The sequence below is a fragment of the Mesoplodon densirostris genome (genome assembly GCF_025265405.1).
Source record: "Mesoplodon densirostris isolate mMesDen1 chromosome Y unlocalized genomic scaffold, mMesDen1 primary haplotype SUPER_Y_unloc_1, whole genome shotgun sequence".
Taxonomy (NCBI): domain Eukaryota; kingdom Metazoa; phylum Chordata; class Mammalia; order Artiodactyla; family Ziphiidae; genus Mesoplodon; species Mesoplodon densirostris.
The window spans coordinates 2,706,511-2,767,458 of NW_026778236.1; the positions used below are offsets into that span (position 1 = coordinate 2,706,511).

The 60,948-nt window shown below is 38.3% G+C and overlaps 1 protein-coding gene and 2 pseudogenes across 1 annotated transcript; 2 read left to right on the forward strand and 1 right to left on the reverse strand.

The window, feature by feature from the left end:
* Positions 1–5,776: 5,776 nt before the first annotated feature.
* On the reverse strand, positions 5,777–14,462 carry LOC132482970 (RNA-binding motif protein, X chromosome-like; annotated as a pseudogene).
* An 8,902-nt stretch (positions 14,463–23,364) lies between these two features.
* On the forward strand, positions 23,365–32,199 carry LOC132482971 (RNA-binding motif protein, X chromosome-like; the record flags this gene model as incomplete). The annotated part of the gene is made up of 5 exons (XM_060088241.1): positions 23,365–23,421; positions 25,323–25,466; positions 30,599–30,702; positions 31,882–32,007; positions 32,118–32,199. Coding segments are annotated over exons 1-5 (513 nt in total), but the record flags the coding sequence as incomplete, so codon positions are not given.
* Positions 32,200–51,007: 18,808 nt separating this feature from the next.
* On the forward strand, positions 51,008–59,712 carry LOC132482972 (RNA-binding motif protein, X chromosome-like; annotated as a pseudogene).
* The last annotated feature ends 1,236 nt before the right edge of the window (positions 59,713–60,948 follow it).

Genomic DNA, 60,948 nt, shown 5'->3' on the forward strand with positions numbered 1-60,948 from the left:
CATTTGATTTACGTAGAAGCAGTATTTTCCACTGATGATTGCATAAGCTCATCCTCGCTGAGCAGCCAGGGTGTCCAGAGCAAGTCCATTTTGGAGCACCACTGATGCTAGGCTGTTAACTTCTGACTGAAGTATTTTCACAGTTTGCATAGGGGAACTGAACTCTCGTTCCACTACCATGGAGCGTTAGGATGGCTGTTCTAATTCATAACCTCCATAGCTTGGGAATAAGATCCTGAGCAATGAAAAGAAGTTGGAGTTGTGATACCCAGTGGATTGTCTATGACTTCTCTGTTGGCACATTTATGGGACACAGTTTTATGAACAAAGGAGCCCAGGTTTGTAATTTGGCTGCATTTAGGGTGGAGTACTTGGTGACAGAAGGAGCCAGGTATCCAAGTCCCCATTGTCCTGACCGGTTAGGTGGACACCCTTTATATACTTTGTTGCCACCTAACATAAAAAGACCAGTGTGTTTTGCAGACAAGGTTACAACGGAACCTGCAATCTCCAGGAACTGGAGTATTCCACGACCTTTGCCGTTCGTAATGCTAGCATCCATACCCTCCATTTCCCATGTGCTCCTGTCAATCTGTCAGAGCAGAACAGGCTGCAAAAGAGTTGGTACAGGAGGCCTGTGGTCTGGTTTTGGCAGCTCTAAAGCTTGGTTCTGTGGCCAAGTGAGTCCAGAGTTTTATAGTGGTCCACCCGTACATAGCTTATGGTAGTAGGCAGCTTAGTCATGGGAGCAGCCGTAGTACCCCAAGTTGTACGGAGGGGGCTTACGAGTCATCCAAAACATTTGTTGATTTGGCAGACGTTTGTACCAAGAACGGTAGCGCTAGAGTCACTTACAATCTTTTCCAGGGATTTGAAGATGCCACCTGTGGGATCAAACCACAGAGTCTGAATGTACTATTGGTCCTGGAGTGTCACTTGGGAAAGGCCGAGTATCATGTTTGTTTCAAAGCAAAGGGACAATTTTTCACCTGTTCGTCTTTATGTGGGCAAGGGACAGTTCTTGCCCTTCCATGTAGGTTATGCAAGACCCAAATAACTCACCAGGAGGAGGGACAGAGCAATGTTTTCTTAGACATGGGTGCCATACCTTGTCATTTATCTGCCTTCCATACCTGGTCCACCAGATGTTCACATGGGCAGAAACAGAGAACCATTCACGTTCTTTAGCAGTATCTAGAGGCCGGCATGACCAGCAGTCAGATCAGTTGGGCCAGGGGCTGGTAAACTGGCATAAGCGAGTGTTTGGTTGGTACTCCTTGCATTGAAAAAGTAAAGGTTAATAAGAGCCTTTACAATAGGTTGTAAAGGCTCCAAATACGCCAAATAGTGAGTACTTGGAGAGGGGCAGTAGGATAGATAGAGACCAGCTAACTCTCCAGTCAGCCTTTTAGCAAGAGATTAACAAATGTAGGAGGACCTTCAAGATGGTGGAGGAGTGAGACATGGAGATCGCTTTCTTCCCCACAGATACATCAGAAATGCATCTACCTGTGGAACACCTCCTACAGAACACTTACTGAACGCTGGCAGAAGACCTCAGACCTCCCAAAAGGCAAGAAACTCCCCACGTACCTGGGTAGGGCAAAAGAAAAAAGAAAAAACAGAGACAAAGGAATAGGGATGGGACCTGAACCTCGGGGAGGGAGCCGTGAAGGAGGAAAAGTTTCCACACGCTAGGAGGGCCCTTCACCGGTGGAGGCGGGGGTGGGGGTGGCGGGAGTGGCGGGAGAAGCTTCGGATACATGAAGGAGAGTACAGTATTAGGGGTGCGGAGGGCAAAGGGGAGATTTAATTTAATCAATATAAAGGAGAAGGGCTTCCCAGGTGGCGCAGTGGTTGAGAGTACGCCTGCCCTTGCAGGGGACGCGGGTTCGTGCCCCGGTCCGGGAGGATCCCACATGCCCCTGAGCTGCTGGGCCCCTGAGCCATGGCCGCTGAGCCTGCGCGTCTGGAGCTTGTGCTCCACAACCGGAGAGGCCACAACGGTGAGATGCCCGCGTACCGTACAAAAAAAAAAAAAAAAGGAAAAGGCATTTTGGGGTAATAACGTGAAGCTCCAGGTAATCAGAAGGGAGAGTGCAGGGATTTCTTGAAAGATGTAAAATGGGGAGGACCAGATCATGAAGCATTTTGCTTGCTATGCAGATATGCTACTTACTTAATTTTTTTTTAGTGGAACTGTTAGAATAATCTGAAACAGAAATATGAATGTCTAGAAGATATAATGCATCTGGTGATTTCATATGATACGAAGTCAGGCAGACAGAAAATAATCTAAACTTCAAAATTTAGTAGTTATATGAAACTGGGTAAGCTACCTAAACTCTTAAATTTACCCAGTCAACGAAAACAAGATGATAAAGAATTATCAGATAGGGTTATTGTGAGGTTAAAGGACGTACTGAGCACATTGAGCTGAAAACATAATTCAGGGTTCAAAACAAAAGTGTGAAAATATTGTAATTACTTTTATATGAAGTGGGAGCCTGAGGTTAATTTGTAATTCTGCCTTTTTTAGAGACTGGTCAAAATCATGAAACTGTTTTTTTTGTTGTTGTTGTTGCGGTATGCCGGCCTCTCACCGCTGGGGCCCCTCCCGTTGCGAAGCACAGGCTCCGGACGCGCAGGCTCAGAGGCTATGGCTCACGGGGCCAGCCGCTCCGCGGCATGTGGGATCCTCCCGGACCGGGGCACGAACCCGTGTCCCCTGCATCGGCAGCCGGACTCTCAACCACTGGGCCACTAGGGAAGCCCAGACCTGTGGTGTTAATGCTTTGCATTGGTAGTGTCTTAATCGTATATTAACCATTATTGAGCACTTGAGAAAACTATGCAATGAAATGTGTTCATGTAAACACCAGTTGATCAGTTGATGGTGATCAGTTAGTATTTCTTGGGACACTTTCCATAGTCTAGATAGATAACAGCTGTATGCATTATACAAAAGCTGATCTTTAAATCGGGCAAAGTTATAACTGTTCCCTAATTTAGGGGTTTTATGGTTTCTACCTAATATGTAGGCCAACCGGCAGCTTCCAAGCAAGTCTACTGGAAGGGACAAGTTCAGTATATAGTAGGAAATCAAAGAATTGTTAGTATTTCAATAATGATTGTTTAATATTTTAACCCTCTGCTTGACAGGAAAGAAACACGAGAGGAAAAACAATTGATATGAAATCTCAGATGGTGTCTGAGAAAATCATCTTATAGAGGTTTGGATATCACTCATTCATGAACAAAATTAAATCTGGATGTTAAGCACGTTTTTCAGTGACTGCAATGCAATTAAAGGACTGTGAGGTTAAGATTACTGTAATTGCTACAGCAGGCGAGTAGCTAGATATGAGCAGAGTAATGGAAGAAGGGCCAGGTGGCAGGAAATCAAGCACCTGGTAAAGAGCAGAGGTCCATGGGCAGAGAAAGAAAAACAGGAACCTCCAGACTGACAGGAAACTGCACATTTTCGGTGGTAAGTGTCCTGAAGGCAGACAAAGAGAGATGAGGAAAGACAGGACTCTCCTACTTCCAAATGTAACCTGTTGCTCATTATGCTCTCCTTACAATAAAATTAGCCTTGCAGACAAGCAGCACACACCATGCAGTGAGGCCATGACACTTCTGACTAAGCTAAATAAGGACAAAAATCCCTTCTGGAGCTGCAAAGAAGCAGGGAATGTGACCCCCAAACTCCTGCTTCCCCAATGAGTATGCCACCCCTTCCTCTGTATGCCCCTCATAACCGGCTTGCCAGTGGAACCCAGGGCAGCAGCTCCTCACCTAACTGCCTGCTCTCCCTGAGGGCATATTCTTGCTTAAATAAATCCTCACTTTACTTGCTTAACCGCCTGTCTCATGCCCAACTCTTGGCATGAAGAGCAAGCACCTTCAATTCACTGGGAACCCAATGAGAATTTACACATGAGGAAGAAAGGAACAAACACAGTTCTCTTAAAAACTAGTGGAGAAATACATGTTTTCTGTTAATAGGAAAGACTGGGTTACATAAGAAGCCGTGAAATTGAGAAAAACCATGACTTGCTTTACTGTTCTGGAACCAAACCCACAGTATCCCTGTATTTTGAAGATCACCCAACTGTTAAACACTTAAGAGTTTTATGGGTTTTTCATGAACATGTACTCAGGAAAAAGTAATCGGTTCAGTTTGGGGTTCGAAACTTCATTTGCTTTACCCTTCGTTTTAAGGATTTGACTCATCAATCTGATATGTTAGATACTAAAAGCAAACCTTTCATGCCCCGTAGGATTTTATGAAATACAGTACTTTAAGGCCAGCCAAGAAAAATTAAACATAAAATGCTGTGGTCATTGAGACATCCTCGCTCCCTCCCTAATATCTGCATTACACATTAACCAGAGTTCCTCAAAGACAGATTGCCTTCCTGATCATAAAGGTCAATTATTTTACCTTCCTCTGACACTTATGCTGCAACTTCTTAAAAAGAATACTGTTCTTTCCCAGCTCTGTACTGGGATCATGTTGACTTGCTGCTCACTTTGTACCTGCTTACCCAGACTACGTATCCCTGCTGATCTTCATGTAAAATATCTGTATGTCACTTTGATGTGATATACTGTCCTTTCTCTTCAAAATGGATGTAACCATGCCTTTGACTTCTAACAGGTAGAACAGTCCTCAGAACTTTCTGAGTCTGTCTCCTGAGTTATAATCCTCAGTTTGGCTCAAATAATACTCTCCTTCCCCTTAACTTCATTTTTGCTGTTCCCTTAAAAGGATATTGCAGATTTCTGTACTAGTTTTGCAGATTCCAATTTGGCTTAAAGTTTTTACACTCAAGTTTCTTCCCAAATTTTAAGCATTACTAATTAAATGTCACCTGAGGTCACTGACAAAAAACCCTTAACCCTCCAGATAACTCTATACTTATGAGTATATTACGAAACCCTTTGTGTTACATCAAGCACACCAAAATAAAGTTGAAATCAGTATTACTTAAAATGTTTCCCAATGTTTTAAAATCTAGGGGTACTAACTTTCACTAAGATATATATACTCAGAAAAGTTAACTGGTTCCACTTACGTTTAGTGGAAAATTGGTTTTATAACCATTATTCCCACGTTGGTCATCTGCCACTTGAATATGGATCAGAAAATAGATACTTAACCTCAAGATTTCTTAAACTCTTTACAGTCACATGTCTACATTTTCCTCTCATCTATACTATTGCTTTAAAGGGATAAAGACACATCGACTTTCACTAATAATGCAAGCATTGTTTCTCAGCCTTTCTGGAGACTTCTCCAACCTTCTACACGTTTAAGCTTTCAAAAAAAGGAACATGTAATTTCTTTAGCCTAACTGGAAAACAGTCACAGCTTGCGATGGAGAAATAACACATTGCTTAATTTTGAATACATTCATGTACAAAGGAAAAGTTTAGGCAAACAGCACAATTCACCCTCCAAACAAAAGTTTTATGCTTGTTTAACTCAGCAGTGTAATTAACAAGACATATTTCACGAAATTTTTTTACTCTGAAAATTTTGAACATTTGAAACACGACTTCTACTTTTCAATTAACATTAACAACATGAAAGTCCTCTGAATAATTCCATGTTTTCACTTTGTCTGAAAATTCCTAGAGGAAAAGTTAATATATGCCTCTTCCCCACAAACCAACATTTTTCTTTTAGTAGTATTCAAGCATCAATTAAGGAAAACAACTTAAACTTTTCCTTTGTAACGAACATTTGGTGCATAACTGAGTGTTATTTTTAATATCTGCTTCGGCCCTCTCTTTCAGATTGGCTTCCCGCATAACCTCGTCTGGAAGCCCCACAAACTGAGCTACTGTATGGGTCACGGGGAGCAAGGTACTCCCTATTGACAGAGGGTGGAAACCCTCATTGTTCCTGTCTTCTACGCTTTCGACCACTTGAATAAGTATTACTTTGCCTGCTGGAGTAACCTTCCGGACCTCCTCCATATCCATCTCTCATATTGCTATCACAGCGACTGCTTCCACCGTAAGTCACAGGGACCCTTCGTGCTGCTGGTGCACCACGGGAGTCACATGGGAAGTTACTGATTGATAAACAAACGCTAAACATTACAGATTTTTCTGATATCATATCACATGACTTAAAGTGCTAAATATTTGAAAAGATAAGCTTCATCTCTCTCTGCTATGAAAATATAAACTATGTAGCAACGGTGCAGGGCTTCTACATTTATTTAAAAGAGCGAGCAACATTTTTCAGCCTAAGTAGTTTCTTTGAAAGTAAAAGCCCCTATTTTAGCATTTTTAAATAATCAGTAGAGTGGCAACTTTTAACAAGATTTAGTGGGGCTTCCCTGGTGGCGCAGTGGTTGACAGTCCGACTGCCGATGCAGGGGACACGGGTTCGTGCCCCGGTCCAGGAGGATCCCACATGCCGGGGAGCGGTTGGGACCGTGGGCCATGGCCTCTGGGACTCCACGTCAGGAGCCTGTGCTCCGCAACGGGAGGGGCCACGATGGTGAGAGGCCCGTGTACCGCACACAAAATAAAAATAAAAAATAATAATCATGTTAAAATTGGTTTTCTGTAATGAGAAAAAAAGATGAGGCTGCCCATTTACCCTTCATAGCATTTTATTTTAAGTGAGCTATTAACAAAACAATTCAAACGTCTTTAACTTATCTAAAAGGACATGCTAAACATACTTTTACCCTTGAGGAACTGAAGTAAAAGTAGAGTAAACAACGATCTGGTTAAGTCTAATTCTATGACTTACAAGTTGTAACTGGACTCTTACCGTAACTCCCATATGAATCCCTGTAAAAGCTTCCACTTCAATATTCAGAATAATCTCTATCACGATTTCCACCATAGCCATCACGGTCACTGAATTTAAAAGAATGTCATAAATTATGTCATCAATTTAAATTATGTGTCACAATAACATAATTTAAACGAATGTTTTTATTTGATATAAACACAAAATTTTATATTACCTATGTCCTCTAGAGGGATGATCATTCCGAGAATTTGAATGTCCGTAACAACTGTGTGCATAGCGTCTACGTGGTGGAGTATAATCCTTGCTGGCTCAGGGGTGTGGATAATCTCTCCTTGACTAACTGAAACAAAGCAGCTAAAATTTTAAATGCAACTTATCATATCCAGAATATTTAAGAACTCAGACAGCAAAAAGACAAAAAATTTTAAATGGGCAAAGGACTTGAATATACTTTTGTTTAAAGAAGATATACAATGAGCAACAAGGACATGAAAACCTGCTCAACATATTTATTAGGGAAATGAAATTCAAACCCAAAATGAAATATCTACTTTGCACATATCACACTGGCTATAATTAAAAATAGACAAATAGAATATATCAAGTGTTGGTGCAGAGGCAGAGAAACAAACCAAGTATATGTGCATGGCAGAAATGTAAAATAGTACAGGCTCTGTGGCAAAGATTAGCAGTTTCTTAAAAAATTAAAGAATTCCTATATGTCCCAGGAATTCCACTCCTTAAGTATATATACACTCAAAAAGAATTGAAAACAGGTACCCAAATGCTTGTACCGGAGTATTCATGACAGCATAATGATGGGAATAACTCACACAGATGGATAAACAAACCATGTTAACCACACATATAATGGAATATTTAGTCAGCCAAAAAAACAAAAAGGTCTGAAGTACTGATTGACGCTACAGCATGAATGATCCTTGAAAATATTTATGCTAAGGGAAAGCTGGATAATAAAGGTCACATATTGTTTGCTTCCATTAGTATGATATATTCAGGATTAGATAAATTCATAGATAAGGACACAGGTGGGTACCTACCAGGGACAAGGGGGCAGAAATTGGGTGTGACTGCTTATTAATTTTATTTTGGGGTAATGAAATGTTTTGGAACTGAACAGAGCTGGTGGTTGCATAACACTGTTAAGTGTGCTAAATGTTACTGAATTGTTCACTTTTAAATGTTCAATTTTGTGTTAGGTAAATTTCAACAAGAACAACAAAACTAACCATGACTTAATTCATATACTGTGCTTTCTATTACCTATCTTTAGTAGCATAGCCACCATCTCTGTGACATATAGCCAACTCTCCGAAAAGAGACTGGCTCTCTATGAGCAGGACCTCCATAATTTTGTCTTCCATGTGATACTGAACCTTTAATTTAAAAATGCTTATGTAAGTATCTCAAAATTGACAGTAATGTTTCAAAGAAAAATCCAAAAGACTGATAGCCTTCCACTCTCTAAAATCATTTTAAAAAACTACTCCTTCTAAAATTCCATTTATGCACATTTTCGTTTCCCTTTCAATGTTACCACTGAACATTGTATTTTCTGACATCTCCTGTTCCCCATACATTTTGCATACCCTTTAAATTACCAGCAGTAGGGAACACTTCTCAAACTTGGAGCAAAACATTAATTTTTGGTAACTACTGTCACATATTCAATCACCAAGTGGTTGGCTCTCTCCTTTAAGTGCACAACCTTAATTATTGACCTTGTATGATGATAGCAACAGTGACTTCTATTGTTTATTAGCAATAAAGGGCTCATTTGAAAAACACCGTACCGCTTCCAAAATATGAAACTATCTCCCATAAATAATGTTCTCTTCATGTGTTAATTCTTATTCCTCATTCCTGGAGGTCACTAGGACCTTGTTTGTTCTCTTCTCTTGTTTGTTCCCTAGGCTAACCATCTAATAATGGAAAGGGTAGGCTTCTTAGCTTCTGTTGTGTTTTGAAGTCAATATCGTGCTACATTTGGCTTCATTCATCGTCTACACGTAAAATGGCAATTTGATAATGGCTGTTTCAAGTCTGTACCATATTAAGGATCAGAAAACAGTGCTAAAAAAGTTAAGAGCACCAACTACAGTTCATATGGCAAGTTTCAATTATTGTTTATAATAATTAATAAAACCAGGTAGCCAATATACATAGCTAAACTAGTCTACAGACCAGAACATTCTCTCACAGGACATAGTTTTCATGAAAATTCTGATACTGAAGCTATGTGATAAAGAAGCCTACTAACCAAAAAGTGTTAGCAGCAACTTAAATTAAGAGGAATTCTATAGCAAACATGGACTTACAAGCAATGTTTTCCCCACAGCAGTGCTAATCACCTATTACATCTATAATCAAAAACTGAAAAATTATTTCCCAACCACAAATCAATAAATAAATTAGTGATTGGTTAACATGTTCATATACTTCTCACTTTCCATTCTGCTTAAACATTCTGTTTAAAAATAGCTCACTTTCATTAATGAGAAACAACTGTCTCTGCATTATATAGCATTTACCTTGTCTTCCCACCCCACTGCTGCTTCGTCTCTGAGCACATCTCTTAGGAGGAGGACCTCCACTTCTCGAAGATTGTCCTCTTTTAACTGGAAAGGCTCCCCTGGAAGAACTCGCGTTGGGACTAGGAGTATGCCCACCACGACCTGTGTTTAAATGAAATCTTTTTAGTTAAGTAGAATCAACATTTTTTCATTGGGCTAGTTTCACTTATTGTTATAAATTTTCACTCAACAATTACTCCAGTCTTCAGCTTTCCTATCTGTCTAAACCAATATGATTGTTTCCTCATATGACACATAAGTTAGTAGAGTTCAAAGACTTACCGTAAAAGTCAGTTTGGAAAATCGAGGAAAAAGCTAAAGAACCACTGGTATGAAAGCGGTTTGGGGAGAAGAGAGAGAGTACAGGAAAACCTGGATAAATTAAATGTAAAACTGAATTGTTCATCATTTTAGGAGGAAGATGGTAAGTTATTAGTTATATAATTCTGGTGTCAAGGAAGCTTTTGAAAAACACAACATCCTAGGTATAAATCAAAACATTAAAAAGAAAAAAAGATGAATAAAAAATGCATTACCTAAAAGTTAAGTATATACATACAAATAACTCCCTTTGCAGGAGAATATCTGCTTATAACTTTACACTTGGTCCAGTATCCCTAGTTCTGCATCCATGGATTCAACCAACCTTGGATCATGCAGTGATCTTATATGTAGTTATTGAAAAAAAAATCTGCTTGTAAGTTGATCAACAGTTCAAGCCTGTGTTATTCACAGATCAACTCTTAATGTTAATTTCTCAGTGAAAGGGGCTACGTTCTGTTCAATTTTAATAGTATTTAAGAAATGCACACTAAATACTGAAAATTTATGTGTTACCTTTCTAACCAGAAAGATGTTTAGGTATATTCCAATTCCCCTGTATTGCCACAGGCAAGAAAAAAATGAGTATTCTTACACATGGCAGAATATGAACTGGTCAACTTTTCTCAAGGTCAAGATAGTGGGAAAAGAACAAAACTGTGTTATCTTAAAATGGGCACACCCTTTAACTGAACTTTCCAAAAACATTTCCTAAAATTCACACATGTAATTATCACAAAAAGAAACTAAATGTTTTATTTCTGAAGACTGGTTATGGTTAATAGATGAAGCAAAGGTTGTTAAATATATGCAAGTTTTTGAAATGCAAAGTGCTTTTCCTCCTTTTCTTACTAAGTAGAAAACTTCTCTGAAAAAATCCAAAAAAAGGCATTTTCAACGACTTTCTCCTCTAATACACACACACAAAGAAAACATACATATGTCTGAAGGAGAGCTTTTTACTCTTTTCCTGGATCAAAGACACCTTTTAGAATCTAAAGCTCTATTTATTTCCCTCAGGTATTTTCCCAAATGCATACCAGAGACCCAGGTAGAAAAGCCTCATATCAAAATGACAATGGAGATTTGCTTAGATGTCTGAACACATATACTTCAGACAAATACTGCAAGGTGAAACCTAAAATATGAAGTGTTTAGCCCTGAATTGTGGATATTCTGAGTGACTTTTATTTTCTGTTGTGGAGTTTTCAAGATTCTCTAGGATGTTTATGATGCAATAAGGCTACTCTCAGAATAAAATTAACCAATGTATTTTTAATAGATTATGAATGAATCATTGATTTAAACTCATATCAAGTTATTGGTCCTAAAGTGAAAAATTCTAATGTATGATCGACAGTAGGAAACTCTGTAGAAAAATCCTCGAAGAAAAGAGGCAATTAGTAATAATGGTAAAAGAGACTGAATTTACTTTAAAATTTATGCTATTCCCCTGTAAGGTGATTAACTTTTTGCACATTACCTAGTTAAGTCATTTTATAACTACAATAATTCTTCACCACTTAGAAATACTTCTGACTATCAATGTGATTCATCATCTGATAGTTCTTACACACTACTTTGCTCATAAAGGATGGAATAAAAACTGAGAGGTTTCTATACAGTTAAACCTACTATTTTTCGGTCCTCTGGTTGCAGCCTTGTATTTGAAAACATCACCCAGGTGTCCTCCAGGTGAGGGATGCTCTCTTGCGCTCCCACTTCCTCCTCTTCCATTTCCTCCTCTTCCATTTCCTCCTCTTCGATTTCTTCCTCTTCCATGTCTCGGATTTCTCAGATGGCCCCTGTTTCTTGCAGGAGGTTGTGGTCTCTGTGTACCACCGCTTTCAAAAGATGGTTTGTTGGCTTGCTCTACTTTAATTGCCTTTCCATCCAAAGACTAAACAGATTAAGTATAACATTAATAACATCACATCAAATTTATTTACTACTGCACTAGTCCAAGATCAGTCTTTTTTCCCCAAAGCAAACATTTTCTTCTGAAATGATGGTGTCCTTCACCATGCCAGATAAATGAGACTTAATTAGTAACTGCCTTTCATTAAGTCATCCAAGACAAAGTGTACGTATTGGCAATTGGAGCTCCCTGAAATGTCCTCTGGTATTAAAAGAAGATTAATACCTCTCACTTATCATGAGAGAATATACCCTTTTATTTTCTATAATGGAGAACTAAACTCACTTCATTTCTCTACTTCTACCATTCAAAGTTTTCAGTGTCCCAAGGGTAAATAAAAGTATACGTGTCATTTAAAAAAATAAAATTATTCAGTTATTTATTCAAAATGGTTATCCCTACTCTAATCGTTTTTAGCATTTATTAAATATTAAGGGAAAGAAAATTTTCCAAGATGATTGCTCTTCTGTATTTACTTCTAATAATCTCCTTGATTTATTTTTAAATAGAGCACTTACTTGGTCCTCAACATTTCTTGCCTTATTCAATTGTTTAAACATGTCCCCAAAGAGTAACTTCTTATAATAGTACTTCATATTCTTATGTTTCAGAAATGCTTACACTTCTTAATCTTCCAACAACTTCCTACATTAACCTTCTATAGATGCCAAAGTGTTTTTGAAAACTGTATTCAAATCATAATATAATTGCTCTACGTAAAACAACCTAGCTGTTTCATGTTATCCTTGGAAGACAATTTTAAATGCTGAATTCCTACTAAGACTTCTGGTGGATATGGATGGGCCCTGGCCCAATACAAACAGCCTCAACAGCCATGTGCTCCCACGTTAGGGCCTCCTGTTCTGTTTCTGGGTCCAAAATATTTCCCACAGACTTATGAAGGGCTGCCTCCCTTCCAACATTCAGGATTTAACATTCTTAGATCTATATGTATAGAAAACCACTCCCCTTAAGCTCTAATGAAATTACCTACTTTACTTTCCTTAATATTTTTCATATGAAATTGTATTTAGTTTTACTTGTACGTTTCTCATCTTTCACCCTAGAACACAAGTGTCCAAGAAAATAGGTATTTTGTATTCCCCACAACCATTAATCAATTGCTAAAGCAATGCCTGGCAATAAAATATCTGTTGAATAAAGAATTGAAGAGTAATGTCTACACAGACTACACATTCTTGTGCTTGAAAACAAACAAATAATGGGGGTCTACTATCCTTCATGACACAAATTTACCTCTGCACCCAAAATAAAATCATGAGTCAAGATCAACTTCTAGGTACTACCATACCTTAAAATATGAAAGTAAAGTAAAAGGGTCAACATGTGCCAAGTGCCTGCAGCATACCAGAAACCAAGCTATAGGACAAAGGGAATTAATGTATGTGTTCCACACTATGAGAACCGAGATGCACTGGAAGTACTTTTAACAATGAACAATTCACAGGATGATGAATATAAAAAGATATGACCTGCAATATAAAATGGGAAAAATACTACCTACAATATAAACAAATTCTTTGAGCAAATATGCAATTAAAAGTACAGTTGTAAGGGACAAGTAATTATTTGTAACAGTGACACAAGGAAGAGTGACTCTGAAGTACAAAAAAGTCGAGACTTAAAAATAACAGTACGGGATATTGGGGAGAGCTCTACAGGCTAAAACTCATTTACTTTTACATTTGAATGCTAAAACAGGCTTAAAATATATTGTTAAAGCTAATGTTAATGTCAATCTCCTTCCAACCGGACAATCCAATACTTATGTGACAAAATGGAGAGTGAAGGCTTATATGGCATCATGTTACTTTAAAAAATTAGAAAAAAAATCTTGAAATAGTAATAAATGGAGAACACAAAATATTAAAGTCTCTTACTTTTCCATTCATATCTTGGACAGCATCCTTTGCATCTGCAGGATTTTCAAAAGTAATAAAAGCAAAGCCTCTAGACTTGTTTTTCTTCTGATCCTTCATCAACGTAACTGTAATATACATAAATATTTTTAATTTAAATTTCACATAAAATTGAACGTTTCATATTTTCAAAATAATCAATCCTTTGACACTTTCTCATAAGGCCTCCTTAATTTCATGTTATGGACACAGTGCAGTAACAGCCTCCCGGAAGTTACTTAAAAACAAAACAAAAACCAAAAACAAATAAAGCAAAAAAACCCTTTCCATTTTATATCATTTCTAGTATTTTAAAAATTGAGTCAATAATTTCAACCGTTCTACAGCTAGCATATCTCATCCCATTTCATGTCGTATGACCACAGTATGTTTAAAAAGCCCTGGGACTTCCCTGGTGGTCCAGTGGATAAGACTCCACGTTCCCAATGAAGGGTCTGATCCCTCGTCAGGCAACTAAGATCCACATGCTGCATGCCACTGTGCGTGGGCTTGATCCCTGGTCAGGTAAGTAAAACCCAGCATGCTGCAAAGCGTGGCTGGGGTGAAGAAAGAAACGCTGTTTTTTGCCCTTCTCAGTAGTAGGAGCCCCTAAGGTGTACACTTTCCCTCATTGCCCAGTGCTTTCCTAATAAAAAACAGAAACTTTAAAAAAAAGTGCTCATGTGTTACAAACAGAAAAAGCACTTTAACTTAGCTGTTCAATGGTGTGTGTTTAATACACTTTTGCTTCGAACATATATATATATATTTGTGTATATGTATATATATATATATATATATAGGTTCTAAAAATTACCTTCCATAATGTGACCATATTTCCCAAATACCACTTCAAGAGAATTTTCATTGGTGTCAGCATGGAGGCCTCCTATGAACAGTTTCCCAGCCTGATCTGCTTCTGCCATTTTTCTGTAAGTAATGAAAAATATATCTTTATACATATAGCAAAAAATAAATTATAAGCAAAAACTATTACACCTGTTTATAACTCAACTGAAGTACCCTATAGCAGTGAAAATATTTGCGGTTTCTTACTTAAAAGAGAGGAAACTTGTAACACAAAGCCAAACAAGCACTGGCGTAACAAATGCTCCATTCTTTATAGATATCTTACAAAAACCTGTATGTAAACCTAGATTAGAAGGCAACTGTAAATTATTTTACCTGCAGGGTTCAAGGCTTCTTTTCCAAAACACAACAAAAAAATAAGCAATAATAAATAGTCCTGGATTCTACACATCTAACAGTTAATATGTTTTATGAACTGTGCAGAATATACCTTAAACATATTTTTAAATTGTTCACATCTACTCACATTTTTCTTGTGTATGCATCAAAAAATGTTTAAAATAATTTTTTTCCACAAACTTTAAAAGTGGTAAGTCATAAGGGAAAAGGAGGGAGCTACTTCCTTTATTGAGGAAAATGTAAAGTGTGTTTACTTAGATTGAGAGACTTTAAGAAACACTGGTCAAAAGAGAGTACCATTCTTTATATGCCAAATTAAATCAGACGCTTTTTGTCAAGTGAATCAACATTTTGACATTTGATAACTAAAATTACAAGTTTTAAATCATTTAAGTTAAAATAGGTATCTTGCTTGTATTGCTCAGTACCTCTGCTTTCACAAAGAAAACCGGAAGGAAACAAAAAAGAAAAAAAAAAAAAAAAACTGCACGAGAGGGCTTCCCTGGTGGCGCAGTGGTTGACAGTCCGCCTGCCTATCCAGGGGACACGGGTTCGGCACCGCTCCGGGAGGATCCCACGAGCCGCGGAGCGGCTGGGCCCGTGAGCCATGGCCGCTGGGCCTGCGCGTCTGGAGCCTCTGGGTACCGAGCCCGTGCTCCGCGGTGGGAGGGGCCACAGCAGTGAGAGGCCCGCATACCGCAAAAAACAAAAGTGCAAGCGGAACAAACTGGCGCCCGGCATACGCTCCACTACCCGCAAGTGAGAGTCAACAGCAAAGAGGGTACGCCGCTAATCACAGTTAAGTTATCTACTCAATATTCCCTCCCGCAGCATTTCAAACCTAGCTCCACCCCCACCCCCAACTTCTCAATTCACGGACAAATTCCAGGAACTTCACTGCCTTTTCATCGCTGCCTTGGCAACTGATTCTCCAGGAGAACAAACATTAAACGTACTGTTCAAGAACAACTGATAGACTTCTCGAGACACTGTCTATTCAGACATATTTATACAAACACCACTTACTCGGCTCTTATCTCTTACAGTAAAAGCCTGAGAGAAAAATCAAAATCTGAATTACCACGCTTTCTCTGGTAACAGGAGAACATATAGGTGTCAACTCTTTCTCCTGAGGTATAAATTATTCTCTCCTCCCTAAAATGCCGAATTTCTTACCTTATTTTGTCCTCCTCTTCAGAAGTCATCCTTCCGCGTCTCTTCAGACGACCGTTAACTAAACTAAGGCTCGAGAGCAAGCGCTCTACTTCTAGAAAGAGGCTAAGGAACCAGATGTAGCGGTGGGTGGGGGAAGGGATGAGCCGCAGGGGAGGTAGGGAAGATGGAAGATGTGGAGGTGGGGGAGGGGTGAACAGAGAAACTCGCAAGAGAAACAAGCAAGAGAATCTCGAGGGAGAACTCGCGGGAGAAACTCTAAAGAAAACTGCAACAGCAGAATGTGTTCTCTACTTTTTACTGCATACTTTTCCCAGATGCTTTAATTTAATCAATATAAAGGAGAAGGGCTTCGCAGGTGGCGCAGTGGTTGAGAGTCCGCCTGCCGATACAGGGGACACGGGTTCGTGCCCCGGTCCGGGAGGATCCCACATGCCCCTGACCTGCTGGGCCCCTGAGCCATGGCCGCTGAGCCTGCCCGTCCGGAGCTTGTGCTCCACAACGGGAGAGGCCACAACGGTGAGATGCCCGCGTACCGTAAAAAAAAAAAAAAAGGAAAAGGCATTTTGGGGTAATAACGTGAAGCTCCAGGTAATCAGTAGGGAGAGTTCAGGGATTTCTTGATAGACGTAAAATGGGGAGGACCAGATCATGAAGCATTCTGCTTGCTATGCAGATATGCTACTTACTTAATTTTTTTAGTGGAACTGTTAAAATAATCTGAAACAGAAAGATGAATGTCTAGAAGACATAATGCATCTGGTGATTTCATATGATACGAAGTCAGGCAGACAGAAAATAATCTAAACTTCAAAATTTAGTAGTTATATGAAACTGGGTAAGCTACCTACACTCTTAAATTTACCTAGTCTACAAAAACAAGATGATAAAGAATTATCAGATAGGGTTATTGTGAGGTTAAATGACGTACTGAGCACATTGAGCTGAAAACATAATTCAGGGTTCAAAACAAAAGTGTGAAAATATTGTAATTACTTTTATATGAAGTGGGAGCCTGAGGTTAATTTGTAATTCTGCCTTTTTTAGAGACTGGTCAAAATCATGAAACTGTTTTTGTTGTTGTTGTTGTTGCGGTATGCCGGCCTCTCACCGCTGGGGCCCCTCCCGTTGTGAAGCACAGGCTCCGGACGCGCAGGCTCAGAGGCTATGGCTCACGGGGCCAGCCGCTCCGCGGCATGTGGGATCCTCCCGGACCGGGGCACGAACCCGTGTCCCCTGCATCGGCAGCCGGACTCTCAACCACTGGGCCACTAGGGAAGCCCAGACCTGTGGTGTTAATGCTTTGCATTGGTAGTGTCTTAATCGTATATTAACCATTATTGAGCACTTGAGAAAACTATGCAATGAAATGTGTTCATGTAAACACCAGTTGATCAGTTGATGGTGATCAGTTAGTATTTCTTGGGACACTTTCCATAGTCTAGATAGATAACAGCTGTATGCATTATACAAAAGCTGATCTTTAAATCAGGCAAAGTTATAACTGTTCCCTAATTTAGGGGTTTTATGGTTTCTACCTAATATGTAGGCCAACCGGCAGCTTCCAAGCAACTCTACTGGAAGGGACAAGTTCAGTATATAGTAGGAAATCAAAGAATTGTTAGTATTTCAATAATGATTGTTTAATATTTTAGTCCTCTGCTTGACAGGAAAGAAACACGAGAGGAAAAACAATTGATATGAAATCTCAGATGGTGTCTGAGAAAATCATCTTATAGAGGTTTGGATATCACTCATTCATGAACAAAATTAAATCTGGATGTTAAGCATGTTTTTCAGTGACTGCAATGCAATTAAAGGACTGTGAGGTTAAGATTACTGTAATTGCTACAGCAGGCGAGTAGCTAGATATGAGCAGAGTAATGGAAGAGGGGCCAGGTGGCAGGAAATCAAGCACCTGGTAAAGAGCAGAGGTCCATGGGCAGACAAAGAAAAACAAGGACCCCCAGACTGACAGGAAACTGCACATTTTCGGTGGTAAGTGTCCTGAAGGCAGACAAAGAGAGATGAGGAAAGACAGGAATCTCCTACTTCCAAATGTAACCTGTTGCTCATTATGCTCTCCTTACAATAAGATTAGCCTTGCAGACAAGCAGCACACACCATGCAGTGAGGCCATGACACTTCTGACTAAGCTAAATAAGGACAAAAATCCCTTCTGGAGCTGCAAAGAAGCAGGGAATGTGACCCCCAAACTCCTGCTTCCCCAATGAGTATGCCACCCCTTCCTCTGTATGCCCCTCATAACCGGCTTGCCAGTGGAACCCAGGGCAGCAGCTCCTCACCTAACTGCCTGCTCTCCCTGAGGGCATATTCTTGCTTAAATAAATCCTCACTTTACTTGCTTAACCGCCTGTCTCATGCCCAACTCTTGGCATGAAGAGCAAGCACCTTCAATTCACTGGGAACCCAATGAGAATTTACACATGAGGAAGAAAGGAACAAACACAGTTCTCTTAAAAACTAGTGGAGAAATACATGTTTTCTGTTAATAGGAAAGACTGGGTTACATAAGAAGCCGTGAAATTGAGAAAAACCATGACTTGCTTTACTGTTCTGGAACCAAACCCACAGTATCCCTGTATTTTGAAGATCACCCAACTGTTAAACACTTAAGAGTTTTATGGGTTTTTCATGAACATGTACTCAGGAAAAAGTAATCGGTTCAGTTTGGGGTTCGAAACTTCGTTTGCTTTACCCTTCGTTTTAAGGATTTGACTCATCAATCTGATATGTTAGATACTAAAAGCAAACCTTTCATGCCCCGTAGGATTTTATGAAATACAGTACTTTAAGGCCAGCCAAGAAAAATTAAACATAAAATGCTGTGGTCATTGAGACATCCTCGCTCCCTCCCTAATATCTGCATTACACATTAACCAGAGTTCCTCAAAGACAGATTGCCTTCCTGATCATAAAGGTCAATTATTTTACCTTCCTCTGACACTTATGCTGCAACTTCTTAAAAAGAATACTGTTCTTTCCCAGCTCTGTACTGGGATCATGTTGACTTGCTGCTCACTTTGTACCTGCTTACCCAGACTACGTATCCCTGCTGATCTTCATGTAAAATATCTGTATGTCACTTTGATGTGATATACTGTCCTTTCTCTTCAAAATGGATGTAACCATGCCTTTGACTTCTAACAGGTAGAACAGTCCTCAGAACTTTCTGAGTCTGTCTCCTGAGTTATAATCCTCAGTTTGGCTCAAATAATACTCTCCTTCCCCTTAACTTCATTTTTGCTGTTCCCTTAAAAGGATATTGCAGATTTCTGTACTAGTTTTGCAGATTCCAATTTGGCTTAAAGTTTTTACACTCAAGTTTCTTCCCAAATTTTAAGCATTACTAATTAAATGTCACCTGAGGTCACTGACAAAAAACCCTTAACCCTCCAGATAACTCTATACTTATGAGTATATTACGAAACCCTTTGTGTTACATCAAGCACACCAAAATAAAGTTGAAATCAGTATTACTTAAAATGTTTCCCAATGTTTTAAAATCTACGGGTACTAACTTTCACTAAGATATATACTCAGAAAAGTTAACTGGTTCCATTTACATTTAGTGGAAAATTGGTTTTATAACCATTATTCCCACGTTGGTCATCTGCCACTTGAATATGGATCAGAAAATAGATACTTAACCTCAAGATTTCTTAAACTCTTTACAGTCACATGTCTAAATTTTCCTTTCATCTATACTATTGCTTTAAAGGGATAAAGACACATAGAATTTCACTAATAATGCAAGCATTGTTTCTCAGCCTTTTTGGAGACTTCTCAAACCTTTTATATGTTTAAGCTTTCAAAGAGGAACATATAATTTCTTTAGCTTAACTGGAAAACAGTCACAGCTTGCGATGGAGAAATAACAGATTGCTTAATTTTGAATACATACATGTACAAAGGAAAAGTTTAGGCAAACAGCACAATTCACCCTCCAAACAAAAGTTTTATGCTTATTTAACTCAGCAGTATAATTAACAAGACATATTTCATGAAACTTTTTTACTCTGAAAATTCTGAACATTTTAAACACAAATTCTACGTTTCAATTAATATTAACAAATATGCAAGTACCTTGAATAATTCCATGTTTTCATTTTGCCTGAAAATTCATAGAGGAAAAGTTAATATATGCCTCTTCCCCACAAACCAACATTTTTCTTTTACTAGTATTCAAGCATCAATTAAAGAAAACAACTTAAACTTTTCCTTTGTAAGGAATATTTGGTACATAACTGAGTGTTATTTTTAATATCTGCTTCGTCCCTCTCTTTCAGATTGGCTTCCCGCATAACCTCGTCTGGAAGCCCCACAACCTGAGCTACTGTATGAGAGTCACAGGGAGCAAGGTACTCCCTATTCACGGAGGGTGGAAACCCTCGTTGTTCCTGTCTTCCACGCTCACGACCACTTGAATAAGTATTACTTTGGCTGCTTGAGAAACCTTCTGGACCTCCTCCATATCCATCTCTCGTATTGCTCTCACAGCAACTGCTTCCAGCGTATGTCAGCGGGACCCTTCGTACTGCTGGTGCACCACGGGAGTGACTTGGGAAGTTAATGATTGATAAACAAAGGTTAAACATTACAAATTTTTCTGGTATCATATAACATAACACATGAGCACTTTTTTTTAAAGTTTCTATTTTCTATTAGGAAAGCACTGGGCAATGAGGGAAAGTGTACACCTTAGGGGCTCCTTCTACTGAGAAGGGAAAAAAGTACTGTTGTTTTCTTCCCCCCACCCACGCTTTACAGCATGCAGGGTCTTACTTACCTGACCAGGGATCAAGCCCACGCTGAGTGGCATGAGGCATGTGGATCTTAGTTGCCTGACGAGGGATCAGAACTGTGTCCCCTTCATTGGGAATGTGGAGTCTTGTCCACTGGACCACCAGGGAAGTCCCAGGGCTTTTTAAACATACTGTGGTCATAGGACATGAAATGGGATGAGATATGCTAATTGTAGAATGATTGAAATTATTGACTCTATTTTTTAAATGCTGGAAAAGTTATAAAAGGAAAAGGGATTTTGGCTTTATTTGTTTTTGCTTTTTGTTTTGTTTTTAAGTAACTTCCAGGAGGCTGTTACTGCACTGTGTCCATAACATGAAATTAAGGAGGCCTTATGAGAAAGTGTCAAAGGATTGATTATTTTGAAAATATGAAAAGTTCAATTTTATGTGAAATTTTAAATTAAAAATATTTATGTGTATTACAGTTATTTTGATGAAGGATCAGGAAACAAACAAGTCTAGAGTCTTTGCTTTTATTACTTTTGAGAATCCTGCAGATGCACAGGATGCTGTCCAAGATATGAGTGGAAAGGTAAGAGCCTTTTAATAATATTTTGTGTTCTCCATTTATTACTATTTCTACATTTTTTTTCTAATTTTTTAAAGTAACATGATGCCATATAAGCCTTCACTCTCCTTTTTGTCACATAAGTACTGGATTGTCCGGTTGGAAAGAGATTGACATTAACATGAGCTTTAACAATATATTTTAAACCTGTTTTAGCATTCAAATGTAAAAGTAAATAAGTTTTAGCCTGTAGAGCTCTCCCCAATATCCCGTACTGTTATTTTTAAGTCTCGACTTTTTTGTACGTCAGAGTCACTCTTCCTTGTGTCACTGTTACAAATAATCATTTGTCCCTTAAAACTGTACTTTTAATTGCATATTGGCTCCAGGAATTTTTTTATATTGTAGGTAATATTTTCCCATTTTATATTGCAGGTAATATCTTTTTATATTCATCATCCTGTGAATTGTTCATTGTTAAAAATATTTCCAGTGCATCTCAGTTCTCATAGTGGGGAACACATACATTAATTCCCTTTTTCCTATAGCTTGGTTTCTGGTATGCTGCAGGCACTTGGCACATGTTGACCCTTTTACTTTACTTTCATATTTTAAGGTATGGTAGTACCTAGAAGTTGATCTTGACTCATGATTTTATTTTGGGTGCAGAGGTAAATTTGTGTCATGAAGGATAGTTGACCCCCATTTTTGGTTTCTTTTCAAGCACAAGAACGTGTAGTCTGTGTAGACATTATTCTTCAATTCTTTATTCAACAGATATTTTATTGCCAGGCATTGCTTTAGCAATTGATTAATGGTTGTGGGGAATACAAAATACCTATTTTCTTGGACACTTGTGTTCTAGGGTGAACGATGAGAAACGTACAAGTAAAACTAAATACAATTTCATATGCAAAAATATTAAGGAAAATAAAGTAGGTAATTTCATTAGAGCTTAAGGGGAGTGGATTTCTATACATATACATCTAAGAATGTTAAATCCTGAACGTTGGGAGGGAGGCAGCCATTCATAAGTGTATGGGAAATGTTTTGGACCCAGAAACAGAAAAGGAGGCCCTAACATGGGAGCACATGGCTGTTGAGGCTGTTTGTATTGGGCCAGGGCCCATCCATATCCACCAGAAGTCTTAGTAGGAATTCAGCATTTAAAATTGTTTTCCAGGGATAACATGAAACAGCTAGAGTGTTTTACTTAGAGCACTTATATTATGATTTGAATTATGTTTTCAAAAACACTTTGGCATCTATAGAAGGTTAATGTAGGAAGTTGTTGGAAGATTAAGAAGTGTAAGCATTTCTGAAACATAAGAATATGAAGTACTATTATAAGAAGTTACTCTTGGGGGACATGTTTAAACAATTGAATAAGGCAAAAAATATTAAGGACCAACTAAGTGCTCTATTTTAAAAAAAATCAAGGAAATTATTAGAAGTAAATACAGAAGAACAATCATGTTGGAAAATTTTCTTTCTCTTAATATTTAATAAATGCTAAAAACAATTAGAGTAGGAATAACCATTTTGAATAAATAACTGAATAATTTTATTTTTTAAATGACACATATACTTTTATATACCCTTGGGACACTGAAAACTTTGAATGGTAGAAGTAGAGAAAGGAAATGAGTTTAGTTCTCCATTATAGAAAGTAAAAGGGTATATTCTCTCATGATAAGTGAGAGGTATTAATCTTCTTTTAATACCAGAGGACATTTCAGGGAGCTCTAATTGCCAATACGTACACTTTGTGTTGGATGACTTAATGAAAGGCAGTTACTAATTAAGTCTCATTTATCTGGCATGGTGAAGGACACCATCATTTCAGAAGAAAATGTTTGCTTTGGGGAAAAAATACTGATCTTGAACTAGAGCAGTAGTAAATAAATTTGATGCGATGTTATTAATGTTATACTTAATCTGTTTAGTCTTTGGATGGAAAGGCAATTAAGGTAGAGCAAGCCAACAAACCATCTTTTGAAAGCGGTGGTACACAGAGACCACAACCTCCTGCAAGAAACAGGGGCCATCTGAGAAATCCGAGACATGGAAGAGGAAGAAATCGAAGAGGAGGAAATGGAAGAGGAGGAAATGGAAGAGGAGGAAGTGGGAGCGCAAGAGAGCATCCCTCACCTGGAGGACACCTGGGTAATGTTTTCAAATACAAGGCTGCAACCAGAGGACCGAAAAATAGTAGGTTTAACTGTATAGAAACCTCTCAGTTTTTATTCCATCCTTTATGAGCAAAGTAGTGTGTAAGAACTATCAGATGATGAATCACATTGATAGTCAGAAGTATTTCTAAGTGGTGAAGAATTATTGTAGTTATAAAATGACTTAACTAGGTAATGTGCAAAAAGTTAATCACCTTACAGGGGAATAGCATAAATTTTAAAGTAAATTCAGTCTCTTTTACCATTATTACTAATTGCCTCTTTTCTTCGAGGATTTTTCTACAGAGTTTCCTACTGTCGATCATACATTAGAATTTTTCACTTTAGGACCAATAACTTGATATGAGTTTAAATCAATGATTCATTCATAATCTGTTAAAAATACATTGGTTAATTTTATTCTGAGAGTAGCCTTATTGCATCATAAACATCCTAGAGAATCTTGAAAACTCCACAACAGAAAATAAAAGTCACTCAGAATATCCACAATTCAGGGCTAAACACTTCATATTTTAGGTTTCACCTTGCAGTATTTGTCTTAAGTATATGTGTTCAGACATCTAAGCAAATCTCCATTGTCATTTTGATATGAGGCTTTTCTACCTGGGTCTCTGGTATGCATTTGGGAAAATACCTGAGGGAAATAAATAGAGCTTTAGATTCTAAAAGGTGTCTTTGATCCAGGAAAAGAGTAAAAAGCTCTGCTTCAGACGTATGTATGTTTTCTTTGTGTGTGTGTATTAGAGGAGAAAGTCGTTGAAAATGCCTTTTTTTGGATTTTTTCAGAGAAGTTTTCTACTTAGTAAGAAAAGGAGGAAAAGCACTTTGCATTTCAAAAACTTGCATATATTTAACAACCTTTGCTTCATCTATTAACCATAACCAGTCTTCAGAACTAAAACATTTAGTTTCTTTTTGTGATAATTACATGTGTGAATTTTAGGAAATGTTTTTGGAAAGTTCAGTTAAAGGGTGTGCCCATTTTAAGATAACACAGTTTTGTTCTTTTCCCGCTATCTTGATCTTGAGAAAAGTTGACCAGTTCATATTCTGCCATGTGTAAGAATACTCATTTTTTTCTTGCCTGTGGCAATACAGGGGAATTGGAATATACCTAAACATCTTTCTGGTTAGAAAGGTAACAAATAAATTTTCAGTATTTAGTGTGCATTTCTTAAATACTATTAAAATTGAACAGAACATAGCCCTTTTCACTGAGAAATTAACATTTAAGAGTTGATCTGTGAATAACACAGGCTTGAACTGTTGATCAACTTAGAAGCAGATTCTTTTTTTCGATAAATACATATAACATCACTACGTGATCCAAGGTTGGTTGAATCCATGGATGCAGAACTAGGGATACTGGACCAAGTGTAAAGTTATAAGCAGATATTCTCCTGCAAAGGGAGTTATTTGTATGTATATACTTAACTTTTAGGTAATGCATTTTGTATTCATCTTTTTTTATTTTTAATGTTTTGATTTATACCTAGGATGTTGTGTTTTTCAAAAGCTTCCTTGACACCAGAATTATATAACTAATAACTTATCATCTTCCTCCTAAAATGATGAACAATTCAGTTTTACATTTAATTTATCCAGGTTTTCCTGTACTCTCTCTCTTCTCCCCAAACCGCTTTCATACCAGTGGTTCTTTAGTTTTTTCCTCGATTTTCCAAACTGACTTTTACGGTGAGTCTTTGAACTCTACTAACTTATGTGTCATATGAGGAAACAATCATATTGGTTTAGACAGATAGGAAAGCTGAAGACTGGAGTAATTGTTGAGTGAAAATTTATAACAATAAGTGAAACTTTCCCAGTGAAAAAATGTTGATTCTACTTAACTAAAAAGATTTCATTTAAACACAGGTCGTGGTGGACATACTCCTAGTCCCAACGCGAGTTCTTCCAGGGGAGCCTTTCCAGTTAAAAGAGGACAATCTTCGAGAAGTGGAGGTCCTCCTCCTAAGAGATGTGCTCAAAGACGAAGCAGTAGTGGGGTGGGAAGAGAAGGTAAATGCTATATAATGCAGAAACAGTTGTTTCTCATTAATGAGAGTGAGCTATTTTAAACAGAATGTTTAAGCAAAATGGAAAGTGAGAAGTATATGAACATGTTAACCAATCACTAATTTATTTATTGATTTGTGGTTGGGAAATAATTTTTCAGTTTTTGATTATAGATGTAATAGGTGATTAGCACTGCAGTGGGGAAAACATTGTTTGTAAGTCCATATTTGCTATAGAATTCCTCTTAATTTAAGTTGCTGCTAACACTTTTTGGTTAGTAGGCTTCTTTATCACATAGTTTCAATATCAGAATTTTCATGAAAACTATGTCCTGTGAGAGAATGTTCTGGTCTGTAGACTAGTTTAGCTATGTATATTGGCTACCTGGTTTTATTAATTATTATAAACAATAATTGAAACTTGCCATATGAACTGTAGTTTGTGCTCTTAACATTTTTGGAACTGTTTTCTGATCCTTAATATGGTACATACTTGAAACAGCCATTATCAAATTGCCATTTTACGTGTAGAATATTAATGAAGCCAAATGTAGCACGATATTGACTTCAAAATACAACAGAAGCTAAGAAGCCTACCCTTTCCATTATTAGATGGTTAGCCTAGTGAACAAACAAGAGAAGAGAGCAAACAAGGTCCTAGTGACCTCCAGGAATGAGGAATAAGAATTAACACATGAAGAGAACATTATCTATGGGAGATTGTTTCATATTTTGGAAGTGGTACAGTGTTTTTCAAATGAGCCCTTTATTGCTAATAAACAATAGAAGTCACTATTGCTCTCATCATACAAGGTCAATAATTAAGGTTGTACACTTAAAGGAGAGAGCCAACCACTTGGTGGTTGAATATGTGACAGTAGTTACCAAAAATCAATGTTTTGATCAAATTTTGAGAAGTTTTCCCTACTGCTGGTAATTTAAAGGTTATGCAAAATGTATAGGGAATGGGAGATGTCAGAAAATGAAATGTTTAGTGGTAACATTGAAAGGGAAATGAAAATGTGCATAAATGGAATTTTAGAAGGAGTAGTTGTTTTTAATGATTTTGGAGAGTGGAAGGATATCAGACTTCTGGATTTTTCTTTGAAACATTACTGTCAATATTGAGATACTTACATAAGCATTTTTAAATTAAAGGTTCAGTATCACATGGAAGAGAAAATTATGGAGGTCCTCTTCGTAGAGAGCCAGTCTCTTTTCGGAGAGTTGGCTATATGTCACAAAGAGATGGTTGTTATGCTATTAAAGATAGGTAAGAGGGCCTCCCTGGTGGCGCAAGTGGTTAAGAGTCCGCCTGCCGATGCAGGGGATACGGGTTCGTGCCCAGGTCTGGGAGGATCCCATATGCCGCGGAGCGGCTGCGCCCGTGAGCCATGGCCGCTGGGCCTGCGACTGCGGAGCCTGTGCTCCGCAACGGGAGAGGCCACAACAGTGAGAGGCCCACATACCGCAAAAAGAAAAAAAAAGAAAAAAAAAAAAAGATAGGTAAGAGAAAACACAGTATATGAATTAAGTCATGGTTAATTGTGTTGTTCTTGTTGAAATTTACCTAACACAAAATTGAACATTTAAAAGTGAACAATTCAGTAACATTTAGTACACTTAACAGTGTTATGCAACCACCAGCTCTGTTCAGTTCCAAAACATTTCATTACCCCAAAATAAAATTAATAAGCAGTCACTCCCATTTTCTCCCCCCTTGTCCCTGGTAGGTACCCACCTGTGTCCTTATCTATGAATTTATGTAATCCTGAATATATCACACTAATGGAAGCAAACAATATGTGACCTTTATTATCCAGCTTTCCCTTAGCATAAATGTTTTCAAAGATCATTCATGCTCTAGCATGAATCAGTACTTCAGACTTTTTTTTTTCCGCTGACTAAATATTCCATTTTATGTGCGATTAACATGGTTTGTTTATCCATCTGTGTGAGTTATTCCCATCATGGTGCTGTCATGAATACTCCTGTACAAGCACTTGGGTACCTGTTTTCAATTCTCTTTGAGTGTATATATACTTAAGGAGTGGAATTCCTGGGACATATAGTAATTGTTTATTTTTTTAAGGAACTGCTAATCTTTTCCACAGAGCCGGTACTATTTTACATTTCTTTTTTTTTTTTTTTTTTTTTTGCGGTACGCGGGCATCTTACTGTTGTGACCTCTCCCGTTGTGGAGCACAGGCTCCGGACACGCAGGCTCAGCAGCCATGGCTCACGGGCCCAGCCGCTCCGCGGCATGCGGGATCTTCCCAGACCGGGGCATGAACCCGTGTCCCCTGCATCGGCAGGCGGATTCTCAACCACTGCGCCACCAGGGAAGCACCCTATTTTACATTTCTGCCACGCACATATACTTGATTTGTTTCTCTGCATCTGCACCAACACTTGATATATTCTGTTTGTTTATTTTTAATTATAGCCAGTCTTATAAGTGGAAAGTGGATATTTCCTTTTGGTTTTGAATTTCATTTTCCTAATAAATATGTTGAGCAGCTTTTCAAGTCCTTGTTGCTCATTGTATATCTTCTTTGAACAAAAGTATATTCAAGTCATTGCCCGTTTAAAATTTTTTGTCTTTTTGCTGTCTGAATTCTTTATATATTCTGGATATGATAAGTTGCATTTAAAGTTTCATCTGCTTTATTTAATTTATTCAAGGAGAAATTATCCAAGCTCCCGAGCCAGCATGGATTATACTCTGCCACATAGAATCTATGCACACGGTTATTATGGACATTTAAGTTCTTGGAATGATCATCCCTCTAGAGGACATAGGTAATATAAAATTTTGTGTTTATATCAAATAAAAACATGCTTTTAAATTATGTGATCGTGACACATAATTTAAATTTATCACATAATTTATGACATTCTTTTAAATTTAGTGATCGTGATGGCCATGGTGGAAGTCGTGATAGAGATTATTCTGCATATCGAAGTGGAAGCTCTAACAGGGATTCATATGGGAGTAACGGTAGGAGCCCAGTTACACCTTGTAAATCATAGAATTAGACTTAACCAGATCATTGTTTACTTTAATTTTATTTCAGTTCCTTAAAGGTAGAACTATGTTTAGCATAGCCTTTTTTATAAGTTAAAGACCTTTGAATTGTTTTCTTAATAGCTCACTTAAAATAAAACGCTATGAAGGGTAAAAGGGCAGTCTCATCTTTTATTCACATTACAGAAAAATTATTTTAACATTATTATTATTTTTAAAAAATTTTTTTTGCAGAACTTCTGCCTCTCACCATACTGGCCTGTCCAGTTGCGGAGCACAGGCTCCTGTCACTCAGGCCCAGCGGTCGTGGCCCACGGTCCCAACCGCTCCGCGGCATTTGGGATCTTCCCGGACCGGGGCACGAACCCGTGTCCCATGCATCAGCAGGAGGACTGTCAACCACTGAGCCACCAGGGAAGCCCTACTAAATCTTGTTAAAAGTTGCCACTATACTGATCATTTAAAAATGCTAAAATAGAGGCTTTTACTGTCAAACTACTTAGGCTGAAAAATATTGCTCTCTCTTTTAAATAAATATGAAAGCCCTTCACCCTTGCTACATAGTTTATATTTTCATAGCAGAGACAGAGAAAGCTTATCTTTTCCAATATTTAGCACTTTGAGTCATGTTATATGATACCAGAAAATTTTGTAATGTTTAAAGTTTGTTTATCAATCATTAACTTCCCAGTTGACTACCGTGTTGCACCAGCAGCACGAAGGGTCCCGCTGACATACGCTGGAAGCAGTTGCTGTGATAGCAATACGAGAGATGTATATGGAGGAGGTCCGGAAGGTTACTCAAGCAGCCAAAGTAATACTTATTCAAGTGGTCGTGAGCGTGGAAGACAGGAACTATGAGGGTTTCCACCCTCTGTGAATAGGGAGTACCTTGCTCCCAGTGACTCTCATACAGTAGCTCAGGTTGTGGGGCATCCAGATGAGGTTATGTGGGAAGCCAATCTGAAAGAGAGGGCCGAAGCAGATATTAAAAGTAACACTCAGTTATGTACCAAATGTTCGTTACAAAGGAAAAGTTTAAGTTGTTTTCTATAATTGATGCTTGAATACTACTAAAAGAAAAATGTTGGTTTGTGGGGACGAGGCATATATTACCTTTTCCTCTATGAATTTTCAGACAAAGTGAAAACATGGAATTATTCAAAGTACTTGCATAGGTGTTAATATTAATTGAAATATAGAATTTGTGTTAAAAATGTTCAAAATTTTCAGAATAAAAAAATCAGAATTTTTTTGAAACCTATGTCCTGTGAGAGAATGTTCTGGTCTGTAGACTAGTTTAGCTATGTATATTGGCTACCTGGTTTTTTATTTAATTATTATAAACAATAATTGAAACTTGCCATATGAACTATAGTTTGTGCTCTTAACTTTTTTAGCACTGTTTTCTGATCCTTAATATGGTACAGACTTGAAACAGCCATTATCAAACTGCCATTTTACGTGTAGAATATGAATGAAGCCAAATGTAGCACGATATTGACTTCAAAATACAACAGAAGCTAAAAAGCCTACCCTTTCCATTATTAGATGGTTAGCCTAGTGAACAAACAAGAGAAGAGAACAAACAACGTCCTAGTGACCTCCAGGAATGAGGAATAAGAATTAACACATGAAGAGAACGTTATTTATGGGAGATAGTTTCATATTTTGGAAGTGGTACAGTGTTTTTCAAATGAGCCCTTTATTGCTAATAAACAAGAGAAGTCACTACTGCTCTCATCATACAAGGTCAATAATTAAGGTTGTACACTTAAAGGAGAGAGCCAACCACTTGGTGATTGAATATGTGACAGTAGTTACCAAAAATTAATGTTTTGCTCCAAGTTTGAGAAGTGTTCCCTACTGCTGGTAATTTAAAGGTTATGCCAAATGTATGGGGAACGGGAGATGTCAGAAAATACAATGTTCAGCGGTAACATTGAAAGGGAAACGAAAATGTGCGTAAATGGAATTTTAGAAGGAGTAGTTTTTTTAAATGATTTTGGAGAGTGGAAGGATATCAGACTTTGGGATTTTTCTTTGAAACATTACTATCAATTTTGAGATACTTACATAAGCATTCTTAAATTAAAGGTTCAGTATCACATGGAAGAGAAAATTATGGAGGTCCTCCTCGTAGAGAGCCAGTCTCTTTTCAGAGAGTTGGCTATATGTCACAAAGAGATGGTGGTTATGCTACTAGAGACAGGTAAGAGAAAACACAGTATATGAATTAAGTCATGGTTAATTGTGTTGTTCTTGTTGAAATTTACCTAACACAAAATTGAACCTTTAAAAGTGAACAAGTCAGTAATATTTTGTACACTTAACAGTGTTATGCAACCACCAGCTCTGTTCAGTTCCAAAACATTTCATTACCCCAAAATAAAATTAATAAGCAGTCACTCCCATTTTCTCCCCCCTTGTCCCTGGTAGGTACCCACCTGTGTCCTTATCTATGAATTTATCTAATCCTGAATATACCATACTAATGGAAGCAAACAATATGTGACCTTTATTATCCATCTTTCCCTTAGCATAAATGTTTTCAAAGATCATTCATGCTCTAGCATGAATCAGTACTTCAGACCTTTTTTTTTTGTTTGGCTGACTAAATATTCCATTTTATGTGCGATTAACATGGTTTGTTTATCCATCTGTGTGAGTTATTCCCATCATGGTGCTGTCATGAATACTCCTGTACAAGCATTTGGGTACCTGTTTTCAATTCTTTTTGAGTGTATATATACTTAGGAGTGGAATTCCTGGGACATATAGTAATTCTTTAATTTTTTAAGGAACTGCTGATCTGTTCCACAGAGCCGGTAGTATTTTACATTTCTGCCACGCACATATACTTGATTTGTTTCTCTGCATCTGCACCAACACTTGATATATTCAGTTTGTTTATTTTTAATTATAGCCAGTCTGAGAGGTGCAAAGTAGATATTCCATTTTGGTTTTTTTTTTTTTTTTTTTTTTTTTTCTTTTTGCTGTATGCGGGCCTCTCACTGCCGTGGCCTCTCCCGTTGCGGAGCACAGGCTCCGGATGTGCAGGCCCAGCGGCCATGGCTCACGGGCCCAGCCGCTCCGCGGCACATGGGATCCTCCCAGACCGGGGCCTGAACCCGTATCCCCTGCATCGGCAGGCGGACTCTCAACCACTGCGCCACCAGGGAGGCCCTCCATTTTGGTTTTGAATTTCATTTCTCTAATAAATATGTTGAGCATCTTTTCATGTCATTGTTGGTCATTGTATATCTTCTTTGAACAAAAGTATATTCAAGTCCTTTGCCCGTTTAAAATTTTTTGTCTTTTTGCTGTCTGAATTCTTTATATATTCTGGATATGATAAGTTGCCTTTAAAACTTTATCTGCTTTATCTAAGTTATTCACGGAGAAATTATCCAAGCTTCCGAGCCAGCAAGGATTATATTCCGCCACGTAGAGTCTATGCACACGGTTATTATGGACATTCAAGTTCTCGGATTGATCATCCCTCTAGAGGATATAGGTAATATAAAATTTTTTGTTTATATCAAATAAAAACATTCTTTTAAATTATGTGACCGTGACACATAATTTAAATTGATGACATAATTTATATCATTCTTTTAACTTTAGTGATCGTGATGGCTATGGTGGAAATCCTGATACAGATTATTCTGCATATCGAAGTGGAAGCTCTTACAGGGATTCATATGGGAGTTACAGTAAGAGTCCAGTTACAACTTGTAAATCATAGAATTAGACTTAACCAGATCGTTGTTTACTCTACTTTTACTTCAGTTCCTTAAAGGTAAAACTATGATTAGCATAGCCTTTTTTATAAGTTAAAGACCTTTGAATTGTTTTGTTAATAGCTCACTTAAAATAAAATGCTATGAAGGGTAAATGGGCAGTCTCATCTTTTTTTCTCATTACCAAAAAACTATTTTAACATTAGTATTATTATTTTATTTATTTATTTTTTTGCAGCACACGGGCCTCTCACCGTTGTGCCCTCTCCCATTGCGGAGCACAGGCTCCTGATGCGCAGGCCCAGCGGCCGTGGCCCATGGTCCCAACCGCTCCCTGGCATGTGGGATCCTCCCGGACCGGGTCACAAACCCATGTCCCCTGCATCGGCAGGCGGACTGTCAACTACTGCGCCACCAGGGAAGCCCCACTAAATCTTGTTAAACGTTGCCACTCTACTGATTATTTCAAAAGGCTAAAATAGGGGCTTTTACTTTCAAAGAAACTACATAGGCTGAAAACTATTGCTCTCTCTTTTAAATAAATGAGAAAGCCCTTCACCGTTGCTACATACTTTATAATTTCATAGCAGAGACAGATAAAGCTTATCTTTTCAAATATTTCGCACTTCAAGTCATGTTATATGATACCAGAAAAATTTGTAATGTGTAAAGTTTGTTTATCAATCATTAACATTCCTGTTGACTCCCGTGTTACACCAGCAGCACGAAGGGTCCCGCTGACATACGCTGGAAGCAGTTGCTGTGAGAGCAATACGAGAGATGGATATGGAGGAGGTCCAGAAGGTTTCTCAAGCAGCCAAAGTAATACTTATTCAAGTGGTCGTGAGCGTGGAAGACAGGAACAACGAGGGTTTCCACCCTCCGTGAATAGGGAGTACCTTGCTCCCTGTGACTCTCATACAGTAGCTCAGGTTGTGGGGCTTCCAGACGAGGTTATGCGGGAAGCCAATCTGAAAGAGAGGGACGAAGCAGATATTAAAAATAACACTCAGTTATGTACCAAATATTCCTTACAAAGGAAAAGTTTAAGTTGTTTTCTTTAATTGATGCTTGAATACTAGTAAAAGAAAAATGTTGGTTTGTGGGGAAGAGGCATATATTAACTTTTCCTCTATGAATTTTCAGGCAAAATGAAAACATGGAATTATTCAAGGTACTTGCATATTTGTTAATATTAATTGAAACGTAGAATTTGTGTTTAAAATGTTCAGAATTTTCAGAGTAAAAAAGTTTCATGAAATATGTCTTGTTAATTATACTGCTGAGTTAAATAAGCATAAAACTTTTGTTTGGAGGGTGAATTGTGCTGTTTGCCTAAACTTTTCCTTTGTACATGTATGTATTCAAAATTAAGCAATCTGTTATTTCTCCATCGCAAGCTGTGACTGTTTTCCAGTTAAGCTAAAGAAATTATATGTTCCTCTTTGAAAGCTTAAACATATAAAAGGTTTGAGAAGTCTCCAAAAAGGCTGAGAAACAATGCTTGCATTATTAGTGAAATTCTATGTGTCTTTATCCCTTTAAAGCAATAGTATAGATGAAAGGAAAATTTAGACATGTGACTGTAAAGAGTTTAAGAAATCTTGAGGTTAAGTATCTATTTTCTGATCCATATTCAAGTGGCAGATGACCAACGTGGGAATAATGGTTATAAAACCAATTTTCCACTAAATGTAAATGGAACCAGTTAACTTTTCTGAGTATATATCTTAGTGAAAGTTAGTACCCGTAGATTTTAAAACATTGGGAAACATTTTAAGTAATACTGATTTCAACTTTATTTTGGTGTGCTTGATGTAACACAAAGGGTTTCGTAATATACTCATAAGTATAGAGTTATCTGGAGGGTTAAGGGTTTTTTGTCAGTGACCTCAGGTGACATTTAATTAGTAATGCTTAAAATTTGGGAAGAAACTTGAGTGTAAAAACTTTAAGCCAAATTGGAATCTGCAAAACTAGTACAGAAATCTGCAATATCCTTTTAAGGGAACAGCAAAAATGAAGTTAAGGGGAAGGAGAGTATTATTTGAGCCAAACTGAGGATTATAACTCAGGAGACAGACTCAGAAAGTTCTGAGGACTGTTCTACCTGTTAGAAGTCAAAGGCATGGTTACATCCATTTTGAAGAGAAAGGACAGTATATCACATCAAAGTGACATACAGATATTTTACATGAAGATCAGCAGGGATACGTAGTCTGGGTAAGCAGGTACAAAGTGAGCAGCAAGTCAACATGATCCCAGTACAGAGCTGGGAAAGAACAGTATTCTTTTTAAGAAGTTGCAGCATAAGTGTCAGAGGAAGGTAAAATAATTGACCTTTATGATCAGGAAGGCAATCTGTCTTTGAGGAACTCTGGTTAATGTGTAGTGCAGATATTAGGGAGGGAGCGAGGATGTCTCAATGACCACAGCATTTTATGTTTAATTTTTCTTGGCTGGCCTTAAAGTACTGTATTTCATAAAATCCTACGGGGCATGAAAGGTTTGCTTTTAGTATCTAACATATCAGATTGATGAGTCAAATCCTTAAAACGAAGGGTAAAGCAAACGAAGTTTCGAACCCCAAACTGAACCGATTACTTTTTCCTGAGTACATGTTCATGAAAAACCCATAAAACTCTTAAGTGTTTAACAGTTGGGTGATCTTCAAAATACAGGGATACTGTGGGTTTGGTTCCAGAACAGTAAAGCAAGTCATGGTTTTTCTCAATTTCACGGCTTCTTATGTAACCCAGTCTTTCCTATTAACAGAAAACATGTATTTCTCCACTAGTTTTTAAGAGAACTGTGTTTGTTCCTTTCTTCCTCATGTGTAAATTCTCATTGGGTTCCCAGTGAATTGAAGGTGCTTGCTCTTCATGCCAAGAGTTGGGCATGAGACAGGCGGTTAAGCAAGTAAAGTGAGGATTTATTTAAGCAAGAATATGCCCTCAGGGAGAGCAGGCAGTTAGGTGAGGAGCTGCTGCCCTGGGTTCCACTGGCAAGCCGGTTATGAGGGGCATACAGAGGAAGGGGTGGCATACTCATTGGGGAAGCAGGAGTTTGGGGGTCACATTCCCTGCTTCTTTGCAGCTCCAGAAGGGATTTTTGTCCTTATTTAGCTTAGTCAGAAGTGTCATGGCCTCACTGCATGGTGTGTGCTGCTTGTCTGCAAGGCTAATTTTATTGTAAGGAGAGCATAATGAGCAACAGGTTACATTTGGAAGTAGGAGATTCCTGTCTTTCCTCATCTCTCTTTGTCTGCCTTCAGGACACTTACCACCGAAAATGTGCAGTTTCCTGTCAGTCTGGGGGTCCTTGTTTTTCTTTGTCTGCCCATGGACCTCTGCTCTTTACCAGGTGCTTGATTTCCTGCCACCTGGCCCCTCTTCCATTACTCTGCTCATATCTAGCTACTCGCCTGCTGTAGCAATTACAGTAATCTTAACCTCACAGTCCTTTAATTGCATTGCAGTTACTGAAAAACATGCTTAACATCCAGATTTAATTTTGTTCATGAATGAGTGATATCCAAACCTCTATAAGATGATTTTCTCAGACACCATCTGAGATTTCATATCAATTGTTTTGCCTCTCGTGTTTCTTTCCTGTCAAGCAGAGGACTAAAATATTAAACAATCATTATTGAAATACTAACAATTCTTTGATTTCCTACTATATACTGAACTTGTCCCTTCCAGTAGACTTGCTTGGAAGCTGCCGGTTGGCCTACATATTAGGTAGAAACCATAAAACCCCTAAATTAGGGAACAGTTATAACTTTGCCTGATTTAAAGATCAGCTTTTGTATAATGCATACAGCTGTTATCTATCTAGACTATGGAAAGTGTCCCAAGAAATACTAACTGATCACCATCAACTGATCAACTGGTGTTTACATGAACACATTTCATTGCATAGTTTTCTCAAGTGCTCAATAATGGTTAATATACGATTAAGACACTACCAATGCAAAGCATTAACACCACAGGTCTGGGCTTCCCTAGTGGCCCAGTGGTTGAGAGTCCGGCTGCCGATGCAGGGGACACGGGTTCGTGCCCCGGTCCGGGAGGATCCCACATGCCGCGGAGCGGCTGGCCCCGTGAGCCATAGCCTCTGAGCCTGCGCGTCCGGAGCCTGTGCTTCGCAACGGGAGGGGCCCCAGCGGTGAGAGGCCGGCATACCGCAACAACAACAACAAAAAAAAACAGTTTCATGATTTTGACCAGTCTCTAAAAAAGGCAGAATTACAAATTAACCTCAGGCTCCCACTTCATATAAAAGTAATTACAATATTATCACACTTTTGTTTTGAACCCTGAATTATGTTTTCAGCTCAATGTGCTCAGTACGTCATTTAACCTCACAATAACCCTATCTGATAATTCTTTATCATCTTGTTTTTGTAGACTAGGTAAATTTAAGAGTGTAGGTAGCTTACCCAGTTTCATATAACTACTAAATTTTGAAGTTTAGATTATTTTCTGTCTGCCTGACTTCGTATCATATTAAATCACCAGATGCATTATGTCTTCTAGACATTCATCTTTCTGTTTCAGATTATTTTAACAGTTCCACTAAAAAAATTAAGTAAGTAGCATATCTGCATAGCAAGCAGAATGCTTCATGATCTGGTCCTCCCCATTTTACGTCTATCAAGAAATCCCTGAACTCTCCCTACTGATTACCTGGAGCTTCACGTTAAAACCCCAAAATGCCTTTTCCTTTTTTTTTTTTTTTTTACGGTACGCGGGCATCTCACCGTTGTGGCCTCTCCCGTTGTGGAGCACAAGCTCCGGACGGGCAGGCTCAGCGGCCATGGCTCAGGGGCCCAGCAGGTCAGGGGCATGTGGGATCCTCCCGGACCGGGGCACGAACCCGTGTCCCCTGTATGGGCAGGCGGACTCTCAACCACTGCGCCACCTGGGAAGCCCTTCTCCTTTATATTGATTAAATTAAAGCAACTGGGAAAAGTATGCAGTAAAAAGTAGAGAACACATTCTGCTGTTGCAGTTTTCTTTAGAGTTTCTCCCGCGAGTTCTCCCTCGAGATTCTCTCGCGAGTTTCTCTGTTCACCCCTCCCCCACCTCCACATCTTCCATCTTCCCTACCTCCCCTGCGGCTCATCCCTTCCCCCACCCACCGCTACATCTGGTTCCTTAGCCTCTTTCTAGAAGTAGAGCGCTTGCTCTCGAGCCTTAGTTTAGTTAACGGTCGTCTGAAGAGACGCGGAAGGAGGACTTCTGAAGAGGAGGACAAAATAAGGTAAGAAATTCGGCATTTTAGGGAGGAGAGAATAATTTATACCTCAGGAGAAAGAGTTGACACCTATATGTTCTCCTGTTACCAGAGAAAGCGTGGTAATTCAGATTTTGATTTTTCTCTCAGGCTTTTACTGTAAGAGATAAGAGCCGAGTAAGTGGTGTTTGTATAAATATGTCTGAATAGACAGTGTCTCGAGAAGTCTATCAGTTGTTCTTGAACAGTACGTTTAATGTTTGTTCTCCTGGAGAATCAGTTGCCAAGGCAGCGATGAAAAGGCAGTGAAGTTCCTGGAATTTGTCCGTGAATTGAGAAGTTGGGGGTGGGGGTGGAGCTAGGTTTGAAATGCTGCGGGAGGGAATATTGAGTAGATAACTTAACTGTGATTAGCGGCGTACCCTCTTTGCTGTTGACTCTCACTTGCGGGTAGTGGAGCGTATGCCGGGCGCCAGTTTGTTCCGCTTGCACTTTTGTTTTTTGCGGTATGCGGGCCTCTCACTGCTGTGGCCCCTGCCACCGCGGAGCACGGGCTCGGTACCCAGAGGCTCCAGACGCGCAGGCCCAGCGGCCATGGCTCACGGGCCCAGCCGCTCCGCGGCATATGGGATCCTCCCAGACCGGGGCACGAACCCGTATCCCCTGCATCGGCAGGCGGACTCTCAACCACTGCGCCACCAGGGAGGCCCTCTCCACTAGTTTTTAAGAGAACTGTGTTTGTTCCTTTCTTCCTCATGTGTAAATTCTCATTGGGTTCCCAGTGAATTGAAGGTGCTTGCTCTTCATGCCAAGAGTTGGGCATGAGACAGGCGGTTAAGCAAGTAAAGTGAGGATTTATTTAAGCAAGAATATGCCCTCAGGGAGAGCAGGCAGTTAGGTGAGGAGCTGCTGCCCTGGGTTCCACTGGCAAGCCGGTTATGAGGGGCATACAGAGGAAGGGGTGGCATACTCATTGGGGAAGCAGGAGTTTGGGGGTCACATTCCCTGCTTCTTTGCAGCTCCAGAAGGGATTTTTGTCCTTATTTAGCTTAGTCAGAAGTGTCATGGCCTCACTGCATGGTGTGTGCTGCTTGTCTGCAAGGCTAATTTTATTGTAAGGAGAGCATAATGAGCAACAGGTTACATTTGGAAGTAGGAGAGTCCTGTCTTTCCTCATCTCTCTTTGTCTGCCTTCAGGACACTTACCACCGAAAATGTGCAGTTTCCTGTCAGTCTGGAGGTTCTTGTTTTTCTTTGTCTGCCCATGGACCTCTGCTCTTTACCAGGTGCTTGATTTCCTGCCACCTGGCCCCTCTTCCATTACTCTGCTCATATCTAGCTACTCGCCTGCTGTAGCAATTACAGTAATCTTAACCTCACAGTCCTTTAATTGCATTGCAGTCACTGAAAAACATGCTTAACATCCAGATTTAATTTTGTTCATGAATGAGTGATATCCAAACCTCTGTAAGATGATTTTCTCAGACACCATCTGAGATTTCATATCAATTGTTTTTCCTCTCGTGTTTCTTTCCTGTCAAGCAGAGGACTAAAATATTAAACAATCATTATTGAAATACTAACAATTCTTTGATTTCCTACTATATACTGAACTTGTCCCTTCCAGTAGACTTGCTTGGAAGCTGCCGGTTGGCCTACATATTAGGTAGAAACCATAAAACCCCTAAATTAGGGAACAGTTATAACTTTGCCCGATTTAAAGATCAGCTTTTGTATAATTCATAGAGTTGTTATCTATCTAGACTATGGAAAGTGTCCCAAGAAATACTAACTGATCACCATCAACTGATCAACTGGTGTTTACATGAACACATTTCATTGCATAGTTTTCTCAAGTGCTCAATAATGGTTAATATACGATTAAGACACTACCAATGCAAAGCATTAACACCACAGGTCTGGGCTTCCCTAGTGGCCCAGTGGTTGAGAGTCCGGCTGCCGATGCAGGGGACACGGGTTCGTGCCCCGGTCCGGGAGGATCCCACATGCCGCGGAGCGGTTAGGCCCGTGAGCCATGGCCGCTGAGACTGGCTTTTGGAGCCTGTGCTTTGCAATGGGAGGGGCCACAACGGTGAGAGGCCGTCATACCGCAAAAAAAAAACACCAAAAACCAAAACAGTTTTATGATTTTGACCAGTCTCCAAAAAAGGCAGGATTACAAATTAACCTCAGGCTCCCACTTCATATAAAAGTAATTACAATATTTTGTTTTGAACCCTGAATTATGTTTTCGGCGTTGTGCTCAATGTATGTGCTCAGTACATCATTTAACCTCACAATAACCCTATCTGATAATTCTTTATCATCTTGTTTTCGTAGACTGGGTAAATTTAAGAGTTTAGGTAGCTTACCCAGTTTCATATAACTACTAAATTTTGAAGTTTAGATTATTTTCTGTCTGCCTGACTTCGTATCATATGAAATCACCAGATGCATTATATCTTCTAGACATTCATCTTTCTGTTTCAGATTATTCTAACAGTTCCACTAAAAAAATTAAGTAAGTAGCATATCTGCATAGCAAGCAAAATGCTTCATGATCTGGTCCTCCCCATTTTTCATCTATCAAGAAATCCCTGCACTCTCCCTACTGATTACCTGGAGCTTCACGTTATTACCCCAAAATGCCTTTCCTTTTTTTTTTTTTTTTTTTTTACGGTACGCGGGCATCTCACCGTTGTGGCCTCTCCGGTTGTGGAGCACAAGCTCCAGACGCGCAGGCTCAGCGGCTATGGCTCAGGGGCCCAGCAGCTCAGGGGCATGTGGGATCCTCCCGGAACGGGGCACGAACCCGCGTCCCCTGCATGGGCAGGGGTACTCTCAACCATTGCGCCACCTGGGAAGCCCTTCTCCTTTATATTGATTAAATTAAAGCAACTGGAAAAGGTATGCAGTAAAAAGTAGAGAACACATTCTGCTGTTGCAGTTTTCTTTAGAGTTTCTCCTGCGAGATTCTCTCGCGACTTTCTCTGTTCACCCCTCCCCCACCTCCACATCTTCCATCTTCCCTACCTCCCCTGTGGCTCATCCCTTCCCCCCACCCCCCACCGCTATATATATTTAACAAGCTTTGCTTCATCTATTAACCATAACCAGTCTTCAGAAATAAAACATTTAGTTTCTTTTTGTGATAATTACATGTGTGAATTTTAGGAAATGTTTTTGGAAAGTTCAGTTAAAGGGTGTGCCCATTTTAAGATAACACAGTTTTGTTCTTTTCCCGCTATCTTGATCTTGAGAAAAGTTGACCAGTTCATATTCTGCCATGTGTAAGAATACTCATTTTTTTCTTGCCTGTGGCAATACAGGGGAATTGGAATATACCTAAACATCTTTCTGGTTAGAAAGGTAACACATAAATTTTCAGTATTTAGTGTGCATTTCTTAAATACTATTAAAATTGAACAGAACGTAGCCCCTTTCACTGAGAAATTAACATTAAGAGTTGATCTGTGAATAACACAGGCTTGAACTGTTGATCAACTTACAAGCAGATTTTTTTTTCAATAACTACATATAAGATCACTGCATGATCCAAGGTTGGTTGAATCCATGGATGCAGAACTAGGGATACTGGACCAAGTGTAAAGTTATAAGCAGATATTCTCCTGCAAAGGGAGTTATTTGTATGTATATACTTAACTTTTAGGTAATGCATTTTTTATTCATCTTTTTTTCTTTTTAATGTTTTGATTTATACCTAGGATGTTGTGTTTTTTAAAAGCTTCCTTGACACCAGAATTATATAACTAATAACTTACCATCTTCCTCCTAAAATGATGAACAATTCAGTTTTACATTTAATTTATCCAGGTTTTCCTGTACTCTCTCTCTTCTCCCCAAACCGCTTTCATACCAGTGGTTCTTTAGCTTTTTCCTCGATTTTCCAAACTGACTTTTACGGTAAGTCTTTGAACTCTACTAACTTATGTGTCATATGAGGAAACAATCATATTGGTTTAGACAGATAGGAAAGCTGAAGACTGGAGTAATTGTTGAGTGAAAATTTATAACAATAAGTGAAACTAGCCCAATGAAAAAATGTTGATTCTACTTAACTAAAAAGATTTCATTTAAACACAGGTCGTGGTGGGCATACTCCTAGTCCCAACGCGAGTTCTTCCAGGGGAGCCTTTCCAGTTAAAAGAGGACAATCTTCGAGAAGTGGAGGTCCTCCTCCTAAGAGATGTGCTCAGAGACGAAGCAGCAGTGGGGTGGGAAGACAAGGTAAATGCTATATAATGCAGAGACAGTTGTTTCTGATTAATGAAAGTGAGCTATTTTTAAACAGAATGTTTAAGCAGAATGGAAAGTGAGAAGTATATGAACATGTTAACCAATCACTAATTTATTTATTGATTTGTGGTTGGGAAATAATTTCTCAGTTTTTGATTATAGATGTAATAGGTGATTAGCACTGCTGTGGGGAAAACATTGCTTGTAAGTCCATGTTTGCTATAGAATTCCTCTTAATTTAAGTTGCTGCTAACACTTTTTGGTTAGTAGGCTTCTTTATCACATAGCTTCAGTATCAGAATTTTCATGAAAACTATGTCCTGTGAGAGAATGTTCTGGTCTGTAGACTAGTTTAGCTATGTATATTGGCTACCTGGTTTTATTAATTATTATAAACAATAATTGAAACTTGCCATATGAACTGTAGTTGGTGCTCTTAACTTTTTTAGCACTGTTTTCTGATCCTTAATATGGTACAGACTTGAAACAGCCATTATCAAATTGCCATTTTACGTGTAGACGATGAATGAAGCCAAATGTAGCACTATATTGACTTCAAAACACAACAGAAGCTAAGAAGCCTACCCTTTCCATTATTAGATGGTTAGCCTAGGGAACAAACAAGAGAAGAGAACAAACAAGGTCCTAGTGACCTCCAGGAATGAGGAATAAGAATTAACACATGAAGAGAACATTATTTATGGGAGATAGTTTCATATTTTGGAAGCGGTACAGTGTTTTTCAAATGAGCCCTTTATTGCTAATAAACAATAGAAGTCACTGTTGCTATCATCATACAAGGTCAATAATTAAGGTTGTGCACTTAAAGGAGAGAGCCAACCACTTGGTGATTGAATATGTGACAGTACTTACCAAAAATTAATGTTTTGCTCCAAGTTTGAGAAGTGTTCCCTACTGCTGGTAATTTAAAGGGTATGCCAAATGTATGGGGAACAGGAGATGTCAGAAAATACAATGTTCAGTGGTAACATTGAAAGGGAAACGAAAATGTGCATAAATGGAATTTTAGAAGGAGTAGTTTTTTAAAATGATTTTAGAGAGTGGAAGGCTATCAGTCTTTTGGATTTTTCTTTGAAACATTACTGTCAATTTTGAGATACTTACATAAGCATTTTTAAATTAAAGGTTCAGTATCACATGGAAGACAAAATTATGGAGGTCCTGCTCATAGAGAGCCAGTCTCTTTTCGGAGAGTTGGCTATATGTCACAGAGATGGTGGCTATGCTACTAAAGATAGGTAATAGAAAGCACAGTATATGAATTAAGTCATGGTTAGTTTTGTTGTTCTTGTTGAAATTTACCTAACACAAAATTGAACATTTAAAAGTGAACAATTCAGTAACATTTAGCACACTTAACAGTGTTATGCAACCACCAGCTCTGTTCAGTTCCAAAACATTTCATTACCCCAAAATAAAATTAATAAGCAGTCACACCCAATTTCTGCCCCCTTGTCCCTGGTAGGTACCCACCTGTGTCCTTATCTATGAATTTATCTAATCCTGAATATATCATACTAATGGAAGCAAACAATATGTGACCTTTATTATCCAGCTTTCCCTTAGCATAAATATTTTCAAGGATCATTCATGCTGTAGCGTCAATCAGTACTTCAGACCTTTTTGTTTTTTTGGCTGACTAAATATTCCATTGTATGTGTGGTTAACATGGTTTGTTTATCCATCTGTGTGAGTTATTCCCATCATTATGCTGTCATGAATACTCCGGTACAAGCATTTGGGTACCTGTTTTCAATTCTTTTTGAGTGTATATATACTTAAGGAGTGGAATTCCTGGGACATATAGGAATTCTTTAATTTTTTAAGAAACTGCTAATCTTTGCCACAGAGCCTGTACTATTTTACATTTCTGCCATGCACATATACTTGGTTTGTTTCTCTGCCTCTGCACCAACACTTGATATATTCTATTTGTCTATTTTTAATTATAGCCAGTGTGATATGTGCAAAGTAGATATTTCATTTTGGGTTTGAATTTCATTTCCCTAATAAATATGTTGAGCAGGTTTTCATGTCCTTGTTGCTCATTGTATATCTTCTTTAAACAAAAGTATATTCAAGTCCTTTGCCCATTTAAAATTTTTTGTCTTTTTGCTGTCTGAGTTCTTAAATATTCTGGATATGATAAGTTGCATTTAAAATTTTAGCTGCTTTATTTCAGTTAGTCAAGGAGAGATTATCCACACCCCTGAGCCAGCAAGGATTATACTCCACCACGTAGATGCTATGCACACAGTTGTTACGGACATTCAAATTCTCGGAATGATCATCCCTCTAGAGGACATAGGTAATATAAAATTTTGTGTTTATATCAAATAAAAACATTCGTTTAAATTATGTTATTGTGACACATAATTTAAATTGATGACATAATTTATGACATTCTTTTAAATTCAGTGACCGTGATGGCTATGGTGGAAATCGTGATAGAGATTATTCTGAATATTGAAGTGGAAGCTTTTACAGGGATTCATATGGGAGTTACGGTAAGAGTCCAGTTACAACTTGTAAGTCATAGAATTAGACTTAACCAGATCGTTGTTTACTCTACTTTTACTTCAGTTCCTCAAGGGTAAAAGTATGTTTAGCATGTCCCTTTAGATAAGTTAAAGACCTTTGAATTGTTTTGTTAATAGCTCACTTAAAATAAAATGCTATGAAGGGTAAATGGGCAGCCTCATCTTTTTTTCTCATTACAGAAAACCAATTTTAACATGATCATTATTTTTTATTTTTATTTTGTGTGCGGTACACGGGCCTCTCACCATCGTGGCCCCTCCCGTTGCGGAGCACAGGCTCCTGACGCAGAGTCCCAGAGGCCATGGCCCACGGTCCCAACCGCTCCCCGGCATGTGGGATCCTCCTGGACCGGGGCACGAACCCGTGTCCCCTGCATCGGCAGTCGGACTGTCAACCACTGCGCCACCAGGGAAGCCCCACTAAATCTTGTTAAAAGTTGCCACTCTACTGATTATTTAAAAATGCTAAAATAGGGGCTTTTACTTTCAAAGAAACTACTTAGGCTGAAAAATATTGCTCGCTCTTTTAAATAAATGTAGAAGCCCTGCACCGTTGCTACATAGTTTATATTTTCATAGCAGAGAGAGATGAAGCTTATCTTTTCAAATATTTAGCACTTTAACTCATGTGATACGATACCAGAAAAATCTGTAATTTTAGCGTTTGTTTATCAATCAGTAACTTCCCATGTGACTCCCGTGGTGCACCAGCAGCACGAAGGGCCCCTGTGACTTACGGTGGAAGCAGTCGCTGTGATAGCAATATGAGAGATGGATATGGAGGAGGTCTGGAAGGTTACTCCAGCAGGCAAAGTAATACTTATTCAAGTGGTCGAAAGCGTAGAAGACAGGAACAATGAGGGTTTCCACCCTCTGTCAATAGGGAGTACCTTGCTCCCCGTGACCCATACAGTAGCTCAGTTTGTGGGACTTCCAGACGAGGTTATGCGGGAAGCCAATCTGAAAGAGAGGGCCGAAGCAGATATTAAAAATAACACTCAGTTATGCACCAAATGTTCGTTACAAAGGAAAAGTTTAAGTTGTTTTCCTTAATTGATGCTTGAATACTACTAAAAGAAAAATGTTGGTTTGTGGGGAAGAGGCATATATTAACTTTTCCTCTAGGAATTTTCAGACAAAGTGAAAACATGGAATTATTCAGAGGACTTTCATGTTGTTAATGTTAATTGAAAAGTAGAAGTCGTGTTTCAAATGTTCAAAATTTTCAGAGTAAAAAAATTTCGTGAAATATGTCTTGTTAATTACACTGCTGAGTTAAACAAGCATAAAACTTTTGTTTGGAGGGTGAATTGTGCTGTTTGCCTAAACTTTTCCTTTGTACATGAATGTATTCAAAATTAAGCAATGTGTTATTTCTCCATCGCAAGCTGTGACTGTTTTCCAGTTAGGCTAAAGAAATTACATGTTCCTTTTTTTGAAAGCTTAAACGTGTAGAAGGTTGGAGAAGTCTCCAGAAAGGCTGAGAAACAATGCTTGCATTATTAGTGAAAGTCGATGTGTCTTTATCCCTTTAAAGCAATAGTATAGATGAGAGGAAAATGTAGACATGTGACTGTAAAGAGTTTAAGAAATCTTGAGGTTAAGTATCTATTTTCTGATCCATATTCAAGTGGCAGATGACCAACGTGGGAATAATGGTTATAAAACCAATTTTCCACTAAACGTAAGTGGAACCAGTTAACTTTTCTGAGTATATATATCTTAGTGAAAGTTAGTACCCCTAGATTTTAAAACATTGGGAAACATTTTAAGTAATACTGATTTCAACTTTATTTTGGTGTGCTTGATGTAACACAAAGGGTTTCGTAATATACTCATAAGTATAGAGTTATCTGGAGGGTTAAGGGTTTTTTGTCAGTGACCTCAGGTGACATTTAATTAGTAATGCTTAAAATTTGGGAAGAAACTTGAGTGTAAAAACTTTAAGCCAAATTGGAATCTGCAAAACTAGTACAGAAATCTGCAATATCCTTTTAAGGGAACAGCAAAAATGAAGTTAAGGGGAAGGAGAGTATTATTTGAGCCAAACTGAGGATTATAACTCAGGAGACAGACTCAGAAAGTTCTGAGGACTGTTCTACCTGTTAGAAGTCAAAGGCATGGTTACATCCATTTTGAAGAGAAAGGACAGTATATCACATCAAAGTGACATACAGATATTTTACATGAAGATCAGCAGGGATACGTAGTCTGGGTAAGCAGGTACAAAGTGAGCAGCAAGTCAACATGATCCCAGTACAGAGCTGGGAAAGAACAGTATTCTTTTTAAGAAGTTGCAGCATAAGTGTCAGAGGAAGGTAAAATAATTGACCTTTATGATCAGGAAGGCAATCTGTCTTTGAGGAACTCTGGTTAATGTGTAATGCAGATATTAGGGAGGGAGCGAGGATGTCTCAATGACCACAGCATTTTATGTTTAATTTTTCTTGGCTGGCCTTAAAGTACTGTATTTCATAAAATCCTACGGGGCATGAAAGGTTTGCTTTTAGTATCTAACATATCAGATTGGTGAGTCAAATCCTTAAAACGAAGGGTAAAGCAAACGAAGTTTCGAACCCCAAACTGAACCGATTACTTTTTCCTGAGTACATGTTCATGAAAAACCCATAAAACTCTTAAGTGTTTAACAGTTGGGTGATCTTCAAAATACAGGGATACTGTGGGTTTGGTTCCAGAACAGTAAAGCAAGTCATGGTTTTTCTCAATTTCACGGCTTCTTATGTAACCCAGTCTTTCCTATTAACAGAAAACATGTATTTCTCCACTAGTTTTTAAGAGAACTGTGTTTGTTCCTTTCTTCCTCATGTGTAAATTCTCATTGGGTTCCCAGTGAATTGAAGGTGCTTGCTCTTCATGCCAAGAGTTGGGCATGAGACAGGCGGTTAAGCAAGTAAAGTGAGGATTTATTTAAGCAAGAATATGCCCTCAGGGAGAGCAGGCAGTTAGGTGAGGAGCTGCTGCCCTGGGTTCCACTGGCAAGCCGGTTATGAGGGGCATACAGAGGAAGGGGTGGCATACTCATTGGGGAAGCAGGAGTTTGGGGGTCACATTCCCTGCTTCTTTGCAGCTCCAGAAGGGATTTTTGTCCTTATTTAGCTTAGTCAGAAGTGTCATGGCCTCACTGCATGGTGTGTGCTGCTTGTCTGCAAGGCTAATTTTATTGTAAGGAGAGCATAATGAGCAACAGGTTACATTTGGAAGTAGGAGAGTCCTGTCTTTCCTCATCTCTCTTTGTCTGCCTTCAGGACACTTACCACCGAAAATGTGCAGTTTCCTGTCAGTCTGGGGGTCCTTGTTTTTCTTTGTCTGCCCATGGACCTCTGCTCTTTACCAGGTGCTTCATTTCCTGCCACCTGGCCCCTCTTCCATTACTCTGCTCATATCTAGCTACTCGCCTGCTGTAGCAATTACAGTAATCTTAACCTCACAGTCCTTTAATTGCATTGCAGTCACTGAAAAACATGCTTAACATCCAGATTTAATTTTGTTCATGAATGAGTGATATCCAAACCTCTGTAAGATGATTTTCTCAGACACCATCTGAGATTTCATATCAATTGTTTTTCCTCTCGTGTTTCTTTCCTGTCAAGCAGAGGGTTAAAATATTAAACAATCATTATTGAAATACTAACAATTCTTTGATTTCCTACTATATACTGAACTTGTCCCTTCCAGTAGACTTGCTTGGAAGCTGCCGGTTGGCCTACATATTAGGTAGAAACCATAAAACCCCTAAATTAGGGAACAGTTATAACTTTGCCCGATTTAAAGATCAGCTTTTGTATAATTCATAGAGTTGTTATCTATCTAGACTATGGAAAGTGTCCCAAGAAATACTAACTGATCACCATCAACTGATCAACTGGTGTTTACATGAACACATTTCATTGCATAGTTTTCTCAAGTGCTCAATAATGGTTAATATACGATTAAGACACTACCAATGCAAAGCATTAACACCACAGGTCTGGGCTTCCCTAGTGGCCCAGTGGTTGAGAGTCCGGCTGCCGATGCAGGGGACACGGGTTCGTGCCCCGGTCCGGGAGGATCCCACATGCCGCGGAGCGGTTAGGCCCGTGAGCCATGGCCGCTGAGACTGGCTTTTGGAGCCTGTGCTTTGCAATGGGAGGGGCCACAACGGTGAGAGGCCGTCATACCGCCAAAAAAAACACCAAAAACCAAAACAGTTTTATGATTTTGACCAGTCTCCAAAAAAGGCAGGATTACAAATTAACCTCAGGCTCCCACTTCATATAAAAGTAATTACAATATTTTGTTTTGAACCCTGAATTATGTTTTCGGCGTTGTGCTCAATGTATGTGCTCAGTACATCATTTAACCTCACAATAACCCTATCTGATAATTCTTTATCATCTTGTTTTCGTAGACTGGGTAAATTTAAGAGTTTAGGTAGCTTACCCAGTTTCATATAACTACTAAATTTTGAAGTTTAGATTATTTTCTGTCTGCCTGACTTCGTATCATATGAAATCACCAGATGCATTATATCTTCTAGACATTCATCTTTCTGTTTCAGATTATTCTAACAGTTCCACTAAAAAAATTAAGTAAGTAGCATATCTGCATAGCAAGCAAAATGCTTCATGATCTGGTCCTCCCCATTTTTCATCTATCAAGAAATCCCTGCACTCTCCCTACTGATTACCTGGAGCTTCACGTTATTACCCCAAAATGCCTTTCCTTTTTTTTTTTTTTTTTTTTTTTACGGTACGCGGGCATCTCACCGTTGTGGCCTCTCCGGTTGTGGAGCACAAGCTCCAGACGCGCAGGCTCAGCGGCTATGGCTCAGGGGCCCAGCAGCTCAGGGGCATGTGGGATCCTCCCGGAACGGGGCACGAACCCGCGTCCCCTGCATGGGCAGGGGTACTCTCAACCATTGCGCCACCTGGGAAGCCCTTCTCCTTTATATTGATTAAATTAAAGCAACTGGAAAAGGTATGCAGTAAAAAGTAGAGAACACATTCTGCTGTTGCAGTTTTCTTTAGAGTTTCTCCTGCGAGATTCTCTCGCGACTTTCTCTGTTCACCCCTCCCCCACCTCCACATCTTCCATCTTCCCTACCTCCCCTGTGGCTCATCCCTTCCCCCCCCCCACCGCTACATCTGGTTCCTTAGCCTCTTTCTAGAAGTAGAGCGCTTGCTCTCGAGCCTTAGTTTAGTTAACAGTCGTCTGAAGAGACGCGGAAGGATGACTTCTGAAGAGGAGGACAAAATAAGGTAAGAAATTCGGCATTTTAGGAAGGAGAGAATAATTTATACCTCAGGAGAAAGAGTTGACACCTATATGTTCTCCTGTTACCAGAGAAAGCGTGGTAATTCAGATTTTGATTTTTCTCTCAGGCTTTTTCTGTAAGAGATAAGAGCCGAGTAAGTGGTGTTTGTATAAATATGTCTGAATAGACAGTGTCTCGAGAAGTCTATCAGTTGTTCTTGAACAGTACGTTTAATGTTTGTTCTCCTGGAGAATCAGTTGCCAAGGCAGCGATGAAAAGCCAGTGAAGTTCCTGGAATTTGTCCGTGAATTGAGAAGTTGGGGGTGGGGGTGGAGCTAGGTTTGAAATGCTGCGGGAGGGAATATATTGAGTAGATAATTTAAATGTGATTAGCGGCGTACCCTCTTTGCTGTTGACTCTCACTTGCGGGTAGTGGAGCGTATGCCGGGCGCCAGTTTGTTCCGCTTGCACTTTTGTTTTTTGCGGTATGCGGGCCTCTCACTGCTGTGGCCCCTCCCACCGCGGAGCACGGGCTCGGTACCCAGAGGCTCCAGACGCGCAGGCCCAGCGGCCATGGCTCACGGGCCCAGCCGCTCCGCGGCTCGTGGGATCCTCCCAGACCGGGGCACGAACCCGTATCCCCTGCATCGGCAGGCGGACTGTCAACCACTGCGCCACCAGGGAAGCCCTCTCGTGCAGTTTTGATTTTTTCTTTTTTGTTTCCTCGGGTTTTCTTTGTGAAAGCAGAGGTTCTGAGCAATACAAGCAAGATACCTATTTTAACTTAAATGATTTAAAACTTGTAATTTTAGTTATCAAATGTCAAAATGTTGATTCACTTGACAAACAGCGTCTGATTTAATTTGGCATATAAAGAATGGTACTCTCTTTTGACCAGTGTTTCTTAAAGTCTCTCAATCTAAGTAAACACACTTTACATTTTCCTCAATAAAGGAAGTAACTCCCTCCTTTTCCTTTATGACTTACCACTTTTAAAGTTTGTGGGAAAAAATTATTTTAAACATTATTTGATGCATAGACAAGAAAAATGTGAGTAGATGTGAACAATTTAAAAATATGTTTAAGGTATATTCTGCACAGTTCATAAAACATATTAACTGTTAGATGTGTAGAATCCAGGACCATTTATTATTGCTTATTTTTTTGTTGTGTTTTGGAAAAGAAGCCTTGAACCCTGCAGGTAAAATAATTTACAGTTGCCTTCTAATCTAGTTTTTACATACAGGTTTTTGTAAGATATCTATAAAGCATGGAGCATTTGTTACGCCAGTGCTTGTTTGGCTTTGTGTTACAAGTTTCCTCTCTTTTAAGTAAGAAACGGCAAATATTTTCACTGCTATAGGGTACTTCAGTTGAGTTATAAACAGGTGTAATAGTTTTTGCTTATAATTTATTTTTTGCTATATGTATAAAGATATATTTTTAATTACTTACAGAAAAATGGCGGAAGCAGATCAGGCTGGGAAACTGTTCATAGGAGGCCTCCATGCTGACACCAATGAAAATTCTCTTGAAGTGGTATTTGGGAAATATGGTCACATTATGGAAGGTAATTTTTAGAACCTATATATATATATATATATATATATACACATAAACACAGATATATATATATATATGTATATGTTCGAAGCAAATGTGTATTAAACACACACCATTGAACAGCTAAGTTAAAGTGCTTTTTCTATTTGTAACACATGAGCACTTTTTTTTAAAGTTTCTGTTTTTTATTAGGAAAGCACTGGGCAATGAGGGAAAGTGTACACCTTAGGGGCTCCTACTACTGAGTAGGGCAAAAAGCAGCGTTTCTTTCTTCACCCCAGCCACGCTTTGCAGCATGCTGGGTTTTACTTACCTGACCAGGGATCAAGCCCACGCACAGTGGCATGCAGCATGTGGATCTTAGTTGCCTGACGAGGGATCAGACCCGTGTCCCCTTCATTGGGAACGTGGAGTCTTATCCACTGGACCACCAGGGAAGTCCCAGGGCTTTTTAAACATACTGTCGTCATAGGACATGAAATGGGATGAGATATGCTAGCTGTAGAACGGTTGAAATTATTGACTCTATTTTTAAAATACTAGAAATGATATAAAATGGAAAGGGTTTTTTTGCTTTATTTGTTTTTGGTTTTTGTTTTGTTTTTAAGTAACTTCCGGGAGGCTGTTACTGCACTGTGTCCATAACATGAAATTAAGGAGGCCTTATGAGAAAGTGTCAAAGGATTGATTATTTTGAAAATATGAAACGTTCAATTTTATGTGAGATTTAAATTAAAAATATTTATGTATATTACAGTTATGTTGATGAAGGATCAGAAGAAAAACAAGTCTAGAGGCTTTGCTTTTATTACTTTTGAGAATCCTGCAGATGCAAAGGATGCTGTCCAAGATATGAATGGAAAAGTAAGAGACTTTAGTAATATTTTGTATTCTCCATTTATTACTATTTCAAGATTTTTTTTTCTAATTTTTTAAAGTAACATGATGCCATATAAGCCTTCACTCTCCATTTTGTCACATAAGTATTGGATTGTCCGGTTGGAAGGAGATTGACATTAACATTAGCTTTAACAATATATTTTAAACCTGTTTTAGCATTCAAATGTAAAAGTAAATGAGTTTTAGCCTGTAGAGCTCTCCCCAATATCCCGTACTGTTATTTTTAAGTCTCGACTTTTTTGTACTTCAGAGTCACTCTTCCTTGTGTCACTGTTACAAATAATTACTTGTCCCTTACAACTGTACTTTTAATTGCATATTTGCTCAAAGAATTTTTTTATATTGTAGGTAGTATTTTTCCCATTTTATATTGCAGGTCATATCTTTTTATATTCATCATCCTGTGAATTGTTCATTGTTAAAAGTACTTCCAGTGCATCTCGGTTCTCATAGTGTGGAACACATACATTAATTCCCTTTGTCCTATAGCTTGGTTTCTGGTATGCTGCAGGCACTTGGCACATGTTGACCCTTTTACTTTACTTTCATATTTTAAGGTATGGTAGTACCTAGAAGTTGATCTTGACTCATGATTTTATTTTGGGTGCAGAGGTAAATTTGTGTCATGAAGGATAGTAGACCCCCATTATTTGTTTGTTTTCAAGCACAAGAATGTGTAGTCTGTGTAGACTTCAATTCTTTATTCAACAGATATTTTATTGCCAGGCATTGCTTTAGCAATTGATTAATGGTTGTGGGGAATACAAAATACCTATTTTCTTGGACACTTGTGTTCTAGGGTGAAAGATGAGAAACGTACAAGTAAAACTAAATACAATTTCATATGAAAAATATTAAGGAAAGTAAAGTAGGTAATTTCATTAGAGCTTAAGGGGAGTGGTTTTCTATACATATAGATCTAAGAATGTTAAATCCTGAATGTTGGAAGGGAGGCAGCCCTTCATAAGTCTGTGGGAAATATTTTGGACCCAGAAACAGAAAAGGAGGCCCTAACGTGGGAGCACATGGCTGTTGAGGCTGTTTGTATTGGGCCAGGGCCCATCCATATCCACCAGAAGTCTTAGTAGGAATTCAGCATTTAAAATTGTCTTCCAAGGATAACATGAAACAGCTAGGTTGTTTTACGTAGAGCAATTATATTATGATTTGAATACAGTTTTCAAAAACACTTTGGCATCTATAGAAGGTTAATGTAGGAAGTTGTTGGAAGATTAAGAAGTGTAAGCATTTCTGAAACATAAGAATATGAAGTACTATTATAAGAAGTTACTCTTTGGGGACATGTTTAAACAATTGAATAAGGCAAGAAATGTTGAGGACCAAGTAAGTGCTCTATTTAAAAATAAATCAAGGAGATTATTAGAAGTAAATACAGAAGAGCAATCATCTTGGAAAATTTTCTTTCCCTTAATATTTAATAAATGCTAAAAACGATTAGAGTAGGGATAACCATTTTGAATAAATAACTGAATAATTTTATTTTTTTAAATGACACGTATACTTTTATTTACCCTTGGGACACTGAAAACTTTGAATGGTAGAAGTAGAGAAATGAAGTGAGTTTAGTTCTCCATTATAGAAAATAAAAGGGTATATTCTCTCATGATAAGTGAGAGGTATTAATCTTCTTTTAATACCAGAGGACATTTCAGGGAGCTCCAATTGCCAATACGTACACTTTGTGTTGGATGACTTAATGAAAGGCAGTTACTAATTAAGTCTCATTTATCTAGCATGGTGAAGGACACCATCATTTCAGAAGAAAATGTTTGCTTTGGGGAAAAAAGACTGATCTTGGACTAGTGCAGTAGTAAATAAATTTGATGTGATGTTATTAATGTTATACTTAATCTGTTTAGTCTTTGGATGGAAAGGCAATTAAAGTAGAGCAAGCCAACAAACCATCTTTTGAAAGCGGTGGTACACAGAGACCACAACCTCCTGCAAGAAACAGGGGCCATCTGAGAAATCCGAGACATGGAAGAGGAAGAAATCGAAGAGGAGGAAATGGAAGAGGAGGAAATGGAAGAGGAGGAAGTGGGAGCGCAAGAGAGCATCCCTCACCTGGAGGACACCTGGGTAATGTTTTCAAATACAAGGCTGCAACCAGAGGACCGAAAAATAGTAGGTTTAACTGTATAGAAACCTCTCAGTTTTTATTCCATCCTTTATGAGCAAAGTAGTGTGTAAGAACTATCAGATGATGAATCACATTGATAGTCAGAAGTATTTCTAAGTGGTGAAGAATTATTGTAGTTATAAAATGACTTAACTAGGTAATGTGCAAAAAGTTAATCACCTTACAGGGGAATAGCATAAATTTTAAAGTAAATTCAGTCTCTTTTACCATTATTACTAATTGCCTCTTTTCTTCGAGGATTTTTCTACAGAGTTTCCTACTGTCGATCATACATTAGAATTTTTCACTTTAGGACCAATAACTTGATATGAGTTTAAATCAATGATTCATTCATAATCTATTAAAAATACATTGGTTAATTTTATTCTGAGAGTAGCCTTATTGCATCATAAACATCCTAGAGAATCTTGAAAACTCCACAACAGAAAATAAAAGTCACTCAGAATATCCACAATTCAGGGCTAAACACTTCATATTTTAGGTTTCACCTTGCAGTATTTGTCTGAAGTATATGTGTTCAGACATCTAAGCAAATCTCCATTGTCATTTTGATATGAGGCTTTTCTACCTGGGTCTCTGGTATGCATTTGGGAAAATACCTGAGGGAAATAAATAGAGCTTTAGATTCTAAAAGGTGTCTTTGATCCAGGAAAAGAGTAAAAAGCTCTCCTTCAGACATATGTATGTTTTCTTTGTGTGTGTGTATTAGAGGAGAAAGTCGTTGAAAATGCCTTTTTTTGGATTTTTTCAGAGAAGTTTTCTACTTAGTAAGAAAAGGAGGAAAAGCACTTTGCATTTCAAAAACTTGCATATATTTAACAACCTTTGCTTCATCTATTAACCATAACCAGTCTTCAGAAATAAAACATTTAGTTTCTTTTTGTGATAATTACATGTGTGAATTTTAGGAAATGTTTTTGGAAAGTTCAGTTAAAGGGTGTGCCCATTTTAAGATAACACAGTTTTGTTCTTTTCCCACTATCTTGACCTTGAGAAAAGTTGACCAGTTCATATTCTGCCATGTGTAAGAATACTCATTTTTTTCTTGCCTGTGGCAATACAGGGGAATTGGAATATACCTAAACATCTTTCTGGTTAGAAAGGTAACACATAAATTTTCAGTATTTAGTGTGCATTTCTTAAATACTATTAAAATTGAACAGAACATAGCCCTTTTCACTGAGAAATTAACATTAAGAGTTGATCTGTGAATAACACAGGCTTGAACTGTTGATCAACTTACAAGCAGATTTTTTTTTCAATAACTACATATAAGATCACTGCATGATCCAAGGTTGGTTGAATCCATGGATGCAGAACTAGGGATACTGGACCAAGTGTAAAGTTATAAGCAGATATTCTCCTGCAAAGGGAGTTATTTGTATGTATATACTTAACTTTTAGGTAATGCATTTTTTATTCATCTTTTTTTCTTTTTAATGTTTTGATTTATACCTAGGATGTTGTGTTTTTTAAAAGCTTCCTTGACACCAGAATTATATAACTAATAACTTACCATCTTCCTCCTAAAATGATGAACAATTCAGTTTTACATTTAATTTATCCAGGTTTTCCTGTACTCTCTCTCTTCTCCCCAAACCGCTTTCATACCAGTGGTTCTTTAGCTTTTTCCTCGATTTTCCAAACTGACTTTTACGGTAAGTCTTTGAACTCTACTAACTTATGTGTCATATGAGGAAACAATCATATTGGTTTAGACAGATAGGAAAGCTGAAGACTGGAGTAATTGTTGAGTGAAAATTTATAACAATAAGTGAAACTAGCCCAATGAAAAAATGTTGATTCTACTTAACTAAAAAGATTTCATTTAAACACAGGTCGTGGTGGGCATACTCCTAGTCCCAACGCGAGTTCTTCCAGGGGAGCCTTTCCAGTTAAAAGAGGACAATCTTCGAGAAGTGGAGGTCCTCCTCCTAAGAGATGTGCTCAGAGACGAAGCAGCAGTGGGGTGGGAAGACAAGGTAAATGCTATATAATGCAGAGACAGTTGTTTCTGATTAATGAAAGTGAGCTATTTTTAAACAGAATGTTTAAGCAGAATGGAAAGTGCGAAGTATATGAACATGTTAAACAATCACTAATTTATTTATTGATTTGTGGTTGGGAAATAATTTCTCAGTTTTTGATTATAGATGTAATAGGTGATTAGCACTGCTGTGGGGAAAACATTGCTTGTAAGTCCATGTTTGCTATAGAATTCCTCTTAATTTAAGTTGCTGCTAACACTTTTTGGTTAGTAGGCTTCTTTATCACATAGCTTCAGTATCAGAATTTTCATGAAAACTATGTCCTGTGAGAGAATGTTCTGGTCTGTAGACTAGTTTAGCTATGTATATTGGCTACCTGGTTTTATTAATTATTATAAACAATAATTGAAACTTGCCATATGAACTGTAGTTGGTGCTCTTAACTTTTTTAGCACTGTTTTCTGATCCTTAATATGGTACAGACTTGAAACAGCCATTATCAAATTGCCATTTTACGTGTAGACGATGAATGAAGCCAAATGTAGCACGATATTGACTTCAAAACACAACAGAAGCTAAGAAGCCTACCCTTTCCATTATTAGATGGTTAGCCTAGGGAACAAACAAGAGAAGAGAACAAACAAGGTCCTAGTGACCTCCAGGAATGAGGAATAAGAATTAACACATGAAGAGAACATTATTTATGGGAGATAGTTTCATATTTTGGAAGCGGTACAGTGTTTTTCAAATGAGCCCTTTATTGCTAATAAACAATAGAAGTCACTGTTGCTATCATCATACAAGGTCAATAATTAAGGTTGTGCACTTAAAGGAGAGAGCCAACCACTTGGTGATTGAATATGTGACAGTAGTTACCAAAAATTAATGTTTTGCTCCAAGTTTGAGAAGTGTTCCCTACTGCTGGTAATTTAAAGGGTATGCAAAATGTATGGGGAACAGGAGATGTCAGAAAATACAATGTTCAGTGGTAACATTGAAAGGGAAACGAAAATGTGCATAAATGGAATTTTAGAAGGAGTAGTTTTTTAAAATGATTTTAGAGAGTGGAAGGCTATCAGTCTTTTGGATTTTTCTTTGAAACATTACTGTCAATTTTGAGATACTTACATAAGCATTTTTAAATTAAAGGTTCAGTATCACATGGAAGACAAAATTATGGAGGTCCTGCTCATAGAGAGCCAGTCTCTTTTCGGAGAGTTGGCTGTATGTCACAGAGATGGTGGCTATGCTACTAAAGATAGGTAATAGAAAGCACAGTATATGAATTAAGTCATGGTTAGTTTTGTTGTTCTTGTTGAAATTTACCTAACACAAAATTGAACATTTAAAAGTGAACAATTCAGTAACATTTAGCACACTTAACAGTGTTATGCAACCACCAGCTCTGTTCAGTTCCAAAACATTTCATTACCCCAAAATAAAATTAATAAGCAGTCACACCCAATTTCTGCCCCCTTGTCCCTGGTAGGTACCCACCTGTGTCCTTATCTATGAATTTATCTAATCCTGAATATATCATACTAATGGAAGCAAACAATATGTGACCTTTATTATCCAGCTTTCCCTTAGCATAAATATTTTCAAGGATCATTCATGCTGTAGCGTCAATCAGTACTTCAGACCTTTTTGTTTTTTTGGCTGACTAAATATTCCATTGTATGTGTGGTTAACATGGTTTGTTTATCCATCTGTGTGAGTTATTCCCATCATTATGCTGTCATGAATACTCCGGTACAAGCATTTGGGTACCTGTTTTCAATTCTTTTTGAGTGTATATATACTTAAGGAGTGGAATTCCTGGGACATATAGGAATTCTTTAATTTTTTAAGAAACTGCTAATCTTTGCCACAGAGCCTGTACTATTTTACATTTCTGCCATGCACATATACTTGGTTTGTTTCTCTGCCTCTGCACCAACACTTGATATATTCTATTTGTCTATTTTTAATTATAGCCAGTGTGATATGTGCAAAGTAGATATTTCATTTTGGGTTTGAATTTCATTTCCCTAATAAATATGTTGAGCAGGTTTTCATGTCCTTGTTGCTCATTGTATATCTTCTTTAAACAAAAGTATATTCAAGTCCTTTGCCCATTTAAAATTTTTTGTCTTTTTGCTGTCTGAGTTCTTAAATATTCTGGATATGATAAGTTGCATTTAAAATTTTAGCTGCTTTATTTCAGTTAGTCAAGGAGAGATTATCCACACCCCTGAGCCAGCAGGGATTATACTCCACCACGTAGACGCTATGCACACAGTTGTTACGGACATTCAAATTCTCGGAATGATCATCCCTCTAGAGGACATAGGTAATATAAAATTTTGTGTTTATATCAAATAAAAACATTCGTTTAAATTATGTTATTGTGACACATAATTTAAATTGATGACATAATTTATGACATTCTTTTAAATTCAGTGACCGTGATGGCTATGGTGGAAATCGTGATAGAGATTATTCTGAATATTGAAGTGGAAGCTTTTACAGGGATTCATATGGGAGTTACGGTAAGAGTCCAGTTACAACTTGTAAGTCATAGAATTAGACTTAACCAGATCGTTGTTTACTCTACTTTTACTTCAGTTCCTCAAGGGTAAAAGTATGTTTAGCATGTCCTTTTAGATAAGTTAAAGACGTTTGAATTGTTTTGTTAATAGCTCACTTAAAATAAAATGCTATGAAGGGTAAATGGGCAGCCTCATCTTTTTTTCTCATTACAGAAAACCAATTTTAACATGATTATTATTTTTTATTTTTATTTTGTGTGCGGTACACGGGCCTCTCACCATCGTGGCCCCTCCCGTTGCGGAGCACAGGCTCCTGACGTGGAGTCCCAGAGGCCATGGCCCACGGTCCCAACCGCTCCCCGGCATGTGGGATCCTCCTGGACCGGGGCACGAACCCGTGTCCCCTGCATCGGCAGTCGGACTGTCAACCACTGCGCCACCAGGGAAGCCCCACTAAATCTTGTTAAAAGTTGCCACTCTACTGATTATTTAAAAATGCTAAAATAGGGGCTTTTACTTTCAAAGAAACTACTTAGGCTGAAAAATGTTGCTCGCTCTTTTAAATAAATGTAGAAGCCCTGCACCGTTGCTACATAGTTTATATTTTCATAGCAGAGAGAGATGAAGCTTATCTTTTCAAATATTTAGCACTTTAAGTCATGTGATATGATATCAGAAAAATCTGTAATGTTTAGCGTTTGTTTATCAATCAGTAACTTCCCATGTGACTCCCGTGGTGCACCAGCAGCACGAAGGGCCCCTGTGACTTACGGTGGAAGCAGTCGCTGTGATAGCAATATGAGAGATGGATATGGAGGAGGTCCGGAAGGTTACTCCAGCAGGCAAAGTAATACTTATTCAAGTGGTCGAAAGCGTAGAAGACAGGAACAATGAGGGTTTCCACCCTCTGTCAATAGGGAGTACCTTGCTCCCCGTGACCCATACAGTAGCTCAGTTTGTGGGGCTTCCAGACGAGGTTATGCGGGAAGCCAATCTGAAAGAGAGGGCCGAAGCAGATATTAAAAATAACACCCAGTTATGCACCAAATGTTCGTTACAAAGGAAAAGTTTAAGTTGTTTTCCTTAATTGATGCTTGAATACTACTAAAAGAAAAATGTTGGTTTGTGGGGAAGAGGCATATATTAACTTTTCCTCTAGGAATTTTCAGACAAAGTGAAAACATGGAATTATTCAGAGGACTTTCATGTTGTTAATGTTAATTGAAAAGTAGAAGTCATGTTTCAAATGTTCAAAATTTTCAGAGTAAAAAAATTTCGTGAAATATGTCTTGTTAATTACACTGCTGAGTTAAACAAGCATAAAACTTTTGTTTGGAGGGTGAATTGTGCTGTTTGCCTAAACTTTTCCTTTGTACATGAATGTATTCAAAATTAAGCAATGTGTTATTTCTCCATCGCAAGCTGTGACTGTTTTCCAGTTAGGCTAAAGAAATTACATGTTCCTTTTTTTGAAAGCTTAAACGTGTAGAAGGTTGGAGAAGTCTCCAGAAAGGCTGAGAAACAATGCTTGCATTATTAGTGAAAGTCGATGTGTCTTTATCCCTTTAAAGCAATAGTATAGATGAGAGGAAAATTTAGACATGTGACTGTAAAGAGTTTAAGAAATCTTGAGGTTAAGTATCTATTTTCTGATCCATATTCAAGTGGCAGATGACCAACGTGGGAATAATGGTTATAAAACCAATTTTCCACTAAACGTAAGTGGAACCAGTTAACTTTTCTGAGTATATATATCTTAGTGAAAGTTAGTACCCCTAGATTTTAAAACATTGGGAAACATTTTAAGTAATACTGATTTCAACTTTATTTTGGTGTGCTTGATGTAACACAAAGGGTTTCGTAATATACTCATAAGTATAGAGTTATCTGGAGGGTTAAGGGTTTTTTGTCAGTGACCTCAGGTGACATTTAATTAGTAATGCTTAAAATTTGGGAAGAAACTTGAGTGTAAAAACTTTAAGCCAAATTGGAATCTGCAAAACTAGTACAGAAATCTGCAATATCCTTTTAAGGGAACAGCAAAAATGAAGTTAAGGGGAAGGAGAGTATTATTTGAGCCAAACTGAGGATTATAACTCAGGAGACAGACTCAGAAAGTTCTGAGGACTGTTCTACCTGTTAGAAGTCAAAGGCATGGTTACATCCATTTTGAAGAGAAAGGACAGTATATCACATCAAAGTGACATACAGATATTTTACATGAAGATCAGCAGGGATACGTAGTCTGGGTAAGCAGGT